Below are 63,180 nucleotides of genomic sequence, written 5' to 3' on the forward strand. Positions count from 1 at the left end.
GCTATCTTTTTTTTTTTTTTTTTTTTTTTTTTTTGAGACGGAGTTTCACTCATGTTACCCAGGCTGGAGTGCAATGGCGCGATCTCGGCTCATGCAACCTGCGCCTCCTGGGTTCAGGCAATTCTCCTGCCTCAGCCTCCTGAGTAGCTGGGATTACAGGCACGCGCCACCATGCCCAGCTAATTTTTTGTATTTTTAGTAGAGACAGGGTTTCACCATGTTGACCAGGATGGTCTCGATCTCTTGACTTCATGATCCACCTGCCTCGGCCTCCCAAAGTGCTGGGATTACAGGCGTGAGCCACCGCGCCCGGCCTGGAAGCGATTTTCAAGCCAGTTTTGAACCTCAGTCAGGGCAATCACAGGCATGTGGGAAAAGCTCTCAGAGACTGGGCAGCCTTCAGAAGGCCACCAGCACGTGATTTCCTTTTCTCTCTTCCTCCCTCAGTAGTGTGAAGGCCAGATGCATCCTAGCCCCCAGCACCACCTCACCCTCTGGCCTGGTTTTTTAGATTCCTTTTCCTCTTGGGTGAGGCCATGCTTTCTTGACACTCTGGCCTCTACTCCTTGAAGGCCAGAAGGCACTCCTGGGGCAGAGGAGGGCCAGTCCCTCAACAAGGAGGGGAAGGTGCTGGGGGGAGGAGCAACAGCAGCTGGCAGGCCCAGGGTGTGAGTGGGCAGGCCTCAGTGGGCACTGGGACAATGGCTCGCTCACCCTCTAAACTCAGCAAGGCTGACATGCTGCTCAGTGTTGGCTTCTGTCCTCTCTGGTGGGTGAAGATGTCTCTTTGTGAGGGGAAGTTCAGCACTGCCACAACAAACTCTCCAAATGCCCAAGAGGTGGTGGAAATTAGGATTATCACGGCTACAAAGATGTACAGACCGTCTTGAAAATCTGAGGAAGCTTCTCTCAGAGGTGGCGGAAGTTTCCTCTGGCTCCCATGGCTGGCTGGCCCCAGCTTCTAGGGGCGGAATTTCGTTAGATCCCAAGGAAAACTTGCCAACCTTGAAATCCTGTAGATACCAGAAAAGGCTGTGAAGACAGCGGAGTCTACTTTGGAGGTCTTTAAAAATAGGATAACTTCTCTTCACTCTGTAATGGTCTGGAATGACAGTCTGTAAAAAAAAAAAAAAAAGGGAAAAACATGACAACCACAAAGCTCTTAATTTGTACCAACTCTTGATTTGAAGCTGTTTTAGATTGGCTTCAAGTCGTCACATTCATTGATTTCCTGTACCGTATTAAACACATATTGAAGATGCTTTGCAGCACACCCAGATACTGGAGCTCCAGTGTGGAGGAAGGAAATGAATATTTGGCAGGAAATCCCAGGGACACAACTTTGTTTGGAACATTATGTCTACCACACAAATGGAGGTGAAAATTCACCTCTGAGGGGCTGAGAGGATGTTTCCCTATTAAGTAACCTCTTACCTCCATTTCATTGTGTGAGGACGTTTGTAACCTCTGCAGCCTCTCACCAGGCTCTGTCCTCGTTTCCTCACCTCTTTTGAAATCTAGGTTCCAAGACTTCCAGAAGACTCTCTTGATGGGTCTTTACTCCCCTATTGCTACTTTAACAGAGGCACATGGAGGCAGGAAGTGGGACGAGGAAGGCAGCTGAGAGGCGGTCAGGGGACACTGACCCGAGACTCGCCTTCACTCCCTCTGCCTTCTCCAGCCGTACCCTCAGACCTGTATCTATACTTGGCTGTGCTTTCTGAACCCAGTTAATGACATGGGATCTGAGAAGGGCAAGTGTACTTGTGGGCAAAGTGGGATGCAGGGTACTCGAGACTGGTTCTGTCCCAGGGAACTGGGAATCCCAGTGGTGGGTCACACACAGACCTCCTAACTCAAAAATCAGGTGCCTGCCAATTCACTTCTTTAGACCTTGTCTGTGTGGCAAGGATGTCACATACAAACAAATTCATGCATAGATGAGGCCATGCCAGTCATGATGTAGGGACATCAAATAGTGTGAGAGCCATTTGAGGATGTTGGGCATGCTATCTTTGATAGCGTCCCCACCATCCCAAATGCAGTAAAAGGGCCTTCCGCCTCCTTGGGAAGTACATGGGTGCTGCAGTTGACGTCATGTAATATTCAATGTGCTTAAACATTTACTGAATTGTATTTATTCTGTTTGAGAGACAGTATCATTTTTTTTCAGGTCTTAAATGTTTCTTAGGGCATTCAAAGTTACTCTGACTGTAGATCCAGTGGATAAAATGTCCTAGGCATTGACCACTCACTTTGAGGACTTGACATGAAAAATAAAGTATGCATACCCCTTTAGCATATGCTCTGCAATCCAAACATAAGCATGACCTTAAAATGTACGCTTGTGGTGAGGAGAGGGCAGTGGTGCTGCTGAGAGAAGGAAGATTCTCAAAATTTCCAGCAGAGATTACTCCACTCATCCTGTCTTCCTTGGGAGTGAATGGAAAGCAATCATGTTAATTAAAGGGGAGCAAATGTCCTTAGGTTTGCCTTTATTTGGGGAATAGTTTTTGTTTTATTTTTGGGGAATCTTCCTAAAATGTCCCTTTTGGGCTGCTTCTCCATTAATGGTCTATGACTTTGGCGCTCTGGTTCCTTCATCACAAGTCTTCCACCGTGAAGGTTTCCAGGACCCCCACTGTAGCTGTGAGACTTTGCATTTGTAAGGAATGGAGGGGAATAGTCAGTTGAACTTTGGTGATGGGCATTCACATTCATGGTAAGGATACACAAGAAAAGTGAGGAGTGCTGTTTTGTCTCAGCAAGTGCACTGTTACCCACTCGACAAACCTTTGTTGAGTCCCGACTGTGTGATGACCGTGTGGTAGGCTGTCAGGACTCTAGTGGAAAACAAGACAGAAAAGGTTCCTGTTTGCATGGAGCTTGCCTGTTTGATAGATAGCAAACAAAGGGCATAAGTAAACAAGGTGATTTCAGATGGTGGTAAGTGCTATGAAGAAAAGAATCTGGTGACATGGTAAAGAGGGATAGGGAGAAGAATGTGAGGCTACTTTAGATTACATGGTTCAGAAAGACTTCTTAGGAAGTAGCATTGTAGCCAAGCTTTGAGAGTGCTGAAGGAGCCAGCTGGGAGTAGGTCTAGGGGCCGAATTTTCCAGGCATAGGAAAGTATTGGTACAACCCCCTTAAGTGAAAGCTTTGGCAAGTTTTAGGAACACGGCGAAGGCCAGTGGGGCAGAAGCAAAGGGAGCAAGGGTGAATGATGGGAGATGGAGTCAGACCCAGAGAAAACCAGAATGTGTTCACCATTGGGCCCAACGGTTGCTCTGGTGCCCCAGACATCTTGTCCCCACAGAATTGAAATCCATTTCTTTCTACTCCGTTGACTGTCACCCTCATGACTCAGTAGCTTTTTGAATGAGCTTCTCTCTCTCGAGGCCTCATCATCAACATCTTTCTGCTTCTCTATCCCTCTCTCAATTCATTTTGCTTTAAAAATTCCCAAGGGTGAGGATCTGGGTTAATACTGTTTAATAAGAAGTGGTCCTATTGGTCAGAGTCTCACACTAGGCTTTCTCATTGGCTGCTGGTCTCCCTTAGGTCCAGCTTCCCTGGCCTGGACTCCTGGTTCAATCAGTTGTTGCCACGGTGTAATGACCTAGAGCTTGGCGACTTATTTTGAAGGAAACTGTAATAACTACTTTCATCAGGATCAAGTTGTGTATTGTGTACTGGGTCAAAATTAAAGAGACGGACAAAATTCTTAGAGGAAGGTTATATATCATCACCTTGCAGGCTACAAACCTGATGGGGCTTTTTACAAAAGGCTTAGTTCTTAGCTTCTCACTGAACCTTCCTCAGAGACCACTGAGTCTGATCCTTTACCATCCAGATCTAAACACTTAGAAGTCAACTGTCCAGTGTAACCTCTTCCTATTGGCTTTTTCTTTCTGCCAATTGTATCTTTCATCCCCACATACATTTATGCGGTGTGTCCTTGCCATTTTCTTTCTCCTTTATCTGGACTGATTGTGTGGATAGATTCAACATACAACAGAGCAGACGCACTTTATGTAAGAGAACTGCAGCTTCCACCTGTTGGAACACCCCTTCGTGGAACCCAGATACCATGCTGCAAGGAAGCCCAAGTAGCCATGTGAAAAACCAAACTGGATAACTGAGGCCTCCAACCAGCAACTCCAGCTGAGCTCCTAGCCTGACAGCCAGCACCAATTGCCATTTATGTGAGTGAAGCCATTTAGGACCCTCTAACAATCCCAGTGCTGCGGCCAACCTTAGTTTAGTATACACAAACCCAGGGAGGTATACGACACTGGATCAACCCACAGAACTGTGAGAAATAGCAAACTGTTTTCTTCAAAGTCCCTAAGCTTTAGTGTGGCTTTATGAAGTAATAGTTAATCTTCTAAGGGACAGTAAATAGATTACACTGAATGCATCATATTTGGCCTTATAGAACCTCAGAATTCAAGGGCTGTAGGCCTATGAAAATTGAAAATGAAATTTTCATTTTACTTGATAATTGCTTCTTTGGAGAATCAATGGAAGAGACTTTCTATCCTAGTGACAGGCTGCCGAGGCCACCCTGGACCCTATTGTGGTGGTGGCGATTTAGGGAGAGACTACAGGCATAGCAAGGTGGGGAAGGGAGGCAGCTGGAGTAAATTCAGGGCTAGACAGGTAATATTGAGTCTCAGAAGGTTCAGAATTTGGCATTTTCATTTCCTGTAGAATGAGGGAAGTTCACATGGATACTATTTATTAGTCAGACGCTAATTCTTTGAACGGTGAAATGAAAAACCTCCTGCTTTCTCTCTCCCCTTGCTTTCACTTTCTGCTTCGCTTTCCTTTGCTCACACTATTCCTTTTTTCCTTCTTTTTGAAGGGAAGAAACAACAGCAATGTCCAAACTGTTTTTGTGCTCCAGCCTGAAATTCAGATTTGGTCCTTACCCAAAGTCAATATTTTGGGAGAAGTTTGAACTAAGTCATTCATGCAATCTTGGGTTTCAAATATGAAAAATCCCCACAGTTTTCTACTTAAAAAGAAATAAAAAGTCTGAAAACTGTGTACCAAAAAGCTATCAACCATTGGAGGCTGTCAGCTTCAAACCTGGCAGGAAAAAATAATCGCCAAAGGAGGAAATTCAAGTCAAGTGTGGCCAAAGCTTGTAATGCGTTAAAGGCACGTAGACCAGAGCTCATGCAGGGTATTGGCAGGTGAAACCCTGCACTGCAACTGACCTGTCACTGTGCAGGAACCTCTAGACAGGGGCCTCTTGTTTGGATAATTGTGGTGATCTCATTAATTGGTCTCCCTGATTCAAGTCTGTGTCTTTTTCAGATCACAAATCTGATCAGGTCATTTTCCTGTTTACAAACTTTCAGTGACTGCCCATTGTCTTCAGGATGAATCAATACTTCTCAGCAGGACTTAAGAATTGACAGGCATGATCCAGCTATGATTCTCTCTCTGGCCACATCTCTGGTCACACCCAAACTCACACCCCTTTCCACAGTCACACTGAGCTCCATGGTGTTCCAAGAATGTTGACTGCCCTCCAGCATAAGTCTCTGTACATGCTGTTCTTTCTCCTGGAACTGCACCTCATTCCCAACTCTTGTTTGTCCAGCAAGAATCATTTCAGATGCCACCTCTTCCAGGAAGGACTAGAAATACCCCAGCTGAATTCCCACAGCATGTGGGAATTTGTCGTGTTGTATAATAATAATCAGCTTACATGTATATCTCTGTTACTAAACTCTTGACTCCCTAAGGGCAGTTAGCATGCTATATTTAATTTTTAATTCTTAAAACGTAACACATAGTGCCTGGCTTATAATAGATGCTCAATAAACCACTGTGAATAAAAAAATTAATGAATGCCCCTGAACCCCACCTACATTTTTGCATCATGGGAAAAAACCAGAGGGATGTAGGGTAGCAGGGCTTTGAGGTGACCACAGAGTCCAGATGCTGAGACCAGAAGACAATTTTATGTTCATGTCATAATTTTGCCAGGAATTAATTCTTCCCTAAAAAATGTCTCCCATGAGAACCTACGCCTACAGCCACTCAACAGGATGGCATTCTTGTTTTTTGAAGTCTTGCTACAATGGACTCTGTCACAAAGGATTGGAATTTACTCTTTTAATTAACAAAGATATTCTGAGCTTCAGCTGTGCCGGGACCTGTACATATAGAAACATGAAGATAACGTGACTTGTTTTTCTCAAGGAGCTTATAGAGTGGTGGACAATGGGTAACAGGATTTGGTTTTGATTTGATGCTAGTCTGGGGGAGGGCTGCCTCATTTACTGGGAACTCAGTGGTCCCCCAGTGTTAATTCTGCTCTAAAAAAAGGTTTAAATTTTTTTTCTAGGAGAGAAAAATAAAGCTCACCCAAGATAACAAATACAGATGACATATCTCATCATGGAAACAAAACCTTTTGTTTCCATGATGAGATATGATACATTAACAAATAAATAAGACACTGGATGCAGATACTTAGAAATCAGGAAATTCACTGTGTGCTTCCTGTGTAACTCAGTCACAGGATGGAACAGACTTTTCTCCCTCGAGGCTGAATCTGTACCTAAAATCCTTGAGGATCATGGTCCAAATTCTGCTTGTGGGATAAAATGTCCTTGAATGAGATGTTTAGTAAGGGAATGGGAGATGATGAGAACCTAAAATGGGTCTTTTGTTCTCTAGGTCAAGCCCAGAACTGATGCTGGGAAGGATTTTAAAACAACATCAATAACTGAAACTATGTCAGTGGATCACAGGAATATAGGATAGACATCACAGGGCAGAATTCCACCTAAAGTCATTGCAAGGAGAGCAGGAAAATATGCCCCAAATTCTCCTCTGAATGCCATCCACCTAATCAGCTATCCAGTCTGAAATATCTACACACTTTTGCATTTCTACTCAAGTTAAACTTCTGATATCTAGAAATGTACTTAAAAGAGGAACCTGAGGAGAGTTATTTGCTTTCTAATAATATTGTAAATTATTGACTGTAATTATTTCCTCGCTCTGTCCACACCTTTTGCCATCTATATTTACTATCTATATTTGTGCTTCCCTGACCTAGACTTGTGCTTTGGCCAATGGAATGTGAGTAAAAGTGATAATATGGCAGGTTTTGAGTCTTTGTCTTAAGTGGCAGTACTTGATTCTGTTTACCTCTCTTCTATCTCTGCCATTACCATGAGAAGAGCTTGTCCTGGGTAGCTGCTGCTTCCTAGCAATGATGAACACACACAGAGTAGACATGAGCTCAGAATCAATGAGGAGCCAAGCCCGGGTGTATCTTCAACTTGATTCAGAGACATCTAGCTGAAGCTAGACTAGATTAGCAGAACCATAGCCAGCTTTTGAACATGCAAGCAAGAATTAATGATTGTTGTTTAAGTCACTGAGTTTTGTTACCCAGCAATAACTGGCTGCTACAAATAATAATAGTAATAGCCAACTTGCCTATAACTTAACCAAGAGTATTCAGCTAGTGACCAGTGCAGATGGAATTCAAATCTGGCTTTAAATTCCATGCTCTGAATCACTTCCTTATATGGCCTTGAGAAATGAAACTAGTTAATACTTAGGTGGGTTATTTTCAGGCAGAGATTTTTATCCTGGAATAAAGAGAAAATGAGAAAATATATAAATTTCTTTTCACATGGATTACAGGGAATAGGAGAGCTATAGTCATACCAGAATAATTCATTCACAAGAAAATTCAGTCAGGTCCCCCAGATCTGACAGAGAGGGAACAGCATATTAAAATAGAAAACTAGAAGAAAGCAGGATTCAGGATTTAAAAATAGCAGGCCATAAAAAATAAGGATGCTGAAGGGCTGCCCAGTATGACCACTATCATGCCAGAATTTGCCTGCCACTTACTAGCTTTGTGGTCTTCTCTGTGCCTCAGCTTTTCATCTGTGAAATAGTAATAATAAAAGTAACTGCTTCCTCCGACTGTTTAGAGGAGTGAATGAGTTAGTGTGTGCCACGTGCTGGGAATAGTGTCTGGCACATTGTAAGCAGTGTATGCACGTTAGCTTAGCGGTGCCTCTAGGAGGGAGCACCATACCTACCATCTGCCTGGTATCTCTGACTCCACCACTGTGATGGTTTTGTACTGTGTCAGCTTAGCTACTAGAACTACATTTCCCAGAATTCCTTCCCCTTTATGGTCTAGATTAGAATTGCCATATGAGGAATCTGCATGATATTTGGAAGGTGAATGTGGAGGATTAGCCATCACTGTCTGGAGGTCAGTGTCGGGCACAAGGGGCTGCTGCAGCCCTCACTCATCCCGGACCTGCACAAGGCAGCAGCTGGGCCTGCATCTCCTCCTGTAGCTGCTCTGGCCAGGTGTGTGTGTCGCTCCATGATGGAGGATCCAGCTTGCAGGTCACCCTTGTGGTTGAGATTGAGATGGCAGAAGACAGATAGGGCTTGGAGTTGGTCCCATGGATTTCAGTTGGTCCTCATGGAATCCTGTTTGTCTTCACAGATTTTAGTTCTCCTTGCTTTTCTGCACTTCATGTCCAGCTTTCCGTCCAAAATGCCTGGCTGCTGACCCATAGCAACTTCAGGATTGGCCCACCAAATGCAGAGGGAACACCTTGCCCAGACATCTCCACCAGCTCCCACCGTGACTCCGGGTCTACTCTCTGTTGCAAATCCCTGTTTTTCTACATCACTCATGGTGGTCATTCTGCCCTGATTGAACCTTGCCTGATACATCCCTCACCCTATTACCTTGTGAGCTGGATATAAGACAGTGGTAGCATGGGAAGCTCAGGGCTCTGTGGAATGCATTTTGCATTTACCATAACTCTAAACATTTTGGATCCCAACAACCACCCTTTGCCTTCTCACTGTTTTCCCAGAACTTCTCTGTGGGAGGACTTTGAGCAATAAGGAAAGAGTATTGACTGCTGAAATCTCCACAGAAAAAATATCCAATTTCTGGCTTCAGCACAGTGGTGGGTGGGGCTAACCACAGATTTGTCATCAGGTTTTAAAATCAAAGCCATAAGATTTTCCTAAAAATAAATGAAAAAAAAAAAAGAATTCTATTTACCTCAATATTGCTGTTTTCACAATTTCCGAGAACAAGTTGTACAGAGTAATACAAATGCTAAGAAGGTGGGTCCAAATGAAATATGGAATTCATAAGAGGATGTTACTCAGAGGAAAGGCAACCCAGTGTGCTTCGAGATGGTATTGCAGCAATGAAAACAAGCTCAGTGTTCATGTCAGATAAACAATCGTCGTCACAGCTCTGGAAGTTTAGAAAGTGACTCATCTTCAGGAATGGGCACTGAGTGAAGACAACTGTTTACCTCAGCTCTTCGGTTGTGGACACAAACATTCTTTTCTTCCCTTGTGACTGGGTCACTGGGAGATGCTGCTGCAGCCACGTGCATCGGCACCCCAGCTTCCACCACGCAGACCCTCCCCTCTCCTGCCCCGTGATGCCTTCCACTGTCTGCTCTCAGCCTCTCACTGTCCTTAGGGATGGAAATTCTCTAAAATCAATGAGTTTCCTGGTAAATGGGGGAGAAAACACTCTCCTTGCAAGGAGGAGCCATTGTTAGGAACTTTTGGGCTGAGATGCTGTGGCTGAATCCAGGGGGCAACAAAGAACAGACCAGTTTCAAACTCGGTCAGCTAGCAGAAAAAAAAAAAAAAAAAAAAAAAAAAAAAAAAAGGAGCTAAAGGGAATGTAGAGACTCTGGTGGAGGCAGGGCAGAGCCAGAGTCAGGGAGAGGATCCTCCCCTGTCAGTGGGAGGTAGTGAGGGCTGGAGTCAGGGCCACAGCAAGGCCAGGGATGGAATAATGGAGGAGAATTCATGCAGGAGAAGCTTGGCTGGAGCTGTGGCGAATCAGAGGGTGCATCACAGCAGGGCTCTGGCTAGTTGCGCTATTGTCCTTTTCTGCCTTATCTGAGTTGTTTCATTACCAAAACCCAGAGTTTCTACTGCTGTAGCCATAGAGGCTGACTGCTCAGGAAGCAGGGTGGCAGTGGAGGCATGTCATCCAAAGAAGCGCACATCCTTGCACCAGGACACATGAACAACAATGTCCACAGCGGCATTGCTCATAACAGCTCCAAGTGAGAAACTAGCCAAATAACATCAGCTTTGGAACAGATCCGGAAATGGTGCTGTGTTTATAAGCAAGCTGGCTGTTTATACAGTGGAATACTGTCTTCATTTCCTAGGGCTGCCATAACAAATTAGTACAAACCAGTGGCTTAAAATCACAGAAATTTGTCGTTTCACAATTGAGGAGCCTAGAAGGCTGAAATCAAGGTGTCAGGAGGGTTCTTGCCTTCTGGGAGGCTCTCAGGGACAATCTGCCCCATGCCTGTCTCCCAGCTTCTGGTCTTTGCCAGCAATCCTTGGCATTCCCTGGCTTGTAGCTGTCATCACTCCCATCTCTGCCCCCATCTTCACATGGTGTTCTCCCTGTTTTCTCTCAGTGTCTTCACATGAACATCTTATAAAGACAACAGTCACTAGAGTTTGGGCCCACCCTAATCAGGTATGAATCATTTTAACTGATTACATCTGCAAAGGTCCAAATGAGGACCAAATGAGGTTTCCAAATGAGTTCACGTTCTGAGGTTCTATGTGGATGAGACTTTTTGGGGGGACACTATGCAACCAGTGCAAATACTATACAACCATGAAAATGAATGAACTGCAGCTGCATGCAACAGCATGGTGAAACACAGACATAATATTCAGAAACAAAAGTTAGGCACAAAAGGGTATGTACTGTGGTATTACACTATACAATTCAAAGTCAGGAAAAGTTAAACAGTAGTGTTTAGGAATTCATACTTTGTGATACCCAGGATATAGGTATCATATTATAATAAAAAGCAGGTAAATGATTCCCATAAAAGTCAGGATAGGGGTTATATTTAGGAGGGAAAGAAGTATGAGAGGGGGTTCCTGGGATCCTGGAATGTTCTCTTTCTTGACATGGCTGGTGGTTGCAAGATTGTTCATTTTTTGATATTTCATGAAGCGATTTTATATTTTCTGTACCTGCTATTTTTCACAATAGAGCAAGAGGGCGTCAGGTAACCTGTAGTTCCAGGTTCTGGCACCAGTTACTGAGTTTTGGGTAAGTGTCTCCCTGGACCTCAGTTTCCTCATCCATAAAATGAGGAGGCTGGAGACGATGCTCTCCAAGCTCATTAAAATATAACTCATTTAATTATCCAGGCATTTCTCAAAGAGAGGAGGACCCCCAACATTATGTTTACAAAAAAGGAAACTCTTGAGAGAGGCACTGTAACAGTAGTTAGACTTCGAAACCAGAAGAACCTGGAGTTAAGAGATAGAGGTGAAGTGCAGGGGGGACCTACTGATGACAAAGGGGTTTTCAGATCATTCTGTCACAAGGAGCAATTCAAGGGAAGAGGTGGGTTTGGGGTGAGGTTGGGTTGGGTAGACAAGCTTCATTGTGGAGACATTGTTGGAAGTGAGATGTTGGTGGGATGCTATGTGGAGAGTCTGGCAGGCTGGAGCAAGTGCTGGGCTCAGCCAGGTCTGGACTAAGCATGGACAACTTGAAATCAAGTACTGTGCTTCATGGCCTGGGATGAGTCTCACTTTACTCTCTCCTGACTGGGATTGTTATTCGTAGTGGCGTGACTTTGGAATACAGTGTCAACCCTTCTTCTATGCTGATTTCTTTTGGACTTGCACTTCTCACCAATGGGCTGTCACTAGTTCTTGGTCAGTGATACACCAGATTTACAACGGCTCTGGAGCTAACTTTATGTGTAGGTCATCTAAATGGTAAACCTCAATGTCTCACTGCCTGGAATCCCACCACAAGGAATTATATCCTTTAGATCCAGCATTCCTCTCCCCTTGGGCTTTTCAAAAGTAAATGCCAATGCCCCCGAGAGGATAAACAGAATTCTTCAACCTTTAGTAGATTAACATCTTACATATTTCCTTCTGTGACAGGAGGGTGGGATAGAGGAAAACACTGGCATCTGAGCAATAGGGGGTGGTAGGCAGCGAAAGGGACCAATAATCTGTGTTCAAAAGGCAGGCTGGGGCAGAGGGGATACATTTCATATATGTTAATATCCTGAAAATTTTCTGACAATGTACAACGCCTATCCCTTCTCACATACAGTAAGTCCTCATTTAACATTTCTGATAGGTTCTTGGAAACGTCAACTTTAAATGAAACCAATCAATAGATGAATTGAAATAAATGAGTTAATTAAGTTCCTATGGCATATTTCTGGTCACAAAAACATCACCTGTTGATGGGAGTATAAATTAGTTCAACCATTGTGGAAGACAGTGTGGTGATTCCTCAAGGATCTAGAAATAGGAATACCATTTGACCCAGCAATCCCATTACTGGGTATATACACAAAGGATTATAAATCGTTCTGTTATAAAGACACATGTACATCTGTGTTCATTGTGGTACTGTTTACAATAATAAAGACCTGGAACCAACCCAAATGCCCATCAAAGATAGACTGGACAAAGAAAATGTGGCACACATACACCATGGAATACTATGCAGCCATAAAAAAGGATGAGTTTGTGTTCTTTTAGGGACAAGGATGAATCTGGAAACCATCATTCTCAGCAAACTGACACAGGAACAGAATACCAAATACCACATGTTCTTGCTCATAGGTGAGCATTGAACAATGAGAACACATGAACACAGGGAGGGAAGCATCACACACTGGGGTCTGTTGTGGGGGTGCTAAGGGAGGAACAGCAGGGGTGGGGGAGGTTGGGGAGGGAATAACATGGGGCGAAATGCCAGATATAGGTGATGGGGGGAAGGAGGCAGCAAACCACCTTGCCATGTGTGTACCTATGCAACAATCCTGCATGATCTGCACATGTGCCCCAGAATCTAAAGTACAATTAAAAATAATAATAAAATAAAATTTTAAAAAGATGTTTAATTTAAAATGATAAACTTATAATTAAAGCAATAAAAAAGCAAGAAAAAAAATCACCAAACTTCTAAATAAAGACCAAAATAGTTTTAATAATAAACATTGAAATAAATGCAAGCTAGACATACATGTAAGAAAGATTAATAAAAACAAGTAAGGTCATTATTTATCGAATTCTTTGTGGAATCAGTGAGTGATGGCGTGAGTGGTGTTGGTAGGTTAAATCAACGAATAAATATTTGCAAGGCAAGGAAAAGTTTCAGGAGCACCTCCTCCCACCACACAGTTCCAAAACAAGCCATCACAAATATGGCAGGCTTGCTGGGTGCCTTTGTCCCCCATCATTTATAGTTGCACATTTGTATAATTATTGTAGACATTACTGATTTTTATTTTACAGTCATTTGTATTCTTTCATTCATTCTTCTTTCAACCCACTTATTCCAGTTCAGCAGTGTGGGTGGCCAGGGCCTCACATGGCAGGAACCAGCCCTGGACAGAACACCATTGCATGACAGGATACATGCACACACACACACACACACACACACACACACACACACACACAGTCTCATGCTGGAGCCATGTAGACATGCCAGTTCACCTCATGTGCACCCCTTTACAATGTGGGGGGGAGCTGGAGTACCCAGAGAAAACCCACAAGGACGTGGGAAGAACGTGCTAACCCAATGCGGACAGTGGCCCTAGCAGGGAATCCATTATCTTTTCCCTCATCACCATTATAATGAAATGACATTGAACAAAATGAATTGTTCGAAGACTTGATGTACTCACTAGACTGGAGGGAAAGGCCTACTATATGCAGATATCAGGATGCTGTTTACAAACATTAATTCATACAAACCTCAGAACAACCCATTTCACAATGAGAAAAGAGCATCTCAGAAGGGACCACTTGCTCATCCAATGAGTAGGGGTCAGCGGAGCACAGTGGTGAAGGATCAGCTGTGCTGGGTTCAAATCCCTACTTACCAGCCAAGTGACCTTAGGAGAGTTATTCAACTTCCTTCTGAAGCCATTTCCTCCTCATCCTCTTAGGGTTGGGGGAGAAGATTAAATTGGAAGGTGCATATGAAGGGATCAGTGCTCTGTAAATTTTAATTATACTCTTAACCTTGCTAGACAGAGGGTAGGCCCTGTGGGTACAAAAACATGAGCACGGGCTGGGCGTGGTGGCTCACACCTGTAATCCCAGCACTTTGGGAGGCCAAGGTAGGGGGATCACCTGAGGTTAGGAGTTTGAGACCAGGCTGCCCAACATGGTGAAACTCTTGTCTCTACTAAAAATACAAAAATTAGCTGGGTATGGTGGTGCATGCCTATAATCCCAGTTACTAGGGAGGCTGAAGGCAGGATAATTGCTTGAACCCAGAAGGCAGAGGTTGCAGTGAGGCAAGATTGCGCCATTGCACTCCAGCCTAGGTGACAGAGTAAGACTCTATCTCAAAAGAAAAACAAAAACAATAACATCAGCAACAAGATGTCTCCTCCTGTCCCTCCAAACAGACAACAGGGTGTCCCAGATTAGCACAAACTGGGATTTGGAGTCTGGCTATTTGTGGAACTGGTGTTTGTGATTTTGGACGTCTATTCTTGAATCAATAGGCATGAGACCTTTTGTTTTTTGACGGAAGCAGGAGAGATGAGTTTCTTTGGAAGGGCCGAGAGAGGGGCTTGGAGATGGACTACAGTGTCTGGGGGACATGAGTTGTAGAGCCTGGGCCAGAACCAGCCTCCCGCTGTCTTTACCACTTGCCCTTGGAGGGAGAGATGCACAGGTTAAGAGCATCTTATTTCCTCCTCTTTCTTCTCTGGACCAGCAGGAAGAGTGTCTAGAGCCAGGATGTATACTTCCAGATGCCTGCCGTACCCTCCAGCCCCAGCTCCACCCTAGTGTGAAAGGAAAGGCCAGCTGGCACCATTGATAGCTAGCTTGTCAGCCGCAGAACAATCATCCCATTGATCAAGGAGGCTGATTTTCTGCCAAACACTGGGAAGGCTTCAGTGCACATTCTGGTCAATCCCAACTGATTCTGGGCTAGCAGTTCTTGCTAGGTTCTTCCCTCCCTGTTTATTTGGTTCTATAAACATGGAAGGCATCTATTTGAAATCTGGACACCCAGATCTGGATGGGCTGTCAGGCTGGACTGAAGGAGTCCACTTCAAAGATCATCCTTCATGGCTGGAAGGAAACTGAATAAAAAAGTTGAGGTCTGGCCGGGCGTGGTGGCTCATGCCTGTAATCCCAGCCCTTTGGGAGGCCAAGGTGGGGGGATCACCTGAGGTCAGGAGTTCGAGACCAGCCTGGCCAATATGGTGAAACCTTGTTTCTACTAAAAATTAGCTGGGCATGGTGGTGCATCCCTGTAATCCCAGCTACTCTGGAGGCTGAGGCAGGAGAATCACTTGAACCTGGGAGGCAGAGGTTGCAGTGAGCGAAGATCAGCCACTACCCTCAAGCCTGGGTGACAGAGCAAGACTACAAGACTCCATCTCAAAAAAATAAGTTGAGGTCTAGCCTCTGCTGGAGGCCTTGGGGCAGAAGACAGGGGTCATGTGGTTGGCCAACCCTCCTGCTCAGCCTCTGTACTTCCTATGCATGTCACTTCTGCTTGGATGTCCAGAAATTTCTAAAGCACCCTCAGGATTGTGTTCAGACACTTTAGGGAGGCCTATGGGATGCTGCTTTCATGTGTGCTCTTGGAGTGCAGTGATGAGTTGGGGGGTTGCTGACACTTCCCCTGATGAGACAATCGCCTTGCCTGGAGAACGCTTTGCTTAGCTCGGTCAGGGGTGTGTTTTTCCATCCTCCTCGGTGTGAACTTCTGGGGTTAGTTTTGTGTCACTTTGGATCTTGGTGAAACAACACGCAAAAGGAAGATTAATGGAAAAACTCTCCTCCCAACTGCCTGGAAAATATGTTCCCCTTTTCAGCATGAGAACTAAGAGGAGTGTCAGCTGAATGGTCTGAAGAGAAGAGGAAGTTAATGTTCTCTGTCTTAGCTCAGGCGCCTGCTCTGCCCTTTTTACTGGGTCCCTCCCCTGAGTAGGACTTTACTTTTTTTTTCTTCTAACGGTCTCTATTGGGCCTCAGAGGTATCAAATCTGTCAGCAACTGACTTCTGTTCAGCACCCATCCTGTGCAAGTCCTGGGCAGGCTGCTCTCTTGACATCTGATCTGTGGGACAAGCCTGCATGGAAGATTAAAGTAACTTTATTTTACAGATTAGGAAATTGAGGCTCAGGGAATTAATTATCTTCCTGGAGGTCACACAGCAGCTAGATGATGAAGCTGAAATTCAGATCTAGTCTCTGTGGGTTCTTCCTGTAATGCTGCATGATGCAAGTTCCTGGCATAGGGCGTGGCACACTGCAAAGCTCACACATGTGAAAGAATGAAAGAAGAAAGGAGCCTGTGAATGGAGGCCTCTGTAGGCTCCATGAGCTGGGTTGACGTCATTTTAACATTTTTACTTCTCATGAGGCCTTCTCATCACAATGCCTCCATTTCCTTGTCAGCATAACTGACAGGAAAATGGTTGTTCCTGCCTGTGACTCTGGTTGGTGGGAGATTGTGAGGGAACAAGGAGGGCTTATGAGTTAGGATAGTGAAGCCACTTAGCTGACAGTGTGACCTCATGAAGGATACCTAACATCTCTGAACCAACACAATAGGCAAGAGAAGTTCCTTCACCTTGATATTTTTGTGAAGATTAAATGAATGTATGAATGGATGCATATGGTAAATAAATAATTATATGCAAAGATCAGATACCAGAGGTATTTAGGAAAGCCTCTGGTACATGGCGGTGCTTAGTCATCATTTTGTTTTGGTTTATTTTAAAAACTTTAATTCAGGGAGTCTTGTGCCTCGGGGAGAGGAGGCATCTCATGGTATGGACATTTTGCTTGGCAGTGCATTTGTCTGGGAATTGGTCCTTTATTTGATTCTCAAAAAAGGGTTCATGATCTCAACATGCTTAAGAACCACTGCAGTTGAATTTGATTTTTGACCCATGGTTAAAAACCACTGAACTAAGAATATATTGTGTCTGCATATTCTTGGAATTATGCTGGGGGCTATTTAAAACAAAACAAGGAGAACATGAGGAATCTTTGCCTTTTCACATTTTAAATATGGTCAAACTTGTAAGTAGATGCACTGACAGAGGTATGCTCTTTGGAAGGTGGAGATGCATTGGCTGAATTAGGTACATATATAGATCAATACCAGAGATAATGTTTGAGGGGAGAATGTAGAAAAAATAGTTAAATATTCCCTAATAGTATTAAAGTAATAGATACTAGCTTTTCTATTTTAACATTTCTTCCAAGAGTGTATCTAATAGCCAGCTATTATTGGGCACTTACTAGCATCAGGGAGTGGGTCATTTGTTCTAAATGTTTGATCCTGTTTAATTCTTATGACCATGCTATGGAGTAGATACAAGCACAGTCATTGCTCCATATCCATGGGGAATTTGTTCCAGGACTCCCCATGGATACCAAAATTTATGAACACCCAAGTCCCTTATATAAAATAGCATAGTAGTTGCATACAACCCACACACATTCTCCTGAGTACTTTAAATCATCTCTAGATTACTTATAATACCTAAAACAATGCTCACACATCACTTCATTTGCATGAATTCAACATAGTATTCAACATGCAGCAAACTCAAGATTTGCTTTTGGAACTTTGCAGAATTTTTTTTCCCTAATATTTTCCATTTGTGGTTTATTGAATCCATGGATGTCAAACCCATGGATACAGAGGGTCAACTGTATTATCTCTATTTCATTTCTGAGGAAATTGTGATTCAGAGAGGTTAGATAACTTGCCCAGGTTACACAGCTAGTAAACAGCAATTCTCAAAATCATGAGTTGTCTGGGACTTGTCTTTGACAACGTCCTTATTCCTTTGGCATCTTTCTCAACCCAGAGTAGAGTGTGCGTCAGTTAAGATGCTTTTGACTAAAAGTAACAGAAATCCTCAGCTCAAGCTGTATCTTAAAAATAGGGAATTTTATTTTATCATATAACAGAGATGAGAGGTTCAGCGACTTTCAGGTAGGATATACCTAGGCTCTGCTTCATTTCTTTCTTGATTCTGCTCGCCTCTTTGTGCTAGTGTTGACCACAGGGGTGAGCAAGGTGTCTGAGGCACATTTAGCAATGTCTAGATGAAGAGCTAGGGATGGTCTCATCTTGTGTCTCCATAGGAAGAAGAATATAGTTTCCAGAAGGTTCAGGAAAATTGTCCTCATGTTCTGTTGCCAGGAATGGACACACGCCCATTCCTGAACCAATAACTGCTGAGGGGCATGTGCGTGGTTTGAATGTGCACCTCAAAAAGCATATGTTGGAAACATAACAGTGTTGGGAGGTGGGGTCTGATGAGAGATGAGTAGGCCATGAGGGTGGCGTAAATGGGTTCATGCAGTTATTACAGGAGTGGGTTTGTTATAGAAGGGCAGGTTCAGCCCCTTGTTACTCTCTCTTTCTTTCTCTTTGCTTTTCTGCCATGTGATGCTTTCTGCCATGTTATGACAGCAAGAAGGCCCTTGCCAGTGCCTTCCCCTTGATCTTGGACTTTCAAGCCTCCAGAACTGTGAGAAATAAATTTCTGTTCATTATAAATTACACAGTCTATGGTATTCTCTTCCAGCAGCACAAAACAGACTAAACAGGCGTGGAATTGCCATGACATGTTTATTAACCAGGTGGTGGTTGGATGAATGTTGGAAAGTCAACCCTACAAAGTAGGAGATCTTCAAAACAAGGAGTTTGGGGGTGCTGGTCTAGCTCCTTGGCCTTTCCTGATTGTGCCTCAGGTTCTTCATTTGTATAACAACTCTAATAGCATCTACCTCATGAGCTGTCCTAAGGATTGAATGAGATATTTGTCCAGATGATATTTGTTTTTCTTTTGGTAAGTTACCCAAATGCTACCACAAGGAAACTGGATAATTTGATAGGAAGGTTGAAAGAAGTGCCCTGTCCTCTCCCTGTGCTTAAGTGAGCATGTGACTCAGGGTAAGTCAGTTAGACTCTTTTTATGGAAATTTGAATGTTCAGCAGAGAGAGAATAATCTTTGAGAATGACTGGAGTTGATTCATCCTGTTGGGGGCAGACTGAAGAGGTCAGAGGCCAGCGCTCAGTTCCTTCTCCTGAGAGTCTCAGTACTACTGTGGGTCTTGTCCTCTCTGCGTTCTGTGGGCTTCTCAATGTTTTTTTTGGTCTTAGCTTGGGTTCCCTAGAAACAGAGCCTGAGGGAAATTCTTGTCATATGATTTATTGATGCCCTCGAAAGAAATCATAAAAAAGTGAGGGAAACAGAATAGGATGGGAGAAAAAGCTAAGTAAAGATGTTATCTCAGCTGGAGTCTGGCATCCGCTTAAGAGGCTGTGGGTTATGAATGGCACATCAGAGTAAGTTCTGCCTTCGGGCAAAGTGGTTGGCTTTTAAAATATCCCATATCAATCCAATGGGAGGTGAAGGATGAGCCCCCAGATGAGTGGACTCTTGTTGACAGAGGGCAGTTTTCTGAAGAAGGGGGCGGTTGTGCACTGTTTGTAACCAGTGCCCACAGCGGCCGGTAAAGGAGTGCCCTAAAGGTAAGAAGGATCTGGGTGGAGCACAAATAGCAACTATTAAAATTCCCAGTGTCTCCTTTTCTGCTTGAATTAGCCAGTATCAGTTTCTGTGGTTTGTGATGAAAGTGTCCTGACGAATGCATTCTGTAGAGTGCTGGGAGTTACTATTATTGCTGTTATTATTATTAGCCACGACTCCCTAATTCTGCTGAGAAGGTATGTAGCTTCTACAGAATGAGGGATGAAGAGCCTGCTACAAATCTTGTGTAAAATATATAATTAGTTCAGCATCAGACTACTCTTTTTAAGGGAAAAGTTACAGGGAAAGTATGAAACGATTGGAGTTGGTTTCTCAAAATTCTACTCATTTTTAATTAGAAAGAAAAATAGAACTGCAAAAGGAGACTGAGTAAGCGTTGTCTCTGAAACAACCCCCCTCAAGTCCCCTCTCATGCATAATTTAATTAAATGGTAGAATTTATTCTTTTAAGAGGAGAGTTTATCTGTTTGAATTCTGATCAAACGGCAGCACCCTGGACCTCATGTCCAAGGAAGAAAGAAATTGAAATATAAATTTTATTTGATGCCTGAAGTACATTATCTACTCTGCAAATATGTTATTTGAAATTTCCAAAGTTTCTCTTACCAGATATTGCTTTTTCACCCTGTCTGTGTAATTGCATTTCATTCAGAAACACTCGACATGCCAGGCTTTCTGCTAAGCAAATTTGAAAAAGCTTAGTTGAATCACTGTGATTCAGCCTTTGATGAGCTTACAGACTGGAAAAGGAAGTCTGAACATAAATACATATCTCACAGAAGAAAGCACTACATGTACTGCTGAAGAGCGATACAGACAAAAAGGCAACACAGGTTCAGAGGAGGTTTGGGAGACTTCCAGTGAGGGGCTTATGAAGGCATCAAGTGTTATCTGCGTGATACTGTGCACGGGCAAATGGCTGGAGTTTAGGCGTTCAGAGATGGGCCATTCACAGGGGCAGGAACAGCATCAGCAAAGACATCAAGGCAGGAAATATGTTTGGGAAGCATCAAGTGGCTTGGCTCAGCAAGTAGCCCTCTGAATATCAACATGACACTCCTGAGACACCTATGAGAATGGCTTGCTCACCAAGTGCAGGTCCAGCTGAGACACTCATGTCCACTGTCTGCTGTCTGTCATGATGGAGGACAAGCAAACATCAGGCAGGGAAAGATACAGGAGTCTAAGATCTAGGGGCAGTGGGAGGGCGGAAGAGTCTTTAGGGCTTTTCCTGAGGAGGTAACGAATTTGGCCTATGATGCAGGAGCCAAGTCAGGGGTGGTTTTAACAGGAGATTTTAAGACCCAGGCAAAGTGGAGAGCGAGATGCTGGGTATTGGAAACTAGGGGGCACAATATGCTGTCCTGATAAACTCTCCTGGGGCCATCTTTGGGAGATCATTCTTCTAGATGTCAAGGTCTAGGATTGGCACAGAGCTACAGAACAGGTTTTAATCCCTTAAAGCTAAGAACTCTGTGGTACTGAGACCCAACATGGCAGTTCCTCCTGCAACCAACCCAGCTGACCCGCCCAGCCTTACCTAGAGGTCTATGGAGTATCCCAGGGGCTTTTCTGTTGTCAGTTGCTGAAATTGCAAACTTTACTATCTGAGCAGGCTATACAGCCTCTCTTTATCTGTTTCTCACCTGTAACACAGGATGAATAACAAGATCTACTTCATGGAATTGTGTGGGTGAGGTAAGTTAATACATAGACACAACTTAGCATAGTGTGTGTCCATCCTTCTATTTATGTATCAACTCTAAATTCCAGTGGGGTAGCTGCAAGCCAGATGGTCCCAAGCAGGGAGTCAGAGCGATGGGACACATCTCCCAGGAACGGAGCATCCTGGGTACCACTGGAGACAGCCAGTACCACAGGCCAGCCTGCCACCTGGTGCTGGAGAGCAGAGGGCCACTCCCCAGCAGAGACCTGAGGCCACACTACCATCATCACATGGAAACTCCCATCTTGAATCCAGGCATGGAATTAATATGTGCACAGGGAAGGAAAAAAATATGAGTCTCTTGCCCCCCTTTTCAGTACCATCACATCCAGAGGGCTCTTCCCTGCAGTACCAGCTCCTTTTCAACCACGTGAGGAAATGGAATGGTTTTCTTGAAAGATTCTTGTGAAGAGGAAAATCTTTTTAGAAGAGGGATGATAAAACAATAGATGGGGAAGCATCTGAAGTGGAAAGACCTTGAATAGTAAAGGATCGAGGTTTCCATACGGTATCCTTGGGGCTGCCAGGACCAACAGAGAAGGAATGAATGTGCTGTCAAAGGAGGTTTGTCTGTTTGAGCAGCTTCAATGAAGAAGGCACTGACATCACTAAAGGGAAGTGAGAGGAAGCAAGAAGTGGGGCCCAGTGATGCTTTCAGATGACTGTCTTATTGACTACGGTTGACAGGATTGCTTGCAGCCCCAAGCCTCGAATCACAGGATTTCAGAAATGCACGAGCTGAGCTGGACACTGACCTACTTCTTATGGTCCATTTTCCTCCTGAGATATTTGTCTGCTCTTGAGCTGACATATTCCTTTACAGAGCCCTCGAGGTAATAGTACATAAAGCAAAGTGCTCACTAAATAAAAGACATCTATGCTCTCTATTATTATAAGGAATTGGTATTTAAATTTTACATCTCTTCTGGCCCACTCCATGGGCATCCTAGCCCTGGGTGTTCTTTCCCTCATGTGAATGCTATCACATTTCTTGGCTGTGATGCTTATTTGTTATTGAGTCTTAACCTGTCTTACCCCATCTCTTCTGTTATTAAAAGGCATTGCTACTTTATGATTTATTTCTTTATTTTGAATGATTCACCTATTTAGATTATTTTCTCCTTAGCTTGGCTGTTGTCAGGCTGTAGGATTGTGTCTTAGGTTACTTTTTATCCCATAAGTGATCCAAGCATGAGACTTTTCCCAGACTGGGCTTGAAAACAGTTTGTCTGTTTGATTTGGTTCCTACTGGGCTGTTATCCATGTTGAACACATATCAACCTGGGAGGTCTGATGGAGAAAAAGTCCTGTGCTGAGAGACAGGAGACCTGGTTTCTGATTCTCACATGAGCCATGAGACACAGGCCAAATCATAAGTCTCTCTATTTTATAGACTTTTCCATCTGTGAAATGATGGCAAAAAAAAAAAAAGTGCCCTAACTCTTAGGATTCTTGTAAGAACACACTGGGAGCAATAAAAAGAAAAGTGCTATATAAATGCAAGATATGTTTATTCATATTGATAATTCAAAGAGAGAACTCAGACGTTCCTGATAAGGAATCATTTTCAAGTACAATTCTTGCTACCAAGTTTGCATTTACACAATTGTTTCCCTCCCTAGATAAAACCACCTCATCTGCAGGGAACATGAACCCGTGGTTAAGCCAACCATTTAATTAACTTATAAAAGCTTTGTGGAACTCTAAAGAAAATATAATAGTAAATTGGTTTCCAAAACTTTCTAATAGGAAAACTCATTTCTTTGGTCCCATGTGGCACTGAAGTGCCAAATTGGCAAATCATGACTTTACTGTTAGATGGTTTTTTTTTTGTTTTTTGGTTGTTTGTTTAATTCCAGTAATGAAGTGTTGATGTAATGTTCTTTTTAAACATCAGCATTTTCTTTCTCCTACTGCTAAAGAGTCTAGATTCTAATTCTCTCCTTTTAGTCAAGCTGCAGAAATCCAATTCAAATTTTCTCACTACCTTATGTGTACCAGATACATGTAAGGACTGGGCAATAGGGTTTATAGTGTCAATAGGGGTCAACTGGGTCAAAAGGATCTTAAGGAGCATCCAGTCAAATAGGGAAGACAAATGGTAAACAACCCATTATAATTATATCTACAATTATGCATGTAACAATTCTCTAAAGCAGTATATGAGTCAGGGTGGGTTAGCTGATATAACAAACAGCCCCAATCTCCAGTGTCTTAACATAGTAAGAGGTTATTTCTTACTCATACACAGTCTAATATGCTTGTTCCTGGTTGGCTGTCTCTCTACCAAGTGGGGACACAAAGATCCAGGCGTATTCTGTCCTCCGATGCCACCATCTTCAACTTGTGGCCTGTAAGGTCACCATGAAAAGGGATAATAGCCTGGGCAAGGCACATGGGATTCTTAGCCGTCTTAATCTGATAGTGACACACATGACCTCTGCTCATATTCCATTGGCCACATAGATCCATCTAGTTACATGGACCAGCTGAGCTGCTGGGCAGCTGCTTCTCAGCCACAATAACACCATTCAAAAGGGACACATCTCTTAGGTGGATGATTAGCTGCCTCTGCCACGAGTAACACTATTTTTACAAGTGATAAACATTGAGGGGCTAAGTAACGTACCCAAGGTCATACAGCTGGTATGTTGAGAAACCAGATTTAAACCCAGTTTCTTTGCCCCAAAGCTCATGCTCTCCTCACCCCGTCACACTAACTTCCTTACCATAACTGTGTGACAGGCTCCGGCCATGGTTGGGCTCTATCTGCATGATCTGCCCATTGAACCCGTTTTTCCTGGTTTGAGCCTCTAGAAAGCTGGTCGTGCTGCTGCCTTAACTTTTTGGACTGATTTTCGTCACAGCTCTTGGCTGTGATTGGGTCTTGCTAGTTTTCCTCAACTCTCACCTCCAGGTGCACTCTCAGCACTGGACAAAGTTTTCATCTTTGTGACACAGAAAATCAAGAAATAGGATTAGAGCTTTTACAACTGCTGTTTGAAGAAGATAGCAGCAATTTGCCTATATAACTTCAGGTACTTTTAGCTATAAAAACTAGTTGTGTCATTTATTTTTTCAGAGTTTATAAACAAATTTATTTGTTTCTGAGAGCCATGATTTAGAACATTAAAAAGGTCCTCCTGGGAACCTAACTTGGGGGAAATGTGGCGAGAGGGCGGGACTCGGCCGCCCATGGGCATGTCACAAGATGCGCCCAGGCTCTCTGGGGTGGACTCTGCTCTGACTTCAGGCCAGAGTGTCTGCCCTGGCAGCAGCTTGACAGCTGAGTGGTTAGAAGGGCACGGCTGGGGAGATTCATTTGAAATCTTTCTTCTTCTTCCTTTTCACTGGCGTTTCTTCTGGCGTAGCCTCCTCTGCTATCTCTACCGGCTTTCGCAGCTTTTTCTTCCCTCTCCTCTTTTTGGGCTTCAGGGTGAAGTCGCACAGTCCCCAGCATCCTGAGCAGAGGCCTCTGAGCTGCTCCCCCGCACTCTTCTTGGCCCCCTGCTCCTGGGCCCTGTCCCTCTTGGGATTTTCCTCCGTATGCCTCTTGGCCTTAGGCTTTGGGGAGCTCTTCACATCCTTACCTGCTGCCTCTTTCTTTCTTTTCTTCATCTTTTTTCTATCCACCTGCGTGTTGGGAAGGTCAAGCCTGGATCTGGGACCTGGGGCTTGTTCTTCAGTGCTGCCTTCCGCTGGGCAAAGTACTCCTGGATGGTGAAGGCACCGGTTGTTGTGCTTTCGTTCTCGTCTGGAGTGGAGGAACTGTCATCGCCCTCAAGAGTCTTCTTACTGTCTTTTCCCAAAAATGCAGTCAAGATCTGTTTTGCTCCGAGATGATATATCCTTCCCTTTTGTGAATTTCATATAGTGAACATGGTTTTTGGAGATTTTGGAATTTTCCTCAAGGCTAAAAGATTTCTTTTCCTTCTTGTCTGAGGGGTCTGCGGTTTCCTGCCCACGGCAAGTGTTCAGTTCGGCCAGAAGCTGGTTAAAATCATCCTGATGTGCAATCCAGTTGTCTTCGTTATTGATGGTGGCTCCGAGTCCCAGGTGGTTATTTTTCACTTGAACTTTTATATGATCTGTGGCTCCTTGCTCCTGAGCCCCTAAACCCTTTCCTTTAGACCACCCCATCTTCTCTAGCATCCTCTGGCCAAACTTGGAATCATCATTACTCCAGGCAGTGTTCTGAGGATCCACAGCCCACTTCTCCTTTCACTGAGGCTCAGCCAGCATCGACATGTCGCAGAGTCTGTGACACCGCGGCATCTGGACCTGGGTGACTGCGGCCACTGGGCGGGCAGGAGGCTCGAGGAGAATCTGGACGCGCCTAACTCCCTCGCTGGCAGACTGCAGAGCCCGAGGCGCGTGCTGGTGACGTCAGTGGCGCGCCACTTGTATCATTTTCTGGTTCCGTTTCCTCCAGGCTAGTAAGCGGTCGGTTTCAAAGAACACACAGAGCTCTAGGAATTTAGATGTAAGAGACAATTCTGGGTTTGAAAAATGGAGCCAATTCATTTTGTGAGCATAAATATGTACATGGGGCTTCAATCAGAAGAAACAACAGATTTGTATAATGAACTCTGCAGCTAGCTCATCCTGACTCATACACTGTTTTAAGCTTTGGATGGACCACAGCAAAGGGCTGTGCTCACATTTACCCTGCCTGTTTCAGATGTATGAAACATCAGCCCCATCCACAAAACCCTTATTACATTGAATTCCAGTCCCTATGGCTGCAAAACAAATTACCTTCAAACTTAAATAACCATGTATTATGCTCATAGATGTGTGGGCTAATAATTCAAACTGGTAGGGATGGTTTGTATTTTTTTGTTTTTTTAATTTCTGGGGTCTCATTGAAAGACTCAGCAGCTGAGGGTTGAGATATCTGAAAGCTTATTCACGCACAAGTCTGATAGTTAATAATGGCTATTGGTTGGGGGTCTCACTTCCCCTTTACATGGACCTCTGGGTGTGTCTTTCTATGTGAGCTAGTTGGGCTTCCTTGCAAGCATGGTGGCTGGATTCCCAGGATGGACATCTTGAGAGAAAAAAAAGAGCCAAGTAGAGGTATGTTGTCTTTTTTCAGCTGTCCTTAGAATTTATGGAGCATTGATTCTGTCACATTTTATTCATTGAGACAGTCACAAAGTTCTCCCCAGGTTTAAGGGAAGGAAAGATAGACTCTGCCTCTTGATGGGGAGTAGCAGTGTTCTGGAAGAATGAGTAGGACTTGAAACATTGCTGTGGCTATATTTGGAAAATCTAATCTGCCATACCTTGCTTTCATTTTGATCCTTAGATCTGATTTAAATATTAGCTATCATATATTTGGTGCCCATGTGCCAGGTACCTTATACTCATTAAATTTAATCCTGACCCCAACTCTGCAAAGTAGGTCATGTTATGCCTTTTATAAATTAGGAAACTGAGACCCAGAGAAGTTAACTAACTTACCCAAAGACACAGAGCTAGCAAATGATAAAGTTAAGTTGCAAGACCAAGCCTGACCCACTCCAAATCTCATACTTTCCCCCACAGTTCCTATATGATTCCCAGTGGGGATGACTCATTCCTTTAATGAAAGGAAAGTTTGGCTGGGGAAGATTGGAGTGGTGGAGATGGGGTAAAGGGAAGTTCAGACACTTTGAATTAATGGTAATTTCCATGAAGGTGCTTGTTCTAATAATTTCCACCTTCCCAAGTCTACATATACTTAGAGCCCATCAAGTCAAGCTGATGTAATTTAAAACCCTCCCTGGTTTCCAAACAGCTGTAATACATTTACTTTGGTTCTCCAGCAAGTATAAAATATTACTCAAAGACCACAGGACTGTATAATGGGCAATAAAATCCACCCTTCTTCAGGTGGGCCAAGGAGAAACCATGGAAAGATTTTATTAGGATGACTAAAGAGTTCTTCATTCAAATCAAGATAATTTTTTTTCCTTTGAGACAGAGTCTTGCTCTGTTGCCCAGACTGGAGTGCAGTAGCATGATACCAGCTCCCTGCAACCTCTGCCTCGCGGGTTCAAGTGATTCTCCTGACTCAGCCTCCCGAGTAGCTGCGATTACAGACATGTGCCATCATGCCTGGCTAATTTTTGTATATGTAGTAGAGACAGGGTTTCACCATGTTGGCTAAGCTGGTCTTATACTTCTGCCCTCATGATATGCCTGCCTAGGCCTCCCAAAGTGCTGGGATTACAGGTGTGAGCCACCAGGCCCAGCCTAAATCAAGATACTTTTGAGAGTAAAAAGTGACACTGTTACAAGTCATTGACCCTGACATAATTATCATTATTTTGTTACTATGTTGATATTGTAGTTGAGGTATAGTGTAATGGTAAAGCATTTACCTTTTAAGAGGACGGCACAATGATTTTTTAAATATGTACACACTCATGTAATTAACTATTCTCCAGATCAAGATATAGAATACTTCAGCACACCCCTTCTCCAGCATAATTATTATTATGCCAGGACAATGACTGTAAACAAGTTCTGTCTTGGGCACATAGGGATGTATAGTCATCATCATCATGACCAATTCACAACCTGGCCTCTCTGGGGCTGGACAAGAAGGTGTTTATGCTCAGAAGTTATGGATTCTCAAAATCAAGATCCAGTAAAGTTTTTATTTTGGCCCAAGCCATGGCTGAAGCAGCCGAGAGGCAGGGCACCAAGTCCCTAGGCTGCACAGAGCAGGAGGGGCCTGGATCTGGCCCATGAAACCACTTTTTTCCTCCTAGGCCTCTGGGCCTGTGATGGGAGGGGCTGCTGTGAAAGTCTCTGACATGCCCGGGAGACATTTCCCCCATTGTCTTGGCGATTAACATTTGGGTTCTTGTAATTATGCAAATTTCTGCAACTGGCTTCAATTTCTCATCAGAAAAAGGGTTTTTCTTTTTCTATCACATTATCAGGCTGCAAATTTTTTGAACTTTTATGCTCTGATTCCCTTATTAAACATAATTTCCAATTTCAAACCATATCTTTGTGAGTACATAAAACTGAATGCTTTTAACAGCACGCAAGTTACCTCTTGAACATTGTGCTGCTTAGAAATTTCTTCCACCAGATGCTGTAAATCATCTCTCTCAAGTTCAAAGTTCCACAAGTCTCTAGGGCAGGAGCAAAATGCTGTCAGTCTCTTTGCTAAAACATAGCAAGAGTCACCTTTGCTCCAGTTCCCAACAAGTTCCTCATCTTCATCTGAGACCACCTCAACCTGGACTTCATTGTCCATTTCACTATCAGCATTTTGGTTAAAGCCACTCAGCAAGTCTCTAGGAATTTCCAAACTTTCCCACATCTTCCTGTCCTCTTCTGAGCCCTCCACACTGTTCCAGCCTCTGCCTGTTACCCATTTCCAAAGTTGCTTCCACATTTTTGGGTACCTCATTCTACCAGTACCAATTTACTGTATTAGACTGTTCTCATACTTCTAATAAAGACATATCTGAAACTGGTTAATTTATAAAGAAAAGAGTTTTAATGGACTCATAGTTCCACTTAGCTGGGAGGTCTCACAATCGTGGTGGAAGGCAAAGGAGACGCAAAGGCACATCTCACATGAAGAGAACAGTATGGGAGAAACTGCCCCCATTATTCAATTATCTCCACCTGGCCCCACTCTTGACATATGGGGATTATTACAGTTCGAGATGAGATTTTGGGTGGGGACACCGCAAACCATATCACTGGTGATGTTGGTAATGGCAGCTATGGTGGGTGGTGGTGTTAATGATGGTGGTAATACATGTATATATATTTTTAGAGAGGGTCTTCCTCTGTTACCCACGTTGCAGTGGAGCATCACAATCACAGCTCACTGTAGCCTGCAACTCCTGGACTCAAATGATCCTCCTGCCTCAGCCTCCCAAATGCTGGGATTACAGGCATGAGCCACTTAACCTGGCTGATAGTGATAGTACTGATGGTGAGAGTGATGTGTTGGTGGTTCTGGCAATGGTGAGCTGTGTGATGGAGGTGGTCATGGCGGTGGTGGTGATGGTAGGTTGTATGATTGTGGTGGAGGGGAGTGAAGATGGTGGTGATGATTAGTGGTGTTGCAGTGGTGATGGTGGGAATAGCATGTGGTATGGTAGTGGTGGTGGAAGTGGTGGTAGGTTGTGTGATGGAAGTGGAGGTGGTGATGGTGGCACTGATCATGGCTGGTGGTGAGATGGTGGTAGTGAAGGTGGCAGTATTGATAGTGGTGATGGTTGGTGCTGATGTTGGTCATAGTTGGTAGTGGTGAAATGCAATCGATCCTTTCTCTCCTAGGAGATCCCTGGGATTCTTTTCTAAATTATGCAGATCTTCCTGAGAGCCTTGCATGCCAGAGGAGGAACAACTTCCCTAATCAAATAAAAGGTGTTTTTCCCCAGCAGGAGCTTCCCAAGCTTACATTTTCCTAGCAAGGAGTTGCCCTGAAGATGTGCTCAATAGCTTTTTTGCTAAAGGAGAAGGGGAAAAAAATCCCTGGTTGCTACTTCACTACCCAATTTTTGGTTAAGTACGATCAACTATACACAGTTTTCATTCTACTTTATGGTTTCAGACATCCCTTGTCAAACCCATACTTGTCCTAATAAAGTCCCTAGTGAGTGAACCTCTTCAGGTATTAAAGACCGGGGGCCTGGGCAGGATGAAACTAATGGACAACTATGTTGTAAGGGATCTGGTGCCTTATCGACCTCCCTCAGCACTCCCAGACTGAACCTGCATAACAGGCTGTCTCCTGTATCTCTGACTGTAACTCCCATCCGCTGTGTGCCAGGCACCATGCTAAGTGCTTTTTATAAAGGATCTCAATGAATTCTTAGCAAAAACGGTGTGAGGGAAGCAATATTATTCCTACTATCAAGTTGAAGAGGCCAAAACTCAGAAAGGGGAAGTAACTTGCCTAAGATCACACAGCTGACAAGTGTGTGAGTAATAAGTGTGTGTAGGGAACGACCATACACATACTTACTGTGGCTCACCTCCTTGTTACAATTCGGTTGATCACAGATTGAAACACCCAGCAAGGACATCTTCTTTTTTTTTTTCTTTTTTTTTTTTTTTTTTTTTTTTTTTTGAGACAAGGTCTCACTCCTGTCGCCCAAGCTGGAGTGCAGTGACGTGGTCTCGGCTCACTGCAGCCTCAACTTCCTGTGCTCAGGTCTCCCACCTCAGAATCCTCAGCAGCTGGAACTGCAGGCAACTCCTAGGCTCAAGTGATCCACCTGCCTTGGCCTCTAGAAGTGTGGAGATTATAGGTGTGATCCACACACCTGACCTCTCTTTAAAAAAAACTGTAACTTTTAAGTTCAGGGATACATATACAGGTTAGTTACATAGGTAAACTGGTGTCATGGGGGTTTGTTGTACAGATTATTTTGTCAGTCAGGTATGAAGCCTAGTACCCATTAATTATTTTTTTCTGATCTTCTCCCTTCTCCCACATTTCACCCTTTGATAGACCGCAGTGTGTATTTTTCTATGTGTCTATGTGTTTTCCTCATTTAGCTCCCACTTATAAGTGAGAACATGTGGTATTTGGTTTTCTGTTCTTTCATTAGTTTGCCAAGGATAATGACCTCCAGCTCCATCATGTTCCTGCAAAGGACATGATCCTATTCTTTTTTATGGCTGCATAGTATTCCACAGTGTATATGTACCACACTTTTTTTTTTTGTCTGTCTACAATTGATGGGTATTTAGGTTGATTCCATGTCTTTGCTATTGTGCATAGTGCTACAATGAACATAAGCATGCATGTTTCTTTATGATAGAATGCTTTATATCCTTTTGAGTATATACCCAGTAATGGAATTGCTAGGTCAAATGGTATTTTTGTTTTTAGGTCTCTGAGGAATTGCCAAATTGTCTTCCACATGGCTGACCTATTTACACTCCCACTAGCAGTATATAAGCATTTCTTTTTCTCTGCAATCTCACCAGCCAGCACCTGTTATTTTTTTACTTTTTATAATAGCCTTTCTGACTGGTGTGAGATGGTATCTCATTGTGGTTTTGATTTACATTTCTCCAGTGATCAGTCATGTTGAGCATTTTTTCATATGATTGTTGGACACATGTATGTCTTGTTTTAAATGTGTCTGTTTATGTCCTTTGCCCGCTTTTTAATGGTTTTTCTTTTCCTGTAAACTTGAGTTCCTTATAGATGCTGGATATTAGACCTTTGTCAGATGCATAGTTTGCAAAGACGTTCTCCCATTCTGTAGGTTGTCTTTCACTCACGATAGTTTCTTTTACTGTGCAGAAGCTCTTTGGTTTAATTGAATCCTATTTGTCAATTTTTGCTTTTGTGGTCATTGCTTTTGGTGTCGTTATCATGTCGTCTTTGCCTGTACTCATATCCAGAATGGTATTGCAACAAGGACATTTTTAACCTAGCCGTGGTGCTGGAGCAATAACTGGTTTCATCTGTCTGAAGGCCAGGCCCCTTAGAGAGGACAAAACACAGAAAGACAACAAGCTACCACTATTACTGTGAGTTTTCAACGTCCTGTTAAAGCCAGCACTGAATTTCTGACCAAAAAACTAAAGGGGATATTTCTGTGGCTGAAATCAAGTCTTTCAGGAACTGCTCCCATTAAAAAGTGGGAATGTCCCTCCAGAATAATACAGAGGAAAGGCTGGTTTGGAAAAAGTCTATGTTTTTCTATGAATTTCTATTTTAAAATAAATATTTAAAGAGCATTCAATTTGCAACATATTTTGTTAAAAGAGCTTCTCGTAACAAAGCCACAGGTCTTCCTCTGGGAGCTGAGGAAAGGAGGTGTCTGCCACGTCTGGTGGCTTGGAGCCAGGTCATCTCGAAGCAAGGGCTGATGGGTAGAGCGACACACACAATGGGCCAGTTTTAGAAAGCTGGGAAACATGGGGCAGTTTCACCCACTCCCAGGGTAGCTGCTGTGTGGGTTTGGTTCACACGCCCAGACAGGGGACCCGGGATGGCCATAGCACCTTTGGGGTGAAACCAAATATTAGACAGCCTGACCCCAAAGGAAACCTGAAGCAAGTTGCAAATTATATTGGGAAACAGTGGGTGATGGGAGCAATCAAAGGAAAGAGCTCTTGCAGATGCAGCCACAGGACCTGAAGGTGACGCTGAACCGACTCCTGAAAGCCCTGTAATCCAGGCCGCCAAGCTGAGAGGAAAATCACAGCCAGAGACCAAGGAGTCGCCTCTAAATGCCACTTGCTTTCTAACACGGCAAGCAACTGAGAGCTGTTGTTATGCTCCAGGCAAACGCCGGGGAAGCTGTACTAGTCACAGCGGGGCTGTGCAAACGCCCGCACCTCGGCATTTTCTGGTGGTCATGCCTGCCAACGGTTTTATGAGGAGGAACATGGAGAGGGGGAGGTGCAGGAAGGGATTGGCTCTGAACCCCAAGGCCTCTGAGAGCAGATGGCCAGGAGGGACCTGGAGCCTTGGAGGCTTTCTGCAAGGTCTCCATGGGTCTCTTCTGCCTGTAAGCACTTGTTACCTGCTTCTCCCTCTCCAAGGAGAAGAAGGAGACGATGGGGACAGAGTTCTAGGGGCTGCTCAAGTCTTGTCCCTGGGAGAACTGAGAAGGTTCTGAGGAGCCAGGAGCCAGCGAGGGGCAGGGGCTGTTTCCTTAGTAACATCTTTGTTGTGGCAACGGCGGGACAGTCTCCCTGCCTTTACGTTTCCCTGTAGAGCTGTGGCAAGCCCTTCCCAGTGTGCCGGTGGAAACTGCACTAATGATTTGGTTTTCCCAAAGACTTCGCCATGAGCCTCTCAGGCTGGGAAGGAAACGGCAGGCTGGACCTAACTTGATAATAGGGACCTTAGGCGCCAGAATGAAGGTACCAACATGGTGGAGAAAGATACGGAGTACATTTCACTGCCATCAAAAAAAAAAAAAAATGGCAGGGTGCCTTGTATTCTTAGGCCATTTTACTGCCACTTTTTCACATTTTACTATACCTTATGGCAGAAAAGTATTCAACCTTTTTGTCTTTCTCCATATGTCAGTCCTGGAATTATTTTTCGCTTATTGATTCAATGATTATTGACGGATTGCCTGGGAACTTGCTAGATACTAGGGATACTGTGTCATGAAAACTGATATTTACTGAGTGCATCATTGTTCTTATGCTGCAGATAGGAAAACTGAGGAACAGAGAGGTGCTATGGCAGCGACCTTGAGATCTGTCTCCTGTTCTTGGGAGCTTATATTGTGGTAGCAAAGATGGACATCAAACAAATGATTACATAGTTATTTAATTATCACTGTGATGAAGGTTACAAAGGAGATGGGTGTTTGCCACGGTCTTGAGAAAAGGTGTGAAAAAGGACTGGGAAATGACAGAAGAACTGAAGGCGAGTCTTCTGAGGAGTTTTCTTCTGAAGAACCCAGAGACGAGGCCGGGAACGGAGGGAGGCGCGAGAGACGGTGAGGACTTGGAGTTGCAGGACCACGCACAGGTGCCTGAGGTGCCTAGTCCTGACCTTGACCAAAGATGATGAAGCAAAGAAGTTTTCCTGGGAACACTTGAGTGTATGAGTTTGATGTTAAATTGCCCAAGGTGTTACAGAGAAGGAATAATTGCAGTGGTGGCTACCTTGAGAAGGTGGGAGGGAGGTGTTGGCTCTATATGGGAGCCGGGATACTTTATCCATTTTGGTGGAGGGAAGGTGGAAGAGACAGATGCAGACAAATGGGGAGATTTGGTGGAGGAAAGATGGAAGTGTTTCCATCTGATTGCTTTTTCCATTTTCTCAGTAAAATATCAGGCAAGATACTCATCTGGGAGTGAAGCAAGAGGAAGGGATGTGGGCAGTGTGAGGACGGCAAAGAAAGCTCCCGATGGTTGCACTGAGGGGTGGTGGGGCCCGCCTCAGCAGTGGAGCAGGCTCTCCGGGCAGGGCCCCCCTGAGAACTGTGGTCATCATGAACTAAGTGAGACCAGCTGGCATTGTTTGTGAGACCAGTTATGTATGCATTTTTCTCCCACAGGAATCTGCTGCTCAGGTGGAGGTATGGAGTGGGTGGAAGGTTGGGTTTAATCCGAGTTGAGGTTGAATCAGGTGAGCATATGAGAGAAAGAGAGGGGCAGGGGGGTGGGAGATTGCTGGACAGTGATTGGAACGATGGCGGAAAAGGAGGGTTAGGACTGAAGGGGGCTAATGGAGAAGGAAACAGTGGCTTCTGGATTGAAGGTCTCTGTGAAGATGCAGGCTTACTGAGTTGGAATGCGCTGTTGGAGTAGGGTAGTGGAAAGTTTTATGAGTTAGTGCTTTTATTAGTGGTGACAAGGTCAGGAGAATGACAACGGTGAGGATAGCTTTGGGGCACTGGAAGGAAAGTGAAGTGGAGGTGAGGAAGTGAAAAAACAGAGGAGCCAAGTGTCGCCTGAGTCATTGCCAAGAAGGGTTTCAGAGCCAGGGTAAAGAGAAGAATAGGAAGTCAGGCACCAGGAGCGCCCGTGATTCAGGGGATCACCTGAGGGTTGTCAGAGGACAGGACCAGAAATGAATTGGAGTGGTGTAGTTAGAAGCATGAACTTCAGAGTAGCTGGGGATTTTGGAGAGAGAAGGTTGGACTGTGTCTTGGAAGTTGTAATGGGAAGCAAGGAAGCCATCTGTGAGAGAATAAAAGAGATGCCACTTTGTGGGCTGAAGGGAGGTGGTGTCTTCAGAGCAGGGTCAAGCTCCAGAGTTAGGGCAAGAGGCTCCAGGAAGGCTCAGAGAAGACAGGCAGGGCTCCAGAAACTTTTGGTGATGGCTATCCATGAGCTCTGAGGGGCCCAGTGGAAGGACTTGAGGGCAGAGAGGGATAGAAGATCGGGCTGGTGCACACACAGCAAACAAGGGAAAGTGGCCTCGGAAGGGGAAAGAGCTGATCTGAGATCTGAGACATCTGATAGTCTGAAAAATAGAGACAAACATTTTTGGGGGATGGGGAGGATTGCTAATGACTCTTCCAGGAATAACTTATATATTCAAAAAGTAATCATTTGATCACAAACGCTGTTGGAAAACATTATGTCTTGAACTCACCTTAGCTCTCTTAAATTGTTGAGCTGTGCCCTTTTTGTGGACTTCACCAAATTGTCATTTGGTTCCTTGACCTCTGCCCCTCCCAATCTGACACCATCAAGGTAAGCATAAGGAATGAGCAGAGAGCATAGGATTTGTGGCTGTGCGTTGAAGTTACTTCATGCAGGGCATAACTCTCTCTCAACACCCACTAGACACGTCAGCCTGGATCTTTGGGTCGTGTTGCTGACCGGAAGTAGTTGGAGTTCTGGAGGAAGAGCTGGTGGAAATTCGTCTGATCAGAGCTGTCAGGGCCACGCCCCGCCTCCCCTTACCCAGCCATTCGCCTCCTCCCATGCAAGTTCATTTTTCCAGAATATCTTTCCCTAACACAAAAGAGAGGAAGCAATGGAGGAATTTCAATTCAAGATCCCAAGCATATTTTTATGATTTTACGATTATTCCTCCTTATCTCAAATCAGCCCATTTGTCTTGGGGGCAGGGAGTGCTGCCCTGCAGTGAAAGGGTCGACGTTGGAAGTGTGAGGGGAAGAGACCTGACATAAACCAAACTGAGGTTTGCTGGCGCGGCAGCAGGTGTGCTATGGCAGTCAGCTTTGTGAGGGCCTCAGAGCTATTGCCAACTTAGTAACAAGGAAAATGCACATGAAGGAAAACAGGTAAAGTAATGGAAACCCTAAGTGCAATAAAAACACAAGGATCCAACAAACTGGGTCCAGAAGTAGCACCCAAGCCCATTGTACACCCTTCCACCAGCAGCTGTTTGTTGAGTGTCCATGGGAAAGAGAGTGAGTAGAAAGATGAGTGTAGTATGCATGTTCCTTGAATGAATGTCTTGAAGGGACACATTTGCAGAGTCCTTCAAGTTTTAAAATGCCATCGGCTAGAGTGACCCTAGTGAGTGGTTACCCCTAGCATTTAAGGGTGCATGCGGGTGTTCGTGCACACACACCCCTGCCTCCGTGCACACTTGTCAAAGCAGTAGAGGCAAAGCCTGCCAAATGTGTGACTCATTTAGCCTGAGCTCTTGGTCTAATCCTCGGTTGGTTTTTGGATGAAATATAAACTTATTTGCTGGAATAAGATAAAACATTTCTAGGTTTGGTATTCTGTAACTTTAACAGCAAATTCTGAGTTTAGCGTGTGTGGAAGGAGGAGGGAGAATCTGAGAGGAGGGAAACTGGTTTTAATAATCTTCCTTTTCTTTAGCAGCTTGCAGCTTACAAAGATCTTTCATCCGGGTTTGTCATTTGACCCTCCGAAGATCCCTATTGGGTAGGTAATTTCACATCGTCTTCATACACGAAGAAACTGAGATGCCAAGAGTGAAAATCCCTGCAGATCCAGGGAAAGGCTGAGGTCTTTAGGCTCACTGACTTTCTCCTTCTTTCCCCTTAATAATGGAAGGGTCAGGTACAACGAGTTTTTTTAAGACATAACCAAACCTTGTACCTGGAGAAACGCCACAGAAGGGTGTGCCTGAGTCAGTGACCTTTACCTAAGCCATTTTACACAAATGCCATTGCCCCTTGCTGGAAACTCTTCATTTGATTCTAGAAAGCGTGTAAACAACAGGCCATGGACCTGAGCCGGAAGCTCAGCGGGCCCTATAAGAGACTTCATTTTCCAGAGCATTCTAAGAAGGAGTCAATTGCTAAATGCATGAAGGAACCAACTTAAATCAGCTGAAACAGACTCTAAATAAATCTTAAGTCTTCAAATCAAGTGGCTTCCAATTGTGCCCGGACCACCGCCCTTCAGAATTAGGACCCATGTGCCTTTCCACAGAGTGCATCCTCTGGAATTGTCCCCAGTTCTCGGGGTGAAGAGGTAGCATGCCAGCTCCTGGCCACAGCATGTCCGTGACTAAGGGCACGTCTCTGAGTGCTCTCAGCTGTCCACTTGGCTTCCCAAGACAGTTCAACCCTTTGGCTGCACAGACCTTGCCATGGGCCATCCTGGGAACTGACCGATCACGGATAAAGGCGAGTCTTGCTATGGATTGGAAGTAATTTAAATTAAAAGCTGCCCTGTGGGGGAAAACCCTATGATTCCTTCCAGACAGAAAATCATCTTTTAAATCTGTGACTTCATTCTCAGTGACTGGCTTTATTCTTTTCTTGATTCCCTTCATTTGATCTGCGATCTAGGGAGTAGCACACCATCATATGTGCATTCTAATGATAGAAAGCGTGGAAGGGGTAGAGAGGAGACAGGGAAGGACTAGGCAGATGGCCCCAGACAAATGGGTGGGTTTTGGGGAAGCTGGAGTGGAGATCAGGACCTGAGGCTGAGGCACACCATGGAGTCTCATTGATGGAGGAAGCCCCGCAGAGGCAAGGGTGGTACTCAGATGCCCAGGGCTCACATCAATACCAGGGAGCGAGCAGCAAGACTGCTAGGAATCACCTGGTGGTCACTGAAAAGCTGCTGACACCCAGTTCCCGTGGCTGGGTGGGAGTTGGCCTGCTGATGGTTGGCCTGGAATTCTAGTGGCTGAACGGGGCTAGGTAGAGGAAAGGGCTGAGAAATGTAGAAGATGAAATAAGCATTTCACTTCTCCGGAAGTACATGGCAGTGTTATAACAGCAGGCCCTGCCTGGCCCTGCTTTCTCAGAGTGCAGGGTAAAGTTGTCTTCCAGGGATGGGTCTGACACCGCTGCCTGGAAGAATGACTGCAGGAGTAGGGAAGGAGGCAGTGGGTGGTACAGATAGGGCAGGGAACCTAGGTTAGATAGGGGCAGACAGTAGCTTTTCCTCTCCAGCAATAGTTATGCTCATTGACTATGATCAACTCTGGGACAGGAAATATGTAATATGGAGCTGCTGAAATGCTGAAACACTGAGATCGTGGTGCAGGCAGACAGCAATGAAATCTGGGGTATAGGGAGGAACCGGTAGCTGAATTTCCATGTAACTGGTTCAATATGGGAGATGGTTCAGAAGGCCGATGTCCAGATTTTTAAGAAATTCAGGTCACGTAGATGCTTCTTCTGTTAAAGTAGCTGGGAGCCCAGCAGTCCCGATTCTCTGCTCTCAACTGCCGCTCCACTTAGGCTGGTGACCACATGACGCCACAAGCCATCTGCCTTCAGACCTGCCTCCGGCTCCACCTGCCGCAGCCTGCCTTTTTCTCATTCCACCTCCATCTCCAGGGTGGCCCATCTACAAGGCTCAGCTCGAGCCCCCATCTCCTTTTACAAGCTTTCTGCCACAGTTTCACATTTTTACCCATCATTATGTGGGTAAAAATTACTATGTACTTTATTGGGAGAGGAAAAATGAGGCAAAGTGTCTGAAAATACCCATTAAACACCAAAAGGCTATACAATATTAGAAAGTTACATTTTATTAGTAGTCATTATAATCACAAGAATATATTCTATTTTATGTAATAATATGAATAATCGACATTGTATATTATTTTGTAACAATGTTTCACTTGCATTAGCCTTATCTTCTCAGCCAGCTGGTGAACTCCTTGAGGGAAGGGATTCCGTCTTCTGTTAGCAAACATTGTTGCTTCTGCCAACACATTGCTGAGTGAAGGTAAGTGCCATATCGGTTGACTGACTGATTTCTGGTTGATCAGAAGAACCCACTTTGCAGATAAGAGAGAGAACAGGAGTCCAGGAGATTCCTAACAATGCTATTCAGGAGGTTGGCTCGTTCTAACAATGTGATTATCCTATCATTGCCCTACATTAGAAATCCCAGCCTGCAATCCAGCTTGGAAGCTTGGCTCCAGAAGCCAGTGTCTCAAGAGCAAGGTGGAACATTAAGATCTTTTATGATCCAACCTCAGAAGCCACATAGCATCACTCTGCATAGTCTATTGGTTGAGGCAGTCACAAAGTTCCACCCTGGTCCGATGCAAGGGAACATAAACAACCTCCCCACCCCCATTTCTTGTTGAAGGTGGGAAGTGGCAAGGCTCAGAAAAGAGTTTGGCAAACTGTTTCTTAAAGAGAAGGATAGTGAATATTTTAGACTGGCATGTCATACAGTCTCTTGCGACTATTCAACTCTGCTGTTACAGCGTGAAAGCAGCCATAGACAAAATGGGCATAGCCATGTTCCATGGCCAGCCTGGACAAATAAAAAAACTTTAATTCTAAAAACAGGCAGCTCATTCACAGGCCAGAGCTTGCCAGCCCCTGTTATAGAAGACTATGTCCAATGAAAGAAGTTGTATTTTTAAAAATACAATCTACCCTTTGCTCAGAGAGAGATAATTCTTTTATAACATATGAATGTCACCGGTATTAAAAAATTCCTCTAAGTCAGAGATGAGGCTGCCTCACAGAACCTTGGGATGCTTAAATGACTTCTCACCATTTTACCATGTCAAGGAGACATCACAAATCCAGCTGAAAGCTGTTGAAGCCAATAAACCCTTCTCCCATTCCGTTTCCCACTCCCTTCCCGTCAGCATGTTATCCTAGAACATTAGCAGGTGACAATGAAGGAGTCTATGCCACCTTTGCTCCCAGTGTGGCAGTCTTTTGTCTTTGGGCGCCCTGGGAGTCTGCTCTTCCTCTCTGTGGCTCCTGGCATCCTGTGACCTTCACCCGCCAGCCAAGAACCCTCGTTCTGGAATTTGCTCAACATCTCAGCACCAGCAGGATTGCTTAGGTCCTTCCATGAATGTAGAATCTGACAAATACCAAAACTGCAGAAAGGTAAAAGTTATATATATATATATATGAAATTCATTTATTTATTTTTTTAGATGGAGTCTCACTCTTGTTGCCCAGGCTGGAGTGCAGTGGTATGATCTCGGCTCACTGCAACCTCTGCCTCCCAGGCTTAAGTGATTCTCTTGCCTCAGCCTCTCCGGTAGCTGGGATTATAGGCACATACCACCAGGCCCGGTTGATTTTTGTGCTTTTAGTAGAGACAGTGTTTCTCCTTGTTGGCCAGGCTGGTCTTGAACTCCTGACCTAAAGTGATCTGCCTGCCTCAGCCTCCCAAAGTGCTGGAATTACAGGCATGAGTCATCATGCTCAGCTGTAAAAGTTAAATATTTAAAGTCTAGAAAGCAATGCTGGCTGTCACCAGCTTGTCAGGGAATGTAAGGTGTTAGTTGGAGATCATCTTGTCTAACTTAGACAGAAAAGTGGCAAAAGAGTGGCCAATGCAGAATCTTCCAGGATCCTTTGCTAAGCCCCTGGCTGGATTGCTATAGCTCCCTGATTACCATCAAGTGTGTAGATCTCCGTTACACAGTGGCTTGCCAGTGCTGAATGCTCAGCTCTGATCCATCGCCTCAGTTCCCTCCATCTGTTTAAAATGCTGCTAGTTCTGTTTTCCATATTCTTATTCTCCCATCTTTCCTCTCTCTTTTATTTCAGTGTGTGTGCGTGCACACACGCACACCTACATACACACTTACTCCTTTAACACCTCTCTTACACAGAAGGAATAGAGCCAGAGGCCTTAAGACTACAGCTAAACCCACATGAACTGGCAGGAACTGATTTTTTTTTTATTTTTTTAAAGCTCTGAGGTTGAGATTGTTCTATTGCTTAACTCAGACCACAAATAGTCTTCTTATGAATACACAGGTTGGAGGTCTCATGCCAGGGTAAGTCCTGTCTCCCCTGAGCCCTCCTGGCCACTGGACCACACTTCAGTGATGGAGTGTGGGCAGGGGTCCTGGAAAACCCTCTGACCACTGTGTGTTTGAGATGGCCCACAGGAGAAGGCATGCTGGAACTACAATTCCCTTGTGAACTTGGGAGTTTATCTTCTTCCCTGTGGTTTGTCTTTTCTCCTCCCACAGAAGTTTTCTGTGACAAACTGATTTCCTTATTGAATTAAATACATTTTTGTCCATCTGATTATGCTGGAAAATTGTATGCAGAATGGAAAATATCCTGCAGTTCCTCCCTACATAAGTCTGTGTGTGAATGGATCCAGCAAGAATGAAAACATTGAGCTTTTTTTTCCTGTGGGCTCTTGGTACGGTTTTATAGGTACTGGGGTCTGGATCTAGAACACAAATCAATTGCAAACCAGTGGACCATGCTTTCCTTGTAGCAGCCATGCCCCATGTCCTGTCTGTGACCTATTCCCCCATTAGATTTCACTTCTAGATGGCAATGACTTATTGAAGCATTTGATGTAGGCCTGAGAAGCAGGCACTGATGCTGGACTGAAGGAAAAGCACCTTCGTTTGGGGGCATGATGGATGGGATCTGGCATGATGTAGGTCAGAACCATAGCTCCTTTTCCCAGGGTCGCCAGATGTCAACCCTTGGACTTGAACTTCCCAGCCTCCAGAATCATGAGCCAATAAATTTCTGCTCGTTATACATCACCCAGTGTGTGGTATTCTGTTGTAACAGCACAGTATCTCTCTGTGCCCTTGAGAGATACCGTTACCTGGTGCAGCGGGAATCCCACACACAGTGGGAGAGCCAGTCACAACGACTTTCTGCCCTAGTGGCTGGAGGAGGGCCCCCAAAGGCTCCATGCTGTGCCATCAACTCTTTAATTACCAAATTAAGGGAGGAGTGGTCCAGGGTGTCTTAGGAGAGAACTGAGGTTTCCTGGATGGTGGTGGGGATCTTAGCAACTGGGGTTAGTGATGGCCTACCAACCAATATAGAAGCATTTCAATATTTTAACAGCTAGTTTAGCTGTATTGTTGAGTTTCACCTGAATAATAGTTCTGCTTGGACATGCCTTGTGTATCAGGCCAGGGTCAATGGTTATGAATTTTCCTGCTTACCGCGTGGTAATCCCCAGATCATTCTGAAAACTCCAACAAATCACTTAAGCTCAATTACTAAGATGCACCCAAAGCCAAACCCAGAAGTGCAAAGCACGAAGATGGTGGAAATTGATCTGGAGAGCAATGGCAAGAACTGCCCACTTCCCTGAGCAAAGTGGTGGCATCTAGTAGTAGGGAGGGCGGCTGTGTCAAGTGTCCACAGTGTGACGAATGTCTTCAGAACCTGCAGTCAGTGAAACAAGTCTGAATCCTTGTAAGTTCCTCAGTATCTATAAACCTCTGAAAAATTGACATAATTATAATACCTCAAGGAAAGTCACAAGTAGAAATGAAAATTTTAGCCAAAAGGAAAGCTGAGTCTGAGTTCTTCCACTGGGTTGTCAAAATGGACCACAGGACTCATCAGGGCTCTGATTTGATTCTAGGTGATCAAATGGTTTGGCTGTGTTCCCACCCAAATCTCGACTTGAATTATATCTCCCAGAATTCCCACATGTTGGGGAGGGACCCAGGAGGAGGTAATTGAATCATGGGGACCAGCCTTTCCCATGCTATTCTCATGATAGTGAATAAGTCCCAAGAGATCTGATGGGTTTATCAGGGGTTTCCACTTTTGTGACTTCCTCGTTTTCTCTTTGTGCTGCCATGTAAGAAGTGCCTTTGGGGCCAGGTATGGTGGCTCATGCCTGTAATCCCAGCACTTCGGGAGGCCGAGGTGTGTGGATCACCTGCGGTTAGGCGTTTGAGACCAGCCTGGCCAACATGGTGAAACCCTGTCTCTACTAAAAGTATAAAAATTAGCCAGGTGTGGTGGCACACGCCTGTAATCCCAGCTACTCAGGAAGCTGAGGCAGGAGACTTACTGGGAGGCAGAGGTTGCAGTGAGTGAGCCAAGATGGAGCCATTGCACTCCAGCCTGGCTGACAAGGGTGAGACTCTGTCTTAAAAAAAAGAAAAAAAAAAAAAAAAAGAAAGAAAGAAGTACCTTTGGACTCCCGCCATGATTCTGAGGCCTCCCCAGCCATGTGGAACCGTAAGTCCAATTAAACCTCTTTTTCTTCCCAGTCTTGGATATGTCCTTATCAGCAGCATGAAAACAAACTAATACACTAGTAATGTAATCTAAGTCCAGGAACAGAGAGTTCAGGGGGGAGATATCAGTCTGCAAATACTGGAAAAGGGTGTTATCTTTAAGATAATGAAGCAGCATTCTGGAGTTTATCAATGTCCTTTGAGTTTGATTAGTGCTATGGTTTGAATGTGTCTCCCAAAGTCCATGCGTGGAAGACTTGGTCCCCAATGTGGTACTGTTGGGAGGCAGGGCCTAATGGAAGGTGTTTGGGATATGGGGACACCACCCTCAAGCATGGATTAATGCTATTATCTCAGGAGGAGTTTCCCTATAAAAGGACAAGTTTGGCCCCTCTTGTTCTCTCTCTTGCTCCCCCACTCTTTTTGCTTTTCTATCTGGGATGATACAGCAAGAAAGCCTTTGGCAGATGCCAAGCCTTGGACTTGGACTTCCCAGTCTCCAGAATCATGAGCCAATAAATTTCTGCTCAATATTAATTACCCATTGTGTGGTATTCTGTTGTGACAGCATAACACACACTAAGACAGTAAGAGCCAATTTCCCAGCCCATGATTATCTCCAAGTGTTTCAACAAAATTAGATTTCTGAATATGCAAAGTTTGGAACCAACACCACAGGTGACCTCGTGAAGGCGTGGACCATTCTCTAAAACCAACTTATGAAGCCAACTCATATTGGAAGATATGTCTCTACCTCTCTAATAACTTCTCTTCCCTCATTCTCCTCTCTCTTGTTCCACTTTTCTTCTTTCTTCTTCATTTTCACAATGGACTGTGTCTCTTTCAAATTCTTATGTTGAAATTCTAACCCTCAGTGTGATGATATTTGGAGGCAGGGCCTTTGGGAGGTACTTAGGTCATGAGAATCAAGCTCTCATGAATAGGCTTTTATAAAAGAGACCCCAGAGAGTTTTCTTGTCCTCTGTCTGCCTTATGAGGTGATATGGCTTGGCTCTGTGTCCCCACCCAAATCTCATCTTGTAGCTCCCATAATTCCCACATGTTGTGAGAGGGACCCAATGGGAGATGATTGAATCATGAGGGCAGGTCTTTCCTGTGCTGTTCTTGGATTAGGGAATGGGTCTCATGAGATCTGATGGTTTTGAAAATGGGGGTTTCTGTGCACAAGCTCTCTCTTTGCCTGCTGCCATCCATGTAAGATGTGACTTGCTCCTCCTTGTCTTCTACCATGATTGTGAGGCCTCCCCAGCCATGTGGAACTGTAAGTCCAATAAACCTCTTCCTTTTTTAAATTGCCCAGTCTTGGGTTTGTCTTTATTGGCAGTGTGAAAATGGACTAATTAGAAGTGAGCAGTCTCCAACCTGGAGGAGGACTTTCATCAGAACCTCACGATGCTGGCACCCTGATACTGGATTTCTCCCCTCCAGAACTGTGAGAAATAAGTTTCTGTTGTTTATATATCACTCAGTCTATGGTACTTTGTTAGAGCAGCTCAAACTGGCTAAGACAATCCTCTTTATTGCTTCATCCTTTTCCTCCTTTTGCTTTGTTTTATTTATCACTGGGAGCCTTTATTAATATATTTTCTTCCTGTGCCTCATCATTCTGTTCACTCAGTTTTTCCTTCTTTTTTTTTTTTTTTTCTGAGGCAGAATCACATTCTGTCACCCAGGCTGGAGTGCAGTGGCACGATCTTGGCTCACCACAGCCTTGACCTCCAGGGCTCAAGTGATCTCCCAACCTCAGCCTCTTGAGTAGCTGGGACTACAGGTGCACACCATCCTGCCCAGCTAATTTTTGTTATGTTTTGTAGAGATGAGGTTTCACCATGTTACTCAGGCTGGTCTTGAACTCCTGAGCTCATCCACTTCAGCCTCCCACAGTGCTGAGATTATTTCTTCAAGTGTGTTATTACTTTAGATGAGCTCAAATGTAATATCTCAAGTGGTGGCAATCATATTTAAGGTACACAGAAGCAATTTGATAAGGGGAATTCACCCCAACTCCACCAGCTGAAGCACTCTGATTCCTCTGGAAACAACGTAGAAACGCCAAGGCATCAGAGAGTAAGAGACTCAACAGGTGTCCAGCACAGGCCCAAGGAAAGACCTGGGTCTCCAGCACCACACTGCACTGTCACTCATTAGATCTCCCTCTCAGAGAGCCCTCAGTGGTTTTCATTTCCTTCTTCTTCTGATTCCAAATTTGCCAATCTTACAACAAACGTAATTGTTGAAGGACATCAATATTGGGAAAGTAGAAGCCCTGGTCGTGGGATAGGAGTCATCCAGTCCTTGGCGTAGGGAGATTCTCTCTGCCGAAAACGTCCAGGTTTAGTTTACATCACTGTCTTCCTGCATCTGTTCATCTTGGAGCACCGACCTATTTGAGTTCTTGAAAGTCAGCAAGTCTAAAGACCACTCACTGACCAGTGGCAGGTTCACCAAGACTAGGTCATCCTGGAGGCCTCATGGTAGGCAGCAGGCAGGCCTGCAGGCAGTCTGGACACTTCCTGTTGTGTTCAGCGTCCCATGAGGATGTGTGTAATTGCAACAATCTGGAAGCCGTAAAAATCCTCAGGACTGAGCAAACTATGATAGGGATGGCCTGAGTTCACAGGTGCTCCCCAAGAAGAGCAGATGGAGAGGTGTCTTATAAATAAGAAATTTGACTGTTATGACAACTGCGTAGCAGCATGAAAGCGTCTGACATGGTGTTAACAGACAAAATGATAATGACATGTAATTAAATAGCACTAAATCGTACGTAGGCATCAGGATCAAGACTGGAAGAATGGAGGTGTGAAAACATAGACAGTTGATTATTACATTCTGAGTGTAAATGTTTTAAAAACTTTAAGTTTTGTAATAGCCAGTTTTCACTATTATAATACTGCATGACAACCCCCAGACTCTCAATAGCTTATAACAACCAATGTTTACTTCTTGCCAACTGATTTGCAGGTTGATCATAGGCCAGGTGTGGGTCAGCATGCTTAGGCTGTACCCAAGACTTTAAGTTAGATTCAGGTCTGCTCCATGTATCTTCCTTCTGAGATTGATCACAAACACCAACATGACCTGGACCGTAGCTTTCTCTTAGCAGAGATCCCAAAATTAAGAGGGGCAAGTGAAGACATGCGATATCTCTTAAGCTGTCTTCCTGGAACGGGAGTGTGTCACTTCTGCTCACATTCCCACAGCTGGCCAAAGCCAGCTGTGACGAAGCCCACAGGCAGTGGGATAAGGAAGTATACTCCATCAAGGGAAACTGTTGAATTGTGTCCCATCAACTTCACATGCTGAAGTCCTTACGCCTAGTACCTCGTGCTATGACCTTGTTTGGAGACAGAATCTTCACAGAGATAATCAACTTAAAAAGATGTTATCAAAGTAGTCCCTAATCCAACATGACTGGTGTCCTTATAAAAGGAAGTAATTTGGACATAGAGACAGAAAGGGAAGACCATGTGAAGACTTAAGGAGGAGATGGCCATGTACAAGTCAGAGAGAGAGGCCTGGATTCTTCTCTCACAGCCCACAGGAGGAACCAACCCCCCCAACACCTTGATATCAGACTTCAGCCTATAAAGCTGTGAAAAATAAATGTATTTTGTTTAGGTCACTCTAGCAAACTAATACAGAAGATTGGTAAGAGAAGGAAAGGAAGGAAGAATTAAGGACAGATAATGCAGTCTATGATGATGTTATTCTGCTAATCATTTTTGGAATTTAATTTCACATACTGGGCCGGGTGTGGTGGCACATGCCTATAATCCCAGCATTTTGGGAGGCCAAAGCGTGTGGATCACCTGAGGTCATGAGTTCAAGACCAGCCTGACCAACATGGAGAAACCCCATCTCTACTAATAATACAAAGTTAGCTGGGTGTGGTGGCACGTGCCTCTAATCTCAGCTACTTGGGAGGCTGAGGCAGGAGAATTGCTTCAACCTGGGAGGAGGAGGTTGTGGTGAGCCAAGATCGCACCATTGCACTTCAGTCTGGGCAACAAGAGCAAAACTCTATCTCAAAAATAAATAAATAAATACATTTAACATAGTAAAGAATTCATTGAAAGTTCTTTTCTCCTTAATAATACATCTATAACAACAATCACAACAGCAACAATTAATCAAATAAAACTCAAGCACTACTATATGCCAGGAGTTGTTCTAAGCTCTCTCTATAAATAAATTTATTTAATCCTTAAAACAAAATAGTGTCTACAAGGTAGGAACTATTGTTATGTCCAACTTAAAAGATGAACAAGTCGAGACCTTGTTACTGGTAGTTAGGCATGAGTGGGGCAGGACAGGGCCCTCCCACCCACTAGAAATGTTAGGTGATGGTGGGACTTATCTCATTGCCGCTCTAAAAATGACAATTTGGCAGCACCACTGAGAGGCCATTTCCTGAAGCTCCACACCTGTTAACATCAAAATGTTAATTGAATGCAGTCTCCAGGGAGAAGCAGCTTCCTGGGCATGCGTGTTAAGAGACAAAAACGGTCACCTGTGATCTTTCGGAGGCACACGCCACCAGAAAAGGGAAGAAAGCTTCAGATAGGCACGTGGATAATTCCCTACACCTGCAGGTGCTCAATTCCCAAGGGTAAGGAAAGCACCGGGCATGCGGAAAGTCCACGCTGAGAGAAGGATCATGGGAAAGAGGTGAGCCTAAAAGCAAGGTTAAAGGCCCTTTTTTTTTTTGCTGTCTTCTTTTGCTCTCTTTTCTCTCTTCGACCTTCAGGTGCCTACTTTGGTCTCTTTCAAGCAAATTTTCCTTTCTTTCCTGTTCTAAAGCCTTTTTAGTGAACTTTCACTCCTGTTCTGAAGCTTGCCTGGGTCTCTTTTTCTGCTTTATGCTCCTCAGCCGAATTCTTTCTTTGGAGTAGGCAAGGACTGAAGTTGCTGTGGACGCATATGGATTCACTGCTGGTCATGTGGGGTAACTCAGATCTCTTTCACCAGTAACAGCCCAGAGAAGCTAAGCCACTTGCCAAAGCTCACACAGCACAGTGGCAGAGCAGGGATATATCCCAAAAGAGATCTATTTGCAGAGCCTGAGCCCCTAATCATTATGCTATACACCATCTCTCATAGTCAATACTGTATTTTCTCCGATGCATTTGAATGATTGTCCACATCAGGCAGACAAGTTTTATTTCTTATAGGCTGCAATCTTACGTGATCTGGGCCCTGCAGACCTCCTTGGCCTCATCTCAAATCACTCTGTTCTTCACTTCAGGCACATTGATCTTTTTCTTAAACATGTCAAGCCTGTCCCTGCCTTTGCTTAAAGCCTTTGCATTTGCTGTTCCTTCTTCCTGGAATGCCGTTCCCCCAGATCTTTGCTGGATGCATTGTTTTTTTTTAGGCGGATTTTTGCTCTCATTGCCCAGGCTGGAGTGCAATGTTGCAATCTTGGCTCACCACAACCTCCGCCTCCTGTGTTCAAGCAATTCTCCTGCCTCAGCCCCTCTGAGTAGCTGGGATTACAGGTGAGTGCCACCATGCCAGGCTAATTTTGTATTTTAATAGAGACGGGGTTTCTCCATGTTGATCAGGCTGGTCTCGAACTCCTGACAGGTGATCCGCCCACCTCAGCCTCCCAAGGGGCTGGGATTACAGGCGTGAGCCACCGCACATCTTTTTGTTGTTCAAGTCTCAGTTTAAACGGGGTTATTCCCTAGAGAGGTCTTTTCCAACCACCTGTCAAAGCAGCTAACCCCACCCTAGTGACTCTTTATCTCGTTGTTTCCTTTTTTTGTATGGCTGTTATCAATATCTGGAATTATCTTTTAAAATTTACTGTTTACTTGTTCATTTTCTGTCTTGTTCATGACTGTAGTCTCAGTACATAGAGTGGTTGATGGCAGAGAATAAGTATTTGTTGAGTAAATGGATAAACTTCTCACTCTTTCATGACATTAAGTGAACTTTCCAGAAGTACCCAGTCTCAAGTCTCCCTCTGTCTTCCAGACAGTACAAGGAAATCTGGAGACATATAATCCACACAGAGGCAGAAAGATGCTACTGAAGCCAAATTTATGTCCAATAAGACACAGACTTTGAGTTTTAGTCATCATGGTTGAAGGCAAGTGGGGTCATCCATTCTAGGAAAGAAGAAAGAGCAGATGGGAAATAGTCATACAAGATGCATGGAGAACAGATAGAGTCGAACTTCCATAACTTTGGCTTCACAGTGATTATTTACTGTATTGGATGAGGTTGGACAAATCTGAGCCTGTCCAGAGAAGATGCTACTTGAGTTATCTGTGTTTGGATTAGATGTGGGCAGCCAAACCGTCTGGAGAGGTTTAGGGCTCAGCACCAAGGCTCTGATCTTTCCTCGGCTGCAAGCGCCTCATTGCCCTGCCACCTCTGCTTCATGGGCTGGAGGTCTGTTCTCTTGCAATCATGTGGGAAGAACTGGACACTGGGTCAGTTTCTATTTTTTTTTAATTTTTTTATGAAACCATCCAGGGTAATGAGCTGGAGGATAAATAACCATACTTCTGAAGTGCAGCTTTGACTGCAGTCCAGTGTCTGGGCTGACTCGGAAACATCTCAGATTGTGTGTCCTGAGACTGTGCTGGCTGACGTCCTGGCCACAAGCATTCCCTCCCACATGCCAGGCATCTGAGCAAAGCTGCTTCCTGTATGGGGAGGTAGAGGATTTGATGGGTTAGTTGAAACTAAAACGTCTGCAACCCTAGATCCTGCCTCTGTTTTGGAGTGACTTGTTAGACAGGAAGAACACTAGTAATTTATACATACAGGGCACCTTTCCTCAAAGAACTCAAGATTCTTGGCAGAATTTGATAAATCTTGAGGTTCGATCTTGATGGAAGACTAGAGATTGAAAAGTAGAAGATAATCTACTTAACTTTATGCAGAGAACAAATGTATCCACTTTTTTTTTCTTTAAGTTCTGGGATATGTGTGCAGGTTTGTCACGTAGCTAAACATGTGTCATGGTGGTTTGCTGCACCTATCCACCCATCACCTAGGTATTAAGCCTGGCATGCATTAGCTATTTTTCCCAAATTGCATTCACTTTTTGAGATGGCCAGGACCAGGCATGGGGAAGGGAAGGTGAGAGTTTTGGACCCCTATCTTTGTCAGTGTGAAAGGCTCCCCTCTGGTAGAAGGCGCTTAGGAATCACTGACTGTTCCCCCAGCCTAGAGAAATTCACTCAAGATTTCTTAAGTCCAAGAAAAATTTTTTTGGATCAGGGTGAAAATTCTCATTCTGTAAGGAATGCTGTTGACATTAGCAGGCACTCATCTCTCTGTACCTACACTCATTTTTAAATTTTTAATGAAATTTTATGTGCTTAAAACTTTTTATTGAACTATACACACAGAAAACTGCACATATTCCAACTGTGCAGGTTGATGAGTTTTCACAAACTAAACACACATAATTGGTATCAGACCAAGAAACAGAATGTTGTCACATCTCAGAAGTCCTGCTTATCCCTGCTTTCACTCACTGTCCCCAATACTAACTACTATCGTGACATCTAACAGCATGGATTAATTTCACCTATTTTTACATTGGCTTCTTTCGTTCAATATTTTACTTGTGAGATTCATCCATGTTTCTGTATATAGCAGTAATTTACTCATTCTCACTGTTACAGAGTATTCCATTGTGTGAATATACCACAGTTTATTTGTCCATCCTACTATTGATGGACAGTTGGGTTGTTTCCAGTTTGAGACTGTTAACAATCATAGTTCTGTAAATATCCAATGACGTGTTTCTTCGTCCATATATGGAATATATGAGGAGTAGTATTGTTTGGTCATATGATAAATGCGTGTTTAATTTTACAGGAAATTGCCAAATTGTTTTCCAAAGCAGTTGTACCATTTTGTATTCCCACCAGCAGTGCATCACTAACAGTTGATATTGCCTGTGTTTTCATTTTAGCAATTATTGTGGATACCGAGTGGAAACTAGACTCATTGTTTTTTACTCTACCTGTCCTTTATTCTTACTTCTATCTGTCTCTATTTTTCTGTAAACTGTCCTTCTCTGCTTTCCATTCCATCTGGAGGAAACCATGGTTTCATCCCACTTCCTAATACTTTACATCATTAGTCCAGCTTAGACCAGCTCAGTCAGAAATAGACATTTCTTAGCATCAATTCCAAAATGAGTGAAAGGAAATCTGATCCACTTGGATTACGTTAAGAGCGGATTGTGGACCCCTCAACTCCCCACAACCATATATTGAAGGTTTAACTTCCAAGGTGACGTTTTTAAAGATGGGTCCTTTAGGATAGATGGGGTTGGTATCCTTATAGTAAGAGGAGGAGACACCCAAGAGCTCTCCCTCCACACGCATAGAGGAAAGCAATGTGAGGACATGGCAAGGTGTCAGTCAACAAGCCAGGAAAGGAGGTCTTACGAAAACTAATTATGATGGCATCTTGATCTTGGACTTCTAATATCCAGAACTGTGAGAAAATAAATTTCTGTTGTTTAAGCTGCCCAACCTGTGGTATTTTGCCGTGACAACCAGAGCAGATTCATACAGGTCAGGTGGTTGCACATGAGCCAGTCAGTTGCAGTGGGGCTGGGTCAAGGTCTCCAAATATGACTCCTGGAAGAGCACACTGGGACCGAGTAGATGGCTGGTTCCTTAAGCAGGGGCCAGGAAGATATCCCAATAATCATCTTTTATACAAACCTTTAAAAGAGACTACCTCACTAAATGGCCCATGAGCTAATTGGGGGACCTCAGTAATCAAAGGGACATTTTACTCAGTCATTTAACAAGTATTTATGAGACTTCACTATGTGTTAGGCACTGTACTCAGTGCTCAAGATACTGCAATGACTGATTCTGAAAAGCCTTTGCCCTCAAGGAACACAGGGTGGCTGATGAGTAGATGTCTGATATTTCAAAGTCATTCATGTCAAGATAAATGTATTCTGCCTCCTGGTCATACTGCTATTAATTTTATTTGTTATTAGGCTTCCATTTGATGATAAATAATGAACCTCAACTGAAATCTTAACCACTGCTCAATTTCCTGCTGAATTAGCAAATCTGTTCCTTTCAACTACTAATAATAACGTTTAGGACTTCTGTAAGGTGTTACTACATGGCAAGCATTTTTCTGATTGCTTTATATACACTGACTCATTTAATTTTCATAAAAGCCTAATATAGTAAGTACTTTTATTATTATCTCCATTTTATAGCTGTGAACTTCAAATGTGCCTTTATTGTTACTGCCAATCACACTATATTTTCTAATCCACACTGTATTTTCTAATTCATTTACTTTCCTACCCAATGACTTCACATCCTTTTCTGTCCCTTCAAACCTTCAGTTCCACCCCGTTATGTCCTAATCCTTAGCTGATGACCTTGTTTCCAATTTCACAGTCCAAGAAGAGCTTCCACAAACTCCCACAGCTACATCTATCTACCCACCTGCCAGCATCTGCCTTCCTGCCCTAATAATGAGATAGATTATCTGTGCTCCTGTGGAAAGAAATCTCTCCATCCATATAGAAATTCCCAGTCATTTTCTTCTACTCAAGAACCTTATCCCTACCATTTGTCACTTTCTCCTCGGTATCATTAGCTTTTCACTAGCTTATGGATCATTCCCATTTATAAAAATATGCTGTATTAATCTGTTCTCATGCTGCTTTGAAGAAATACCTGAGACTGGGTAATTTATAAAGAAAAGACATTTAATTGACTCACAGTTCCACATGTCTGGGGAGGCCTCAGGAAACTTACAATCATGGTGGAAGGCACCTCTTCCCATGGCAGCAGGAGAGAGAATGAGTGCTGAGTAAAGGGAGAAGCCTCTTACAAAGCCGTCAGATCTCATGAGAGCTCACTCACTATCACGAGAATGGCATGGGGGAAACCATTTCCGTGATTCAATTATCTCTACCTGGTACCACCGTTGACACATGAGAATATTATAACTTGAAGTGAGATTTGGGTGGGGACACAGAGCCAAACCACATCATATGCTGTGTTCTTCCATATTAAAAAAAAAGTCCTTCAACTATATTTTCTTTGCTTCTCTTTGCAGCAGAATTTGAAAGATTTTTCTAAACTCACAGTAGCAAACTCCTCTGCTTCCATTCTTTCTCGTGATCACTCTAAACAGGATGTTGCCCCTACCACTAAACTAAAAGTGTGCTTGTTCTCCATGTTGCTAAATACAATCCTTGGTTCTCCATCCTCAATGAGACTTGACCCATTGGCAGCATTGGCATAGCTGGTAATTCCTTCCACCCTCTTGATACCATTTCTCTATGTGGATTCCAGGCCCTCCCACTCTTCTGGTTTCTTCCCATCTCTCTGCTTGCTCTTTTTCACGTTCCCATGCTCGTTCTGCCTCTTCTCTGTCACCTTTGAACATGGAGCGCCTTAGGGCTCCATCTTTGGTCCTTTCTTCTCTCTACACTCATGCTCTTGGTGATCTCATGCAATATCACAGGCTTTGAAAACCACCTATACATCAACAGCTCACTAGTTTACATATCCAAACCAAACCACAAACCATCTCTTTTCCAAACTTTAGAGGTATATAGACACACGTCTTATCAACTTCTCCACTTGGATGTCTAATAGACATCTTAGACATAACATGTATGAAACTGATTTCTGAGACCATGGCAGTAATATATGGTCACAGCCATCTTGCGACTATGAGGAGGGCTGGCATGAAGTCAATGCCAACATGTTGAGAATGGCAGAGCAGAAGATAAAAGAATCAGTGTTCTTGAAGACACGTTTGAGCCACTCTAATAACCAACCTAATGGCTGTTCTAATTCTGGACTTCTTGGTTTTTGAGATCATAAATTATTTTTCAGTTGGATTTTCTGTTACTTATGGTTACAGTCAGCCTAATTATGTAGCACAGACTGGAGGACAATCTAATGGAAAAATCAGTATTTTTCCCTGATTGTATTCTTTAGTCTGTTTGCGCATCAAGAGACTAGAGACAATGAAAAGAATGGGAACATTAAAAAATTTATCTGTAGGAAAAATTATCTGTTTCCCCATCAAGAGGCTAGAGATAATGAAAATAATGGTGGAGACATTAAAAAAATTGTCTATAGGAAGCACCTTGAGATTTCCTAGGGAGACATTTTTCTTCTTGAGGAAAGATATCTTTTTCTTTATTTCCTTTACTAATACAATGCTGCCAGTTAATGGGATGAGTTCATGTCAAGGCCGTGGCCAGTGTAGTGGGTGTGTAATGAGACTGGTGTAATTCTGGACTGGGAATTTCATATATGAATAAAGATTTATTCCAAACTTCATTTTCAAATACTCCCACTCTGTAGTAAGTGAATATATGAGGATATCTTAAGTATCAAAGTTAGGGGTTAAGTTCTGAGGCTGGAGACCAGTGGTATGATTCAGAAAAGTTATATAACCACTAGCTTTGGAAATAGACATTGTCGAGGGACTATAATATGAAAAATAGCTCAAGACAGTAATGCCTGGACACTGTTACAACTTTTCTGGAAGGCAGTTTGGCAATGTGTATTAAAGTCATTAGCAGTGCTCACACCTTTTAACTCAGTAATTTCACTTTATTGGAATCTAGAACAAGGAAATAATCCTAATGAGGAAGAGTGACATCATACCTACCCGTTTCTTGGGTCCACTCCTCCGTGATGCTCAGTTAGAGCCGTTCTAGGCTAATTTGACAGCACATGTTACCACGGTAGGCAGAAGACAAACAGTAAGAGGGCCTTCGGAAACTGATAGGAGGAAAATCCATTTCTCATTTGAATCCACGTTTTGTTTTCTTGGGAAAAAATGACTGTTTGCTGTGGTGAAGTGTGCTTTCAATTAGGTAGCTCAGAGGAACCTGGCTGGAACTCATAACTGAAAAGGCTAAGCTAGGCTGTGAATAGTCTTTTCTGCAGAGTTACAAGACCAAAACCCTCCCAACCTCACTTTGGAGTCTTTGACTCCTGGGCATAGCAACTTCTATTAATATCTGACACATCGGAGGCAGCAGGGTCTGGAAGACACCAGAAGAGACTGGGGGCTGGGGAAGTGGGAGAGGCAGGATGCCTTTCTTCTCTAAGCCACCTTCCCAGTCATGCTGCTTGATGGCCCCAGAAGCTTTCCATTGTTTTCTGTGCAGCTTCTCACATCTTAACTGGAATATTTCTATGGCCAGATAGGTTCCCACCTCACCTTCTCAGTTTTCCCTCAACTTCCTGGGAAAGTTTGAGAAGTTCTTCCCTCTTACTTTAGGTGCATATACAACATTGCAGCTTATCACAAGCTTCCAGGAGATTTGGAGCTTTTGAGTCTCCCTCCATGTCACTTTCTATTCCCTGCCTGGAATTCCCGCAGGTAGGATAATACAACATTAGGGATTGGCATTGACTGGGGTGAGTGTTAAATTAAAGACAGACAGTCACAAACATCTGGGAGACCAAGAAACCTTAGCTTAGGAGACACAAGGAATGAAAAAGAACTCTTGCTGACTCGAGAAAGAGGAACTCTTAACACATTAGGAAGGGCATCTTTCCCCACCAGTTCCCGAAGAAGAAGGTATGTGGAAGACACTGGACATCTGTGCACTGGACAGAGCCTCCAGACCGGCCCACTTACCCTCCGTACAGCATTCTCCAGACTCATCTATATGACAAAGAGCCAGCATTTAGGCCACCACAAAGCTGTGCTGGTCAGGACCATACCCGCCTTCTCAAAGGTCTCAGGTTTCTGCTAGAAAGTAACAGACTTCCTTCATTCCCTGCCCTGGCCAGCTTCCCATCTGCCACAGAACCGACAACCTGGGTTATACACAGCATCCCCAGGATTTCCTCCTAGGATGTTCTACCCCACAGACTTAACACATATATCTCCTCCATGGGATTGTCAGTGAGTCCTGAAAAATAGGGTTTGAAGAAATGCACTGTGGAGCTGCAATAAATTGCCTCCACAATTGGAGACCGATTCAGGAAAAGAGAAGACACTCAGAAAAGAACTAGTGTAAATTTACATACGTGGAGGACAGTGGCCTTTTCAGAAGCCTTCAGAAGGATATAGGATATAGCCTCACCAATCTAGCAACTTTTAGAGTTGGAAAGAATAAAGCGTGTGAAGGTGCCTGAGCAGCGTCTGGCACGTCATAGGTGCTCAATAAATGCTAGCCCTTTTGGATCTCTTCTTCCAGTCCAAAATGCATCTGAGCTGTAAATAATTTTGGGCATCTCTGATAGGATCTTCTTTTCTTATAATGAATATAAATGTATTTCCCTGTAGCTTCCTCTTATTATATCTATTTCTGGAGCTTTGACAGAATAAGCCTTATCTCCTTTCACCATGACGTACTTTAAAACATTTGAAGACAGGCATTTTGTTTCCCAAATGTTCTCTTCAAGATAAAGTTCCTCAAGGCCTTGAACAATTCTGCTTATGACCTGCTTTTGAGGTGTTCGTCAGCCTATTCACTGCTTCTGAATACACTTGTGTTTGTCACTGTCCTTCTGAAAGGTGACTGTGAATTGGCTGCTATCCTGGAGGAAAGAGAGGGTTAAACAGCACAGACAAAGCAGGCCTACCACATTTTCTCATTGTTCTACATGCAAGCTGGTATCAAATTTACTTCCTTGTCTAGCTTTTCAGAAACAATGTTACTATGATAATTTGCACTATCCTGCTATCTATGAAAATCTTTGCAGATTTTAAAACTATTTTTTTTTGCCATCTTAAATGGAGATTGCAAATTTTTCACCAAAATCTGTTCTCCATTCTTCCATGGTAGTTGGGTACATGGCTGGTCAGCTAGAAATTACATTTCCCAGCCTTCCTTGCAGCCAGGTGTGGTCATGTGACTACATTATTGCTGGTTGAACGTAAGTGAAAATGACACATGAAATTTCAAGTTTAAGCCTTTAAATACAGTTTGTGTACTCCTCCATGTGCTTTTCCTCTTTCAAAGGCTGTAACCTGAACAGACCTGTAACCAGGCTCCAAACACACAAGTGAAGACAATATTCTAGGGGTTCCTAGAACCACAAGACAAAGGAAATGAAAGCCCTGGATGGTCAGTGGGGTGGAGCATTGACCAACCAGGACCTTCCACACTGAAATTTGTATTAATCAACTAATGGTATAATAAGGTTGTGTAACAAACAACTTCAAATGTCAGTGACATACAAAACCCACCATTTATCCTCAGGCTTAAGGGTCTGCAGGTCAGCTGTGGTTTGGCTAATCAGGCTGGGTTCTGCTGGTATCTCTCTACACTCTGCTCCACATGTCTTTTCTCTCTGAGCCAACAGGTGCAGAGGGCAGAGTCTTCTTTTGGCAGATCATGGGAGCCAAAGAGGATGGACAAAAATATGATATCTGCTAGTGAACAGCTTATAGATTTTATTTTCTGCAGTCCTCTAGCACCTTATTACTTGTCAGTGGTCCTTAAAAATTATTTAATGTGGTTTAGCAGTGTCATTTTTCATTTTCTCAGAAGAGATTTTCTGTAATTTCTTCACTGATTTAGATCTTAGTCTCTCAGCATCCCAATTCCAGAGTCACAGAAGAGAATCTTATTGGGCCAGCTCAGTGAATAGATTAATTTCTGCCTAGGCCAGGCATTTACTCTGTTCCAATCATCTGTGGCCACAAAAATAGGATCCTAAAATAAAAACATGATGTTCTTATGCTGCTAATAAAGACATACCTAAGACTGAGTAATTTATAAGGAAAAAGAGGTTTAATGGACTCACAGTTCCACATGGCTAAGGAGACCTTACAATCATGGCAGAAGGCAGAGGAGCAAAGTCACATCTTACATGGTGGCAGGCAAGAGAGAGAGCATGTGCAGGGAAACTCCCCTTATAAAACCATCAGATCTTGTGAGACTTATTTACTATCATGAGAACAGCATGGGAAGGGCCTGCCCCCATGATTTAATTACCTCCCACCAGGTCTTTCCCAAGACACGCAGGAATTATGTGAGCTACAATTCAAGACCTGAGTGGGCACACAGCCAAACCATATCACATGACAACCTGAACTCATTTATTCAGCAAGGTCTGTGGATGAGAGGCAATTTCAAAGAGTAGGATGGAGCTCGCTATGTACTCCAATCATGCTGAGTTTCTGGAACTGCAAATCAAGGACCAGATATTGGGTTACACATCCCTGCCTAATCACTGGCAACTGGGAAGGCAGCCTGCAAGCTACCATGCTCTCTTGTGGTAGATTGCTACATTAGTGGCCTCCAATGAACCACATCTCTTGGTATTTACACTCTGTATACTCACTTCCCACACTGACTCTGTACTTGACCATGGGACTTGCTTTGACTAATGAGACATTAGCCAATGATGCCAATGGAGGCTTGGTATAGGATTGTACATTGGGGATTGCTCTCTTGAGATGCTTTTTCTTGGAAGCCAAAGCTATGCTCTAAAAAAGCTTAGACTAAACTCTTGAATGATGAGAGGTCCTGGAGGATGAGAGGCTCTCTGGATGTCCCAGACCCAGCCAGGCTCCCAGCTGAATGTAGCTCATGAGTGATCTCAGTTATGCCATGTGAAACTGAAGAATGAGTCAGTTGATACAAGTGAGTTCACAGACTAATGAGAAATGATAAATTGCTGCTGTTTTAAGTTACTGCACTTTGGGGTAGTCTAGGAGGCTGTAATAGATAACTGAAATACTTCCCCTCTCTAAAATGTCCATCGTGCCAAAACCCATCTGGAAATACAGATGTCTGGCCCAGAATCCTTGGAGAAAATTTTTTGGCACTGAGAATGTATCCAAAGGACCCCAGAAATGGAATCTGGAGAGGTCTTCTTTTTCTCCTTTTCTGGAAATTAAACTTACTTTCCCGAATGCTGAAAATCAAAAGGAATCCTTAAACTGTGAGGCATAAGAATGTTCCGTTAACTAGCCAGATAAGGACAGACTGTCACACAGTGCCCCACACTCTTCTCTGCTATACCTTTTCTCTTTCTCAATAAAATACACCCACATCAAGGGAGAGCCATAGATTCTTCTGGTCCTCCTTAGACACCAAGAGAGAAAACTCCCTTTAGGTACCTCCCGTTTCATTGCCCAGTCTCCTGTGAGGTGGTCCAGTGTGTGATGGGTTGTATGTCCTTAAAGACTGAAGGGAAAATGTTTCTGGTTAATGCCAGAGATGACTCAGAGGAGTAAAAATTACCATCTTCTGAGCTCATTGAAATAGTAGTTGGTGTGACATCTCAGAATTATTTTGGGTTTGTCCCTGGCTAAAGGCAATATGATCCCTTAGGAGTCTCAGTTGCTTACTGATTCCATAACACTCACTTGGAATGTGTTGTTCCAAGAATTGTCTACATACACCAAGAGATTTATACTCTAAAACACCAAGATCAGCATTTACAATCTCTGCTCTTTCAGCATATGTCACTGAGAAAACCCTAAACTTTGCCAAACAAGTTTTCATTCATGCATTCAACAAATATTTTACTGAATGGCCACCCTGGCTGGGTATCCAGCAGGGTGTTGTATATACAGTGGCCTGGTGGATACTTTGTTTGGGGATATCTAGCATTCATTCCCATGAACCATCCCGCTCCCCCTGCCAAACATCTGCTCCCCTTTGAAAAGTGAACTAAGCAAATTTGTTTTTCTTTTTCTTTCTTTTAGAGTATTATTTCTTTCCTTGCGGATCCATTCTAATGAGGCTTCTGTACCTCCTCAAACCAAGAATGCTCACTGTGATCCAAACCAGGTCAGTTGAATGCTCTCATTGTGAATTTAAAATCAAAACGGATTGATAAAGACTCTGAAAACAAGTTGCGATTTGGGGATTCCCAGAGATGGCTTTTCACTGGAATATTTTCTGTTGTTTCAGAAACAACAGAAAATAGATTTTAGAGCTTCCTTCTTCCTGTTTGTTTCCAAGCACTGTTCTCTGCCCTGACTATAAACTCCGGATGTCCTTCCAACGGAATCCTTTTTTATTAGATTACTCAGACAGATTGCTGTTGCTTGCATCCAAAACACCCGAAATAATATAAGAGATGAATGAAACAGACATGATTCCAGCTTTCAGAGCCTGTCAATTTGGTTGGGTAGACAGACACTAAACAAATAAAAAATATGTCATTATAAATTGTTGTAAAATAAATGAACGGAGTACTATGAAAGAGAATAATAGGGTAATCTAATTGAGATTATGGGGCCACTGGACACCTCAGCTGAGATCTGAAGGATGAGCAGACAAAGAGTGGAGGGAAAGAGTCTTTCTGGCAGAGGGCAGAGAACAAACAAAGGCCCTGAGGCAGGCAGGAAGTCATTGCATTCCAGGAACTAGTGGAGGCTGGAGTCTTCCAAAGGAGTGGCATGAACTGAGGCAGGAGGGGTGGGCTTGGGCCTGAGCATGCAAGTCTGATAGTTTATGGACATAATTTCAATTTGCTTTCAAAACAATAGGAACAAACCATCAGAAAGTTATAAGTCTGGCATAATCTAATTAGATTTTAAAACAGCCCCTCTTGCTACAGTATAAAGAATTGGCTTGCGGGGCAGACATAGAAAGTAATTGAGAGGCCTGGGAAGGATATGATACGGCTTAGGCTAGGGTGGTAGCAAAGGAGAGGAGAAAGCGAAGTCCTATTGGGAGGTAGAGGCATGAGTTGGCAAAACCACTGCTTCAGAGCCGGCCTGTCTTGTGGGCAAGGACACGGTCCTGCTCATTTCTACATCTCATGAAATACCTAATTAACTTGTGCTTCTATAGGATCACGCAATTTACGAAGTGTTTCTGTGTCCAGATCTCACTTGATCCTTGCAGCAATCCGGAGGGGTTGCTGAAAACAGAGTAGCTAAGGCTGGAGGAAGAAGTTAATAGGCAATGGCGGATGCAGTTGGTAATAACCATGCCAGGACTCACATCCTATTTCTGTCATTATAGCTTGCTGCCCAGCTCAGTGTCCACCCCCAGAAATGTTTGCAGATCTGAAAATGAACTGAGATCCTCTCCACTGCTCTCTGGGGTCCATTTGTTCCACCGAACCTGGGCTGTCTAAGATGGTCCTGGAAGCTCATTTGCATCGAGTTCCATTTCTCACCCTGTGGCTTATGTGACCACTGGCAGGCTTTGGCCAGCACACGTTAAAGGCTACATGACCCCTGGGGCTCCTAAAGGGTCATATTGCCTTCAGCCAGGGACAAACCGAAAATATTTCTGAGATGTCACACCCAGTGCTATTTGTCCAAATCATACATTCCTGTCACCTTTTCTCTCACTCTGCCTGGATCTCCTTGAACGTTCTCTCAATCATTTCTGTCGTTTTCCCTGGAAAGCCTACTCCCTTCTGGATAAGTATATGGACTGACAGCATCAATATCACTTGACAACTTGTTTGAAATAGAAAGTCTTAGGCCCCACCACAGACCCACTGAAAGAAAATCTGGGGGTGGCCCTGCCATCTGTGCTTTAATAAGCCTGCAATGTGATTTCAACGCAGACAAAAGTTTGGGAAACACCAGCCTAAATCTTCCCAGGAGCATCCTCTCAAGCTTCAGACAGCTGGGCTCAGTTAAAGATGTGCTTTATATGAACCCATGTCAGGGCCTGAAGTGTCTGATGGATCTTACCCAAGCTCTGGATGAAAGATGGTGACAGCTCAAAGCTGAATAATCTCTTTTTTTTTTTTCTTTTTGAGACGGAGTCTCACACTGTCACCCAGGCTGTAGTGCAGTGGCCCAATCTCGGTGCACTGCTATCTCCGCCTCCTGTGTTCAAGCAATTCTCCTGCCTCAGGCTCCCGGGTAGCTGGGACCACAGGTGTGCACTACCACGCCCAGCTAATTTTTTTGTATTTTTGGTAGAGACGTGGTTTTACCATGTTGACCAGGTTGGTCTCCATCTCCTGACCTCTGATCTACCTGCCTCGGCCTCCCAAAGTGCTGGGATTACAGGTGTGAGCCACTGCACCCGGCCAAAGCTGGGGAGTCTCATGAAGCTATGCAGGGTCTTTGCGGGATCATTCTCTGCTGATCTTTAACCCACTGCTTGTGTGGACTGAATCAGATCTTGAAGGAGGAAACCTGGAAGAAGGTATTAAAAGGGAGTTGCCCAGCCTTTCTTGCCTTTGCCCTTTGCATTCATGTCTCTCTTGCCCATCAAACATGAAAACTGTCTAGAGCCAGGTTGGCTCAGGCTAACCGATCCCTTCTTGGAGACAGGGATCAGTCAGATAGGTAAACGATTACAGGTAGCCCTGCTAAGTTCCATAGTGCGGGTGCATATTAGTTTGCTTTACTGCCATAACAACGTACCATAGGCTGAGTGGCTTAAACAACAGAAATTTATTGTCTCACAGTTCTGGAGGCCAGAAGTCCACAATCAAGGTGTAGAAAGGGTTAGTTTCTCCTGAAGCCCCTCTCCTTGGCTTGTGAATGGCCACTTTCTGTCTGTGTCCTCTCCACGTGGTCTTTTTGCTGTGTATATATCCCTGGTGTCTCTTTTTGTGACACCTCTCCTAATCTCTCCTGCTTGTAAAGACACCAGTCATATTGAATTAGGGCCCCCACATATGACTTCATTTAACTTCAATCATCTCTTTAAAGATCTGCAAGTATGTGCTTATGTATTTATTTGGAGACAGGGTCTTGCTCTGTCACCCAGGCCAGAATGCAGTGCTGTGATCACTGCTCCTTGCAGCTTTGACCTCCCAGGCTTAGGGGATTCTCCTCCCTCAGCCTCTCAAGTAGCTGGGACCACACCCGGTTAATTAAAAAAAAAAATTGGTAGAGATGAGGTATCACTATGTTGTCCAGGCTAATCTCAAACTTCTGGGCTCAAGAGATCTTCCCACCTCTGCCTCCCAAAGGGCTGGGATTATAGGCATGAGCCACCGTGCCTAGCCTCTATGCAAGTTTATAATCTATATGAGATATGTATGTGTACATATGTGTGTGTGTATGCGTATATACACATAACATACATACCT

At 43.9% G+C, this 63,180-nt stretch overlaps 1 long non-coding RNA gene and 1 pseudogene across 2 annotated transcripts; one reads left to right on the top strand and one right to left on the bottom strand.

Moving 5' to 3' along the window:
- Nucleotides 1–19,075: 19,075 nt before the first annotated feature.
- LOC116542314 lies at nucleotides 19,076–48,617 on the top strand. Its single transcript, XR_004265164.1, has 3 exons — nucleotides 19,076–19,184; nucleotides 37,198–38,958; nucleotides 47,660–48,617. It is a non-coding gene; the product is annotated as an uncharacterized LOC116542314 (long non-coding RNA).
- On the bottom strand, nucleotides 24,431–25,753 carry LOC116542308 (annotated as a pseudogene). Its single transcript, XR_004265155.1, has one exon. The product of XR_004265155.1 is annotated as a PIN2/TERF1-interacting telomerase inhibitor 1 pseudogene (transcript).
- Nucleotides 48,618–63,180: the final 14,563 nt, after the last annotated feature.

Source organism: Sapajus apella, unplaced genomic scaffold (genome assembly GCF_009761245.1).
Source record: "Sapajus apella isolate SASKATOON/1434 unplaced genomic scaffold, GSC_monkey_1.0 scaffold4, whole genome shotgun sequence".
In the NCBI taxonomy this organism is placed as follows: Eukaryota; Metazoa; Chordata; class Mammalia; order Primates; family Cebidae; genus Sapajus; species Sapajus apella.